General features: G+C 39.4%; 1 protein-coding gene across 1 annotated transcript; it reads left to right on the forward strand.

Moving 5' to 3' along the window:
- Positions 1-10,760: 10,760 nt before the first annotated feature.
- On the forward strand, positions 10,761-59,291 carry Ptchd1 (patched domain containing 1). Its single transcript, XM_050130350.1, has 3 exons — positions 10,761-11,111; positions 45,519-46,179; positions 57,637-59,291. Exons 1-3 carry the CDS (start codon positions 10,761-10,763, stop codon positions 59,289-59,291), a joined length of 2,667 nt encoding a protein of 888 aa, XP_049986307.1.
- The last annotated feature ends 12,798 nt before the right edge of the window (positions 59,292-72,089 follow it).

A 72,089-nucleotide genomic window follows, 5' to 3' on the forward strand; every position in this document is an offset into this window, starting at 1 on the left:
GTTATGCTCTAGAGTACAATTTTTGAAAGGATTAAATATATAAACATCAAAGGAAGACTGCCCTGAAGCTAAGAGTTGTATCAAAAAATCCTCTGCTTTGTTATATCCCTTATGTGCAAATGTACGACAATGGATCTAGTGATTGGAATGCTCTCTGTTTACTTTGTGCAACAAAGCAAAGGAAGAGAAATAAGAAGCATTCCCTAGTAATATAATGGCTACCAGTGAACAACCAAGGAAAGGAAGCATTTCAACATGTTTAAGGTCATAGTCTATTTGGCTGTTTCTTCTGTTATATATTTTAGAACAGTTTGACAGTTCTCCATTTTACTCTTTTAAGGGATTTTTCTTGGTAGACTACAGACAAGAGCTGCAGAAGTTTCACCATCTGCAAACACTTTAGGTTCCATAACAATATTTTTGTTGGTTCATAGATCTCTCCTCTAAGGAATAGCAACATTGGAAATAAATCCAAACACTGACAAATTAAGGAAAAGGCCACAATACTGCCACTTTGCAATGCTATTAACTGATTAGTAAATACAAAAATCATATTAAATTCTTTATGATATTCATAGCACAGTCTGTTATCTGACTAAGATGTTTTTGACACATTATGATAGTCCGTCAAAGCATTTTAGAAAAAGGAATCAAGAATTTTCTGTTTACTATACAACTGAGGATGTCTCGGCCTCCACCTCCAGCACATGATACCATGTCTGGCTTGCTCTGTCTTTCTCTTTTTTATATTTTTTTTATATTTTTATTGATGTATGTGCACGTGAGTATGTGTGTGTTTATGTCACATGTGCGTGTTTGTGTGAGAGAGAGTATGTGTGTGCCTTCAGAGGAGTTGTATAGTAAGTTCTGGTCATTCTGGGATACAAACAACAATAGATGTTGGGACTAATGAGTCCTGGCCTTCAGCTGGATGTTGGGATTAATGAGTCCTGGCCTTCAGCTGCTCTTCCCTCCTAGAACGTTCTAATTGAAGTTACTAGAAGCTGTGCCTAGCTTAGAGGATCAGAGGATGGGATTTTCATCCCTTGGCCATTGACTGCAGTGTATTTAAGCCTACATGGTGCTAATAAAGAGGGGGTTTGGTATCAGTGTTTAAAAAAAAAAGAATTTTCTGTTTAGCAGCAGATTACAAAACAGAAGAAAAGACGTGAATTTTAATCTTAAGATAGTCCTGGCTTTCATTTATACTTCTATTACTGTGCAACCCTTGACAAAATAGTTAATCTCCTTCATCCCCAATTTTGACAATTAATAATGCATAGAATAATTTTGCAAATTATATAGGCTAAGAATATAGTTGAAAGTTTGTAGGGTGGCTAAACTTAGTACATAAAATATCCCTTCTTCCCTTTTCTATCACTCTCATAAATTTTCAGCACAATTATTCCTAAAACACAAAAGATTATATTTTAGTCATTCTAAGAGTTCCTCTTTAAATGTTTTCTTTCTGAGACAAATGCAACTGCAAAGCATAAAGGCATAATTTGAAATAAGATATAAGATTTATGGTGCATTAATTTAAATTCATTTCCAATTTAACTGACCTAACTTAAAAAAGAGGATCAACTCATGGGTTACAGTAGTTAACAGAAAATCTTCAGGTCAAAAGTTTCTACAAAAGCAACTTAGGAGCTGGAAAGGGTAGAAGGTAGCCAGACCTGTCCCTGGTTCAGAAAGTGTGTACTACACCTAAATGTTCATCACTTATGATTCAATGAAAAGAAACAAGATTGTCTTCATAAAAAGCCTGAATTGTACTTTTTCTGCTATTAAGTAAATGATATTATTCAGGCACCCCATGAATAATTTTAGAACTATTCTAAAACTGAGAGAAGAGATACCAAAGAGTTCAAGCCAATAACCAAAAGGCTATCAAAAGCAGATGTGTATTAAAATCCAATTTCCTGCTCACTAACTTGAGTTCAAGATTAGTTTTGAAATGCATGTATACTTTTGTTTTCGGTGTGTGCAGTGTTTCAGATTGATCTTTGTAAACATGTTTAAATCATCACTCTATTTACTCATTCACCCTAGAATGTTCACCCTACATTCACCTATAATTAGGGAAAAGATAGTCACTAATAATTGGTAACATTTATTTTCATATTAAAGTGTGTTCATCCAATTTAAGGGGTTTCATTTAAATCAGCATCCAATACATCTTATTTAAAGCCCAAATTTCTCATGCAGATTAATGTATATATCCTGAACATGTAAAGTCAGAATTGTTAAGTTCACCTTTTAAAAAATCATCTGCCACTGGATCAACTAAAGAAAGTTCAGAAAGCATTTGTCTAAATATGGCAATATGCTCAAATTACACGGACAAGTCATGTATTTCTCTGTAATAGGACACCAACATGTATTTACTTAAGCCTTCTCTGTGCCAAGTCCTGCCACTGAGGATATAAAAGTAGAATATAAAAGTTCAAGGTAAGATTCTGGGACATTAGGAAATTAAAAGTATGTTAAGAGAACAGGAGTGTTATATAAAAACATTTGTGTCACATTAAATGTACAAAAAATTCAAACTACTTGGGTAAAGGTATTCTAATGTCAGAAACAAATTAAATATCATATATGCCTCTGTGTGTGCAATTGTGCCGAGCTAGATTCTTCGGTCTCACCTATGCCTTTTGGGAGCCCAAACACACTAGTGCAGTGGAACTTCTCCGGAATTCACTTCTTTATGGGAATTTATATTTTTAATTCTTTGTATATACTCAACCTAATAAGACTAAAAACTTGTCAAGAGAAAGAAAGTTCTCTCTTCTTTGTTCTCCTAATTGCCAATCATAGCAGCGCTTTTCTTGCTTGCATAAAATTATTGAAGAGTTAAATTAATTGATCTTGGTGTGGTGCTCTGAGAAAGCTTATCAGATATATGAGCTTAGATTTTAGGATAACCTTGAAGAAATTGGGGAGTTTGAAAGATGGGAAACATGTAACCTATAAGGCTACACTCTTTATTAGGAGATAAAAGCTAAATATTTTAGCCTAGCCACCTGAAACAACTGACTGCATTTTAAGCACACATATACAAATGGTGTGTATCAAAATATTCCTATCAATGAACTAATACAGAAAAGAGACCCCTCTAAACCCTGAATCCTGTGTTCATCACTCTCAGACTCATGATGCTACTGGAAATCCTGCTAAGTTGTTAGAACATCTTTAAAATCCTGGATGTGTAGTCAGCAAACATTTTCACAAGGACCATCTATACAAAATAATGTGAGAGAGAGAGAGAGAGCCAACAAAATGAACTCAATGGTGTTTCTGGAGGTTCTTCGTCTCATTCTTTGATTCGTTGCTTTGGGCATTTTTTCTCTTATTGGTCTTCTACTAGTACCTTATGGTCTCTGACTTAGTGGGGGGTTAGGGGAGGTTGTTTTTATATGCGTGTCTGTTTGTTGTGCTTTTTCTTTGTTCTGCTTTATTGTTTTATTGTTTGCCTATTTTCTAAAAATAGATATGGCATCAAGTTGGGTAGGTGGGGAAGAGAGATGAATCTAGGAGGAGTTGGGGGAGGGGAAAATAAAGATCATAAAATATTTCATAAAAAGTATTTTCAATTTAAAGAATATATTAAAAATAGAAGTATATATTAAAAAGGAAGTTCTGAAGTTTTGTCTCACTGATGAAGCATGTGATCTAAGAATTTCTGAGGAAACCTGAACTGTGAGTGTTACCAAACTCTACTGTCTTTTTCCTATGCATAGATAACCACAGCACAAATTTAGATTACAAATTAAGATCAATAAGAAAGTAAAAAAATAATGAATGTTAATTAGAACAATTCCCACATGGGCTATAACTAAAATCTTATGCAAATCTAGTTGAAAAATAATGGTTCTTTTTATCTTAAGTAGATATTAGGGTTTGCCACACATATGTTTTCCCCTTAACCACAGGTTGAAACTGTCTTTAGAAGTTGTGCTAGTTAGTTTTTCAACTTGACACAAGTCCTTTTAGAAGAGGGAAACTCTATTAAGAAAATGCCATCCAAATAGATTAGCTGGTGGGCAAGCCTGTACCGTCCTGTGGTGCATTTTCTTGACTGATGACTAATGTGGAAGGGTCTAGCTTACTGTGAGTGGTGCCATCTGTGGGCTCATGGGTCTGCATGCTATAAGAAAGCAGGCAGTGAAAGCCATTAGGAGTAAGCCAATAAGCAGCATTCCTCCATGTCTTCTGTATCAACTCCTGCTTCCAGGTTCCTGCCCTGCTTGAGTTGCTCCCCTGACTTCCTTGGATGATGGACTGTGATGTGGAATCACAGATGAAATAAACCCTTTTCTCCTCAATTTACTTTTGGTCAATTTGATTGATAATCTTGGTTGTCAAGTTGACTACATCTGTAATTAACTAAAACCCAAGTATCTGAGCATATCTGTGAGACATTTTTTTTTATGATTGCATTATTCGATGTGGGGAAGATCCACCATAAATACTGGCTATACCATCTGGTGGCAGCCAACACAAAGGACATGGAAGAAGGGAACTTTTCTATTTGGCCACACTTTCAGTCACATTCATCCATCCTGTTCCTGAGGCATTCCTTAACTGATATTAGAAGCTATATCTTAGGGATTCCAATGTAGATGAAAACTAGAAACTCCCTGAGACTCCAGCACCAGATTTGGACTTCTGACACATCCAGTCTTGTGGACTGAACAACTACTGTATCCCTGACCTTCCTGTCAGAAAGATGACATTGAACTACTCACACCACAGCCTGTAAGCCACTCTAACAAGTCACGTGAGAGCACACAAACACACATATGCATGCATGCGCATACATACACACACACTGTTCTGTTCCCTTAAAGAACACTGACTAATATAGTCATAGTGTTTTTTCACAGAAATTGAAATCATAACTAAGGAAAACATTATCCTTGTGGTAACATTTTGGGAGTACAGTGTTGCTCTTGGTTAAAGCAAACTTAGAACAGTAAATTCCTCATAGAGACAAATACACTCAAGGTAATATTTACATTTGCCAGGGATTCTCTCCCACTTAAAGTAGATAATCCATGTAATGATTCAGCCTTTCCTGAATGTGTTCACATTTTCTACAAAAAAAAATATAGAGATCTATAAGGATAGCAGATATAGGAATATGTCATTATCAATATATTGTTATTGAGACTAGGGTGATTCAAAGTAGTGATTAACATGCCCAACTGCATGTTATCCTTAATTACAGCCTCCCAAACATCATTTACATGATAGTGTTATGCAAAGTGACTTTGTTGTTGACATAGAACGATTTAAATTTAAGATATATGCATGGAAATACTTTTGTTGCTCTACAGTCAGAAAATGGCATTTCATCTGAAGGCAGATACTAATAGTTTACAAGAGTACACCATTCTTTCTAACTTTACAAAGCCAAATAACGTTTCCTTTTGAAATCCAACTCTACACCACAGTCAATGACTCTGGGTGTCTCTGAACAAGCTTGAGCCAAGAGACTGATTTCAATAGATGATAGAGTTCTCTGTAACGTTTGAATACTTCAGTATTGTACTAAGGAAAATCTTTATATACATGAAGACATATAATTGCCTTTTCTAACTTAACATTAATTAGAAAGGTATCTGTTTGGCCAGATGTGGTGGTGCAGGCCTTTATACCAGCATGCAAGAGGCAGATTCAGGAGGATCTCTGTGAGTTCAATGCCAGCCTGTTCTACAGAGTGAACTCCAGGAGAACCAGAACTACACAGTGACATCCCGCCTAAATAAATAAATAAATAAATAAATAAAAAAGGAAGATTTGATCCTAAAACCAAATAAGTTGCAGTGAGAGAGTGTAGATTAGGTACATAATCTTTAGATCAAATTCAGTGTTATTTATAATACAAGAACTGTTTTTAAATAATTTGATAAAAGTTTAGTCACATGAAGACATCTTATAGATCTATTAAGATCTTCTTTAGTAATATTAATTGACATGAGAAAATGTTCATGACTTTAATGAAAACTGGGACTCATTGCTTGCTATCCTTTATTTTTGAAAAGGAACATATAAACAATATGCATATATTTCAGCGCCAAATAACAACACTAGTACAAGTTACATATCATCATGGAGATCTAAGGGACATTTTAATAAAAGACTTTTACATATAAAATGGATTTGTATTCTCAAGTTTGACAGCTTAAGTCAGTCAGCAAGCAGGGATAGTTTGATGAATGGGTGTCTTTTAAGTCTTTATATGGGTAGGTGGTGGTGCACATCTTTAATGTCAGCAGTTGGGAGAGGCAAAGACAGGTGGATCTCAGTGAGTTTCAGGGCAGGCCAGCCTGGTCTACAAAATGAATTCCAGGAGAGCCAGGATTGTTACAGAGAAACCCTGACTCAAAAAGAAAAAAAAAAAGAAAAAAAAAAAAAAACCCAAGTCTTTATCTAAAGAGAGCGAGGTTTAGAAAACAAACTTTTTTTGGGTTGTGGTCGTTTGTTTTTTGGAAAGATCACAATAGTCAATTTGATTAGTTATACTAATGACCTGTTGGTCACTTATTTTGAGTTGGACAAGATTCATGGTTTGGCTTGTGTTCAGACATGATTCCTCATTTCGTTTTAATCCATTACAGTTGCACAATGCTCTTATTTAGCGTCAGTGTTTTGGAAAATTGTTTATGTTCACAAAGAGAACACCAAAGCTTAAATGGTAGCACCAGGCCAGCTCTTAGCAACGCCAAGGCCAGCTGACAACACCAGGACAGCTCCTGGATGTCAGAGACTGATTTTCTATTCACTCTCACACAAAAAGACTATAATTATAATTATTAGCATTTCTTGGGTGTTTGTGAGATTCTAAGTACTATTTTAAGTGTTTTATATCCTTCCACACTATTTAAACCATCACAGGAACTCCATGGAGTACATATTATTATTATTCCCATTTCCCAGAAAAAAAAGAACTGAAATAAAAGGGTAAATTTATTCACTTGATAAACGGTAGGTAGTAAGTAGTGGAGCAGGATTCAGCTCCATAGTTATAAATGTTACAGCCTTAATTCGCTACAGTGTTTAACATGTGTATGTAAATTTTAACAGAGGTTACCTTTAAAAGGTGATGGGCATAAAGGGATACAGGTGTCTTCCCTTCTTTCCTTATTTTCTGAATTTTACACTATTAATATGCATTAATATTTAATCAGATAAATAAATCATCTATTAATGGACTGACAGACGCTCTGTTCTCAGTGTTACTGCTTCAAATACAAACCAAAGTCTTCAGAAGTGGCAGTGCTTCCCAAGAAGTCTAAAAGGAGAAAAAAAGGTACAACACACACACACTTTTCTCTCTCCTGTCTTTCTCCTTTCCTGTTTTCCTCTTACATCTTTTTTAGGTTGATTTTGGCAGTAGTAACTGTGTTGCAAATAATGAAGGATTGCTGAAGATTCGCTATGAGGAGGTTTTAACTGCATCAAGGTGGGAAAGGAAGAAGTCCCACCAGAGATGCACAAGGATAGAGTTGGAAGAATGGGAAGATAATGGCTTGGTCTCAAAGAAACTGATCAGTGTAGGAGGGCAACACTTCCACCCAGGACAGCTAGGCAATGCAGTGTCTCCTGCTCTAAGGTTCTGTTATGGAACTGCAGAGAGAGCCAGATCTTTAGTCTGCATAAAGGCTGACATAAAATAGCAAGGAATTCTAGGGATGAAAGCTAAGCAAGCTTGTGGAGGGAACTATTTGGACAAAGATTTCAGAATGAAAAGAGCTTTGCCCAAATGTTAAAGGTTCCCAAGTAGATCTGTGTGTTGATTTCTGTTGTCTTACTTTTGTCCCAGCGCTGGCACCAGGATTTGTGAAACAGAGACAGATGTTAGGGCTCCTGACAGGTGCCCACCCACCACTTGCGACTAGTTTAGTGGAAATGAGTTGGGTTCCCAGCATTTCCCGCCGCCACCCCCACCTGCGCCCTTCTCTCTTTTTCTTTGCTGGACTGAGTACTCAGGGCAGCCACCTTGCCCTTTAGCACCTGGACTGCTCAGCGGGTATGTGGGGGGGGGCGCTCCCCAAAGGCTGTGCCCTTGCTGCAACTCCTGCTACCTCAGCGCTTGCAGGGGCATAAGTCAATGAGGCTTTTCCCTCCGTGATCATCGTGAATCAGCAAAGCGCTGCAGAACAGCAGCATCTCAGGGAGCAGAAATTAAGATGCTGGGGGAAGGGCACAAACGGAATGTAGCAGGGGAATTTCTAGTCCTGCTCCATATGTCCTTCCTAAGAAGGGCAATATAGAGTGCGGGGGATGTGGGCTGGAAGCTGCGGGACTCGCGAGGAGCCTTTGAAAAGAGCTGGATGTCAAAAGCGGGGACTGGCAAAGGAAAAACAGCAAGAGACAGGTGGAAGGACCTAGGAAGCAAACTCATGCTGAACTGGACAAGTGTGTCCCGCAAGGTGGACAGATCTGCCTTGCAGGCATTGTTGAAGGAACATAGATGTGGTATAGGGAAAGGAACGGGAATTAAGAAAAAAAAAATGATTCCAGGTCCAGGACTTCCTGTCTCCAAAGTGCAAGTTCTCAAGTTCAGTTTGAGAAGTAGAGAGCCTTTTGGTGTTGGGGAGTCTAGGATGGTAATGTTAGGAAAATGCCTTTTTCAGTCGTGTTCTCCCACTCCTGCCGAGCTCACTCGTGTGTCTGCCTGTCTTTATCTCACCCTCTCTCTCTCTCTCTCTCTCTCTCTCTCTCTCTCTCTCTCTTTCTTTCTCTCCCTCCCTCCACCCCTTCCTCCCTCATTCCCTCTCTCCCACCCAACCTCCTTCCTCCTCTTCCTCCTCCCCCACTATTCTCTCTTCCCGCAGCTTTGATTAATATGCATGTCCATGCTCAGTAGTATGTGCCACACTCAAGGGACCGCGCCTCCCGCCAGCGGCCAGCGACGCTTCCCATTCGACCCTTGGCACTTAGAGGTCGAGCAGACCGTCCAGAGCTGTGGGGTGGGCAGACCAAGCTGTTGGAGCTGTGAACCTGAGGACCCCTCTTTGTGCTCTGGTTACCAACCCAATCCTGGCGGGACAGGGCGCCTCAGTAAACCCAGACTCCGCGGATCTCACTCGGTCTGCACGGACGGACCTAGGGGCTCAGAGCGCGCAAAAATAAAAATTAAAAAAAAAAAAAAACGCGCTAAATTGTACCTGTGCGTGGCCGTTCCCGCCGCCGCTGCAGGTCTATCCCAGGCCGAAGCCGGCGCCCGCCTTCTCGGGGAAATCTCCCGAGGGGAAGTGCGAGGGGAACCACAGTGGCTGCCAGCTAGCTCATGGCTCGCGCGCACACGCACAAACCCAACTTTGCCAAGCCTTCAGAGCCCCTCGGGCTCCCCCGCGCCCCCTGTGGCTCGACATACTCAGAGACCAGTACATCTCCTGATCAGAGATAAGGGTCCCCCTACTCTCACGCTGTGGCTTGTGGAGGAGGAGCAGGTGAAGTGAGGGAGAGAAGGGGGTTAAGTACTGACTCCTGACCAGCCTTTCTAAACAATCTACACCCTCGGGGGGCGCCCGCACCAGCTCTGCCGCACCAGATCCCCCAGACCTGCCAGTGACGACAGAGAGAGGAGGAGAAGGAAGATAAAAGGGGGCAGGATGGAGATAGGGAAGCCTGGCGACAGACTCTATGGACTGACAGAGTGTCATTATCAGCACTTTTTTATTGGGGAACAGGGTAGGAAGGGTGGTGGATGGATGTTTAGCAGAACTGTCCTGTTCAATCCACTCTGGAACGACCCAATTTGGGGCTCGGGAGAAAGATTGTCCTCGGACACATTTGGGGATGGATTGGCTCCAGGCGCGCACTGGTCCCCTGTGGTGCCCCTGGAACTGCAGTGTTGGGGCGATCTTAAATGGCTCTTACTTGGGAGGAGGCGTGATTTCCACGCTCGAGCGTCTCGGTTCCCCACCCCCTCTCGGCAACAGCCAGTGCGAGCCACCACCTGAGCCTGGCAAGAGCTGGGGCGCACTCAGTCCTCAGCCAGCTTCTTTCCTTCTCTGGAGAGACTTGGCTGGAAGCGGGTCTGCCCGACATACCCATTCTACCCCCTAACGGGAGAACTCTTTTACTTTTTTTTGTTTGAAAAATTCGGGCCATCTCTTTATTTATCTCTGAGTCTCCCGGGAGGAGGCCGGGGTGGGGGGTGCTCCTGGCCCGCCAAGCCGGGGGAGGGGGAGCGCGCTGAGAGGAGGGGACTGGGTGTAGCCTGGAATTCTCCGTCCTCGTGTTCCAGGCTGGCGCACAGAGTCTCCAGGCGCTAGCGCCACCACTGCCGCCGCTCCCCGCGCCATCCCGTCGTTGGCTTCGGGGATCGGGTGAGTGGGGTCATGACGTGCCGCGGGGGCCGCTCCCAGCCCCGCCCGCGCTGATCACGGACGCGGCAGTGTCGCGCTTCGCCCCCCGGGCAGGGAGGCAGCACGGAGTGGGGAGGGGGCCCAGGGTAGGGCGGAGTGGGAGCAGCGCAGAGACCGCCAAGCTGGGGGGCTCTCCGGGCAGGCGCGGCTGCGGGCAGGAGGGCGTGTCTCCAGCCCGAGGGGACCCTCCCGAGGCGCGGCGCGGGACTCCCCCATGGTTGTGCCGCGGCTCCAGGAGAGCTCAGGGTCTTGCCTCCGCCGCCGTCGCCGCCGCCGCGGGCGCCACCACCACCACCGCCGCCGCCGCCGCCGCCGTCGCCCTAGCCCGCGCCGAGCGTGCGCCTCGCCCTCCTCCCGCGCCCGCTCTGCTCTAGGATGCTGCGGCAGGTTCTGCACAGGGGCTTGAGGACGTGTTTTTCCCGGCTTGGCCACTTCATTGCCAGTCACCCGGTCTTCTTCGCTTCGGCGCCGGTGCTCATCTCCATCCTGCTCGGCGCCAGCTTCAGCCGCTACCAGGTCGAAGAGAGCGTGGAGCACCTGCTGGCGCCCCAGCACAGCCTAGCCAAGATCGAGCGCAACCTAGTCAACAGCCTCTTCCCGGTCAACCGCTCCAAGCACCGGCTCTACTCGGACCTGCAGACCCCTGGGCGCTACGGCCGGGTCATCGTCACCTCCTTCCAAAAGGCTAACATGCTGGACCAGCATCACACGGACCTGATCTTAAAGGTGAGAGCAGGGCGGGTGCGGGCAGCCCCTGACGGGGCGACTGCGGCGGCTGCCGGGCTGGCTCCGCGCGGAGTCCCGGCTGAGAAAACCGCTTCTGCTATCCCAAGCGGTGGTTGCCGCAGGGGCTCCCCTAGACTGTGCGTCCCTAGGCAGCAGCCTGGAGTCTCTCAGACTCCAAGGCATGGAGCGTCCGGTCCGGGTCCCAGCTGGGCCCTGCCCTTACTGCCTCTGCTGTCACCCCGCAGCTGCTGCAACAGTTGGGGCGGCGGCGGCCACAGTGCTTTAGTCAGTGCGCTTGTTTTGGTCGCAATGGGCTTGGGGGCAGGGAGGCTTTGGGGATAACTGGGCGAAGAAGTGGAACAAGAGAATACATTCAAGAAAGTCCCGCTACTTGAGAAGAAAATACTATGCAGGAGGAGGGAGGTGAGGTTCAGAGATTCCATTCCCCTATTCTCATTTTTCACCTCCCTTCCTCTAGTCCCCCCAGACAAAGTGTTTTGGGAAAGGTTACCATAGCTTGAAAGTAAGGAACAGAGGAATGTGAGTTGGCATGGTAAGAAAAATAACACCCACCCACACTCAACCAAAAGTGCAGTCCCTAATGACGACCTGGCAGCCACCAGCCCACTCCTCCCGGAGCAAGGTAGCCATGTCTGGGTTTGAGAGAAGGAAAATGGTGCTCGCAATTCAGTTATTTCATCTTTCATAGTATTTTCAATCCACTTAAATGCAACTTCTTTGGGAAACGAGAGAACAGGTTGATACACTTTTATTGGGGTTTATTTGAACGCGTGGGTGAGGGCCAGATCCAGAGGCCGGAGATCAGGAGCCAGGATGTGGCCCTGAGAACATCACAGAAACACAGAACAGAAACTGCGTGTGCCATCCGTCTGAGGTGGGAATTGGATGTGAAAAGTGAGGCTAATGGTGATAACTTTCAAGAAGTTCCTAAGGAAAGCTGAGGAGTGATGACTAGAAATGGGAAAGTGGAGAGACCATGAGTGAAAACCAATTCAAATAAAATAAAAGTGAGGCTGTTCTATCTGAATCTAGGTGGAGACTGTGAGGTTTGTTTACTTCAGCTTCTGCTCTGGGGAGGGCAGACAGGAACCAGTCCCAGTTGAGATGCCAGAAGAATGGTGGAAAGTGTTGGTTTCCTGTGGGGTCTCTGGGAATAGTGGAAGGTTAGATTCTTCCTTCTGCCAATGGGAGTCTGCTAGTGAGCCTGGGGAAATCTTTACTCTGTCTCTTCCTCTCCAGGTAACCATGTGTCCCTAGAGACAACCTCATTTTCCTCTATAATTTCCCTCTTTGTTTGTTGACTCGCTACCCAGCAGCAATTAGTAAAGCGGGCACTATGGCTGGGGACAGACTGGAATTAGAACATTCTCACATCGAGTGGCCTGTGGTATTTCTAATGACACACGAATCACCGCACATATTCAGTTATTGCTGAGATGTTTGCTTTTTCTCTGAGGTTGTTTTTCAACATCAAAGTGGGCTTTCTTTTTCTCAATACTTCAGAGCATATATTGTAATATACATAAATACTGTTATTAATATCTTCTCAAGAATGTGTGAGTAGAGCTATCTCAAGCTTAAGGAAACTAGAATGTAGCAAATCTGGCCAGTTGGAAATGCTTCATCTTTTTTTTGTAGAACTACCAAGTTATGTTTCTCCTTGAATCCCCCCACCAAGATGTTTCCATTGGTTTTTTCTCCCTCTCTAACAAACTACCATGCCACTGTGACAGACAGTCACCAGTTACATTCACTGTCAAGGTTAATGAGACATCATCAACAGACATATCAGATATTTTGCAATTATATTCTTTCCGTTTGCTTTTGATTGGTTCAAAACAAACAAACAAAAGCATATAATAAGAAGACTGAATTGTTGAGAAACAGGCTGGCTTTGCCTGCATGTCACAGAACAGCCTTGAAATCATTGCACAGTTTCTAAAAAATGGGATGCTTCTTCATGGTTTAGGTATATGGGTAACAAAGCAAAGCCAAACAGTGGTCATAAACTCATTTCCAGCTGATGGCTCTCTAGTCAAATCAGTTCGTACAGCTTATAAAAATGCATACTTATGAAACATAGGGAATTGCCTTTGATTTTAAATTGGATATACATTTCATTCTTTATACACTCAACTCAAACCCTATTTTTGGTAGGTCTAGAGCAGGGGGATAGGAAAATGGCTCTTCAGTAGTCATGGCAATGTAAAGTGTGGGAGTAAGCACTCCCCCCACCCGTTTTTTCCACTTAGAGACATGATGACTTGTCCTTTCCAAGAGGTATTGGGAGTGAAAGTGTTACTGTCACTGTCACTGCTAATGTATTTCCCATACTTAGTTATTAGCATCCAGGACAGCCCCACAGACATTTAACATTGTACACTATCCTTAATAGCCCCTGTGCATTTTAGAGCATCTCTTTTGAAGTTAAATGAGTGGGCAGAGCTTGAGCAGGGCTTGACTTTTCTGGGTACTGCCAAACTGCAGGAAGCAACTTGTAGGGGATGCATAAGGCACTTCAAGCATAATGTTTTTCTCTGCATAATTCTATTCAATGAAGGATATTGTTCTTCATGTATTAGGACACCTACTTGCTGAACAAAGAGAGAGAGAGAAAAGGTAAGAAGAAAAAAAACATAGTTGAGGTTGGCATGACAAAAAAGGTTGACTTTTAAAAATGTAATTGAGAGAATAACAGGGAAAAGTCTGTTTGAAAATCACATTAATCTTGGTTCAGAGGTGCTTTTTCAAACTCGTGTAAATGATACGATTATGTTACTCTGACACTGTAGTAAAGAATTTGACTCCATATTGTGTAGGAGATGCCTTTCCCCAGCAATAGTTTCCTCTGAAGGCTGCAAGGCAAGGTTATGAGTTTAGGCAGAAGTGGATAGAGTCCAGCTATGTTAAGGATGCCTTAGCAGTTCATTTTTGAACCCCCTCAAATAAACATTGATTTTTAAAAGTCTTTATTTTACTACACAATTACATTTGGCTCCTTATCCTTTTTAACAGAAAAACAACAATGTTCTTATCAGCCGGTTTAAAAGTAAGACTTCACGGACTTTATGGATAAATATTTTCATGATTATATAAGAAGAAATTTTAGAACACCCTATTGTAAACTAATCCAGGTTATAGCCAAAAATACGGGATTTATCCTGAAATCATCCATGCAGAAAGAAGAATTAGTATAGCTGAGTCCTCAAGATGTTCTTGCCATCCTTGCCCTGCTTACAAGTTGTAAGCATGTCCTGTGTGTAGGGATATTGAGATAGGGCTTCTACCACATTACAGGGTACAGACAGGGTACTCTTTAAAATTTAACTGACTTATCCATGAAAAAAATACAAGGACAGAACAGGAACACAGATTTGAACTTATATCCTAGTGTTCTTTTCCTGAGATTGCCTTCCATTAAACTGTCTTTCATATGATAAACAACTTCAATGATTTTTTTAAATGAACATTTTAGAATTATCCCAATGAAATATATTTGACCAAAGTCTTATTTATATCCCCTCTTCTACTGTTGCTCTAATTGGATAACAAGGTTATTTTCTTGGCTACTTTTCTCTGGTAGATAGATAGATAGATAGATAGATAGATTCCAAATACCCAAAATAAAACATTATTTTTAATTATCAATGTATTAAAACATGGAAGATAAACATGGCTGTTTTCCTGATAAAGTACTTGTTCTCTGGCAGGGTCCAGGCACATTCTATCTTTGGTCACCCACAGTCCCTAGCAGATACTTGATTGGTGAATAGACCCTTCCTTGCTTACTAAAGCATTTATGCAATAGGTAAAGAAAAATTCATAGAGGCTACCTTGAAATGTAACTTCAAAACGATGTTTCAATTTTTATAACTTTATAGGCAGTTCTCAAAAAAAAACAGCAAGTTTTCTTCATTAATAACCTCTACAACCATATCAAAACATATTTCGGTTTTCAAATTGATTAGGAGAATTTCCTTTCTATTATATATTATGCCCACATCCTCAAAGAAACCCCACAGGATATTTAATTCCATACCAGAGAACAGACATATTCTCACTAAGAATGTGGTTTTTCATTTACTAGGGAATCTCATTTGGTTCAAATATTGAGTTTCCATTTCATTTAAGCTCTTTGTGTTTAAGTACATTTGATAGAATTAAATTACAAACAAGATTAATAGAATTTAACTTAGAGGTATTTGATTCCAGCATTCTGAGAAGGTCAACACATTTACTATCTTAAGGTAATAAATCCTCTGCTAGCTAGATAAAGTTTCCAGCTTATGGAAATTACCAAAAGAAATTTTAATCTATATTTTAGCTAAATAGTTTTTACACTTAAAAATGTTTTCAACAAGACAAAACAAAATATTGCCAGGAACTGTGTGGGGTCCGTTGTGCTTAAAATACCATCTGATTATTTACATGTAAAGTTTCTACATAGTAGTCTAAAAGTTTAACATTGGAGTCATTTCATGATGTCAGTACTATTGAAATAACTCATGAAAGAATATTTCTCAACTGGAGATAACTGTGCCCCCACAAGGGGACAGCAAAATATAGTGATATTATTTGTTGTTATTATTATTATTTGTTATTGTTGTTGTTGTTGTCATAATGATGGCGAAAACATTGTGCCATTGATAATGGGTGGGTAGAGGCCGGAGACAGTACTGAGAATTCTATAATGCACCGTGTAATAACCCTCCAAACAAAATATTATCTGGCTCCAAATCACAATTGTGTAAGGTTAGAAAATTCCTTCTCTTCATATGTTTGTATTTATTGGGACCTTTTGTCAACTATTCTGATTAATGGGAAAAATATCAAAGAGAAGTTCATACACAAATGTCTTGCTGAAGATTGGGGATCAATGCTCTGACGTGTGAATTGGTGCTCTTGGACAGTTGGGCAGACACCCGGTTTTCCGGTGTAGTCTTCCTAAGATGTTGTTATCCTGCTCTCTCCCATAACTTGATCCCTTATAAATTAGACCAGCTGAAGAGGAACCGAGACACTGCATATAATCTAACTTCTTGAAAGGCAAATCTGTGGACTTGATACCAGCCTTTGAGACTTGGCAGATAGTAATATGCCCATTACCAGTGTGCCTGAAGCTTCAATCTATAGCACTTGCCCACTTAGAACAGGATTTTTCCGACTGTCTGTAAGACCCCACTGTGAGTGCAAATCTGTTGAGAAGACAAGCAGGCAGCACTTTGCTGCCTGTTCCAGCTGTTCTGCAAAAACTACAAAAGCAGAGCTTCATCCAAGAAACATCCAATCAAAGATCCTAGAGTTTGGAAAGCACTGTAAAGGTCATCTCAACAGACAGATTCAGGGATCTGCTCTTAGCACCTCTAGGTGTCTTGTTTGGTGATAGGTCCTGTGAGGACACCCTGGGTAGTACAGTTCTTTCTATGAGTTATCCAGGTGGAAGACATTCTATGAAAAATCATTAAGTTCAAGCCTGAAAGAGCAGCATTTTTGCATTTGTTCAGTCAATGAATTGCCTTGTACATGCTATTTTTGCACTAGGAAAAAATTAAGAGACTGAAGACATTTGATTCTCATATCATGGGAAGTATACTCAAATAGCCTGAGTACAGTCTCACTCTGTGTTATCTGACTTTTAAGTAAACTACATTTGAATAGTTAGTATCTCAAGTGCCCACCCTACTTTTCTCATTTCAATTTGAGGAACATTACAAGACAAGGTGGTGCATGCCTGTAATTCTAATACTAGGGAGGTTAAGGCTGGAGGTTAAAGAATTCAAGGTCCTTCTCAACATTGTGCTGAGTTAGTTGGAGGCCAGTCCAGTGTATATAACACCCTGTCTCAAGAAACCAACAGAGATTTTTAAGAACAATCATTTGCTCTCCTCATGCAGGTAAGCATTTTGAACCAATTTTGGTGATTATGTGAACCTAAATTGACTTTTCAATATAAATCCGTAAGAGAAAACCTAAGTTTTAAATCACTCCTAGGATTTTAGTAGATTCCACAAGGAAGGATAGATATTTCTTCAATAACTTCCCAAATGAACCTTTAAGAATTCACAAGACAGACTTCACGGAACTTTTAAGCATTTAACTGCCAAGCCCTTATGATAAAAAAGAAGGGAGTTAAGTAAAACAGTTTATTTTCCTCTTGAGGTTGCAGCATTCCTTGGAACAGAAGCTAGGGAAATCTGAGGCGATAAACTTTGACTTGGTGGGATGTGCCATCTGGTACCTGATTTGGGGGCTCAGTATGGGCCCTGACTGAGAAGTGAGATAGGCTTAAAGTAGACCTTTGATGTCACCGGCTTGGTAGTATATCTCAGCCAGCAGGCCTGTCTGCAGCACTGCCTGTGTCTCTGCTACATACCCGGAAGGCCAGAGAACTACGGAGGTATCCTGCCAGAGTGATTTAATGACCAGCAGGGGAGGTGAGTAATCTCTAACCTTTAAAACAAAACAAAACAAAAGGAAAATCAACCCCAGTTGTTACTTCATGTGAGATGCCCTGAATGATATATCATACATGTTGTGTCTTTGAGTTCACAACTCATATTTTGAGCAAAATGGGGCAACGAGGGACTAGAGAAGCTAATTTGTATATTAGTGTTCTCTCAGAAACTCTCTAGCAAAGGTTGTCTTTGGTATCTTTAAAAACCCAACTGTTCAACCTCTCAGAGGCAGAGGCAGAGGCAGGTGCATCTCTGTGAGTTCAAGGGCAGCCTGATCTACATAGTGAATTCCAGGATATCCAGGACCATATAGAGAACCTGTCTCAAAATAAAACAAAACAAAATTTAATTATTCAGTCTTCCACTTTAGATTTAAGTCGTGAGTTCTAAGTACAGTCAAGATGAGAATTTATTTTAGTTTAAAGCTACTTATCATGGGAACTGCAATTAGAAAATGTCAATAGGGGAGTAAGAAGAAAATATAAGGAGTAAGAGGAAGCCGGCCAGAAGGACGTTATCAAACAAGTGTCCACTGTGGGCACCCCAATCAAATTCTCATTAGCCAAGTCAGTGGAAAATAGTGTGTGAAAAGCTGGCTCTTTATCCTCCAGTTCCAATTCATTGATACACCTACATACAGGAATAATAAATTATAGGCATTTCTACACGTAGAATTTTCCCCCACTTCTAATTATTTTAAAATCTCAATAAAGCACCACAGGTGATTGCACTAATTGACTTTGACATGTAGAGACAACTGTAAGCTGAGAGAACATGGCTAGGGCCACAAGAGCATCTGTCCTGAGGTCTAATATCTAGCCAGAGTTATGCATTTAGGGACTTAGGGTCCTGTTCCTAGATGATATCCCTCCTTTCACTCAACTAAATGACTGTAACCTCATCTTCATGAAGCTTAGAGTCTTGAGACAGCATATCTGTTAATTCTCCAGTTTTCCAAGAACTACCAGATTCTGAATAGATGATTCCAAACAGGGCTTAGCACAACCAGACAATGCGGCTTTAGTTGCTGAAGTGACACATCATAATGGCTCATGTCCAGCCACACTCATTATGAGCTCAAATGTCTGTAGGGCTCCAGCTAATATCCAAATCTTAATACATTTTTATGGTTCTCCCTAGAATTACCCTTCTCCCTTTAAAATCCATTTCTCATACCTTCTACTTATGAGGCTTTCTCAGATTCATGGCTCCTTCTTGTCCTTAAATCTGCTTGACTTGCACTGGCATCCGTATTTCATTAATGCTGAGTAGAAAACATTATATAATTTTCTGTATTTTCACGATACTTTCTCTAGGATGCTGATAAATATCTCCTAGATGCTAGCAAAATGTGTCATGTGAATCAAGTATTTAATAATTAAATTATTGGCAATTGTTGACTTAGAGGATAGACAATGTTTTCTTCTTTCCTCTTGATTTATTTAGGTCAAAGAGATTTTCTATATGTGATTTCTTTAGGTGACTTCATTTTTCATCTCTGACAAACCGTGATGATAAGCATCTATTCCACTTCCAGATGGCTGAGGAGGAATCCTTAGAAAATTAAACTCCTTACCAACCTCCTCTGATTTGTGTTCAGTTTGGGAAGGTATAAACTTCAACACTAAAAAATGTATTCCCATGGAGGAGGCAGTACACTCTGCAGTTCTCACCAGTATCTTAGAAGTCAATTGTTCACTCTATAGAAGTCCTTTTTTTTGCGGCGGGGGGGGGGGGGGGGGGCTGGAGTAAGTCTCAATATATTGGCCTCTCTCATACTCAAACACAAACATGAAATTTTTTTTTCAAAATCTGGGACAAGTGATTTTCCTAGTTATAGCATTGATTTTACGGAGATCTGCATTTCTATGTTACTTCTTCTTACTCCTCTTAAGAGTAAATCAGGACAATGGGAAATATTGATCACAGGGATGAACTTGAAATTTTATGATACCATTACAAAAATCAAGATGTACTCTGACAATTGAATAAAATCTGTAGGACTTCCAATTTTTTAGCTTTGGAAGTAAATACGCTTTGTGTATTCCTTGATGCTCTCTTATCATCACTACTGCCAAAGCTTTGTCAATTCTGAATCACGCAAGAAAAAAACCTACTCTGTTATACAGCTACCAACTTCAATGCTCAAACAAACTGACATTTAATCCCTTGATTTTGCAAGTTTGAGTTGTTGGCTTTTGGTTTTGCTCTTGTGGTTGCATTGCATATGGATATGTGATACATCGAGTAAAGTTTACTTGATTGCACTCAGACTTTTTAAAAAATATTTTTATTTATTTATGTATTTATTTATTTATTTATTATGTATATAATATTCTGTCTTTATGTCTGCAGGCCAGAAGAGGGCACCAAACCCCATTACAGATGGTTGTGAGCCACCATGTGGTTGCTGGGAATTGAACTCAGTACCTTTGGAAGAGCAGGCAATGCTCTTAACCTCTGAGCCATCTCTCCAGCCCCCTGCACTCAGACTTTTTAACCAGCATACACACATCACCTGGGACCTTGTTAAACTATAGGTTTAAAGTATAGATTCTGATTCAGTGGTTTCTGGAATGGGGCTTGCCAATCTGCATTTCATTTTTTTCTTTGGGGGTATTTTATTGTTTAGATAATGGTCTCTCACTTTAGTCCAGGTTACTACAGACGCTAGGCAATGATTCTACCTTAGCCTCAAAAGTGCTGTGACTACAAGCCTGAGGTACCATGTCCAGCTTAGTCTGCATCTCCATCAAGTTCTCAGGCAATGCTGATGTTGTTGGTCAGCAGATCACAGTTTGAGTAACAGGGCTTAGATTTAGCTTTTGTAAATAGAATGATTTTTGAATCAAAAAAGCCAAGTTCACGCTCCCATTCTAACATTCTTCTAACAACTTTGCGTGTGTGCACGTGTGTGTGTGTGTGTGTGTGTGTGTGTGAGAGAGAGAGAGAGAGAGAGAGAGAGAGAGAGAGAGAGCATGTGTGTATGTGTGTGTACTTTGGACAAGTTGCTGAACTTCCTTTCATTTGTATTGGGTACAATGGCATCTTTTTTACCCATTTAAAGTAAGGCTACAATGAGATAAATATCTGGAAACATTGTGTAACCATATCCCCCTGTAGGGTGTGTGATTTTATTACTATTTGCTTTTTAAATGGCTTTTTTTCCTTATATGTGCCAGCTCTTCGAACATGATTACTGCCTCTTGAGTAAATAGACAATGCGGTTTTTCTTTGATCCAAAAGGCAGTAATTGGTGCTAGATCCACATCCTCAATACTCAGATTGGCCATGTATTGGTCTTTAATGACTCCAACCGGGTCATTATAGATGATTGAATTTATCCCATTGCTGAGCAAGCAGCAACTTCTACCCAAAGTTCTTAAGCAGGCAGAGCTGTTGATGAGGTTGGGTGCTTGGAATTCCAATTCATCCAGGTAGTTTCTCTGGGCTCAGAACTCCTCCTCTTCAACCTTAATAGGTGCTTTGCACACCAAAGGAAACCTTCAGTTCCCACCCAGGGAGCTGACATTGGCGTGACATTCTCAGGGAGGCAGTAGGCTCTATTTTCAAGCCTTTCCAGTTCTAAGCAGCCTGCCCCCAAAAAGGAATTCTCCAGTAATTTAGGTGAGAGAGTCCCTAACTTTGCTCTCTTGCTTAATTTACATGATGACAGTGTTTCCCTGGGAAATCTTGTCCACATAAGTAGGTCTGCAAGCACTTCAAAAGAAAGGGTGTTGTCTGAATTGCCCTAGATCAGGACAATCAGGCAAATGATAATTGAAAATTCTTTTGAAACTGAACTATTAGCAAATTTTACTGACTGGAGTTTTTATCATTATAGGTCAGTGTACTTTCTTACCCATCCGTTTGCAAGATTTATTTCTATAGGTCCTAAAAGAAATTGATAATTAGGTTTAAAACAGATCCACCAGTCAAGAGTCTTACACTAACCTGGTTTTTCCTGCCTAACACTATCAAACAAAACCATCTTCCTTGCTAAGAGAGGGTTAGTGGTGCTTCTCGGGTTTGAATGTGCTTTGGAAGTCCTTGGGAATCTGTAGCTGCATAAACTCTCAGGGTTGCTGATGCCATTCTGCTGACAACTCCTTGCTGCGTCTTTGTGTGTGCTTTTTAACTGTTTCTATATGCCAAAGTAGTAGCTCTCCAACTTGAGCCTAGATTTGTTGAAATGTAGACTGGATTCCACCATGATTTTCTGTGTCAGTATGACTGAAGTAGAACCTAAGACTGTATTTTTACCAGATCTCCAAAGTGGTGCTATGTCTCCTAGTCCAGGGACCATATTCTGAGGCCTCTGAGGTAAAACATCCTGGCAGTTAGTTACCATAATTAATTCTAAAATGGTATTCTTGCCTTGTAGAAACTGGGCAATAAATGCAAGCAGGGGGTAAGAGTTATTTTTCATTGGTGAATTCTGGATGATATTATGATAACTTTTGTATAAAGAGTTCTACATGAATCTAAATATTGGAGGTTTTCAGCATAAACCAAGACACATTTCCTCAGTTACCTGTCTCCAGGTGGTATAAGTTGACTCAAGGGGCTGAGCAGTATAAAGAAAACACTGAGACAGAGCAAGAAGTTCCACCCAGAGATAGACAGACAGACAGAGACACACACAGAGAGACAGAGAATGTTACTGCTACCAGCATCCTATTTACAGTTACCAAAGCTTCTTTTCTCCCAGAGACTGTCTATGCTGGATTCTAAGGCATTTGCCTTTATAGAAGGTTCCATCAAAGCAAATCATCCCACAGCAGGCACAGATAATAATAACTGCATGTTGTTTCTGAGACAGGACCCTAGCTATGTAGTTAGTTGTGCTGAAGAAATATTACTCATAGCACCTGTTAAAGGTTATTAAGGCAGATAAAGACCTTATTCAGTCACAACTATTGAAATAGATATAGGATTAGTATAGTATTCTGTGGCAGGAGAGAGAGTTCAGGATTGATTATTAATATAAGGGAAAGTGGTCATTTATAGTCAAGGAACAGGGTGGGGAATGGTGAATGAAAACTTATTAAGAAACATCAGGAATGAAGAGGAGATTTTGGCTACAGCAACCTGGCATGATTCTTGATGGAGGAAGGCCAGAGTGATTAGATATTACTTGAGGCATCCAGCAAATGAATAATTTGGTCAGGTGACCAGTGTATACAAAGGAGGAAAAGGGGATTTGGTTAGGTGGACTTTTGCTCAAATTATTTGACTCACAGACAGACAAGGAAGTCTAAAAGCCATGATCTACTTGGGAAGAAATCTCAGAAGGCTTGGCTAGTTTGGCAAAGGAGAGAGTCCTTACCAGTTTCCAGAAGTAAGTTGTCCACATGGAGGACCTTGACAATGAATGTTCTGTCTTAACTATTGTTGGACTTTAGTGCTATTAGAGATAGATGGAGTTCAGTAAGCTCCAATTTGGGCCAAGTAGAAGTAGTGCTTCAAAACCCTACAGGTCTGTGTTTTCAAATTGTGAACTGTTGAAGGGTCCTCAATCAAGTTGCTTAAACTCTCTAGGAGTTCCATTTTGTTCCCTGAAAATTGTATCATTAAGGCATAAATTTACTCTTGGCCTTAGCAAAGGCTTCCTCTCCAGGGGGGAAAAAAAAGGAGAAAGCACATCCCTGAAACTTGATTCCAGAGTCTCCTCTACTACAGCCCCTTCAAAACAGAAGGCTTTGTGCTTCTCTTAGAATACTTAAGAGAGTGATGGAAATCAACATGAGTCAGTGATTCATAAAGTAGTCTATACCACTGAAGAAGTACTTGTTATAGTCACAGGCACAAGTCCACTAAAAGACTGATATTTCCTTCAAAGATTATAAAGTTTTCCCCTTCTCATGTTTTACCAGTATATGACAATGCTAGAGAATAATAACAATATATTGTAGTTAAAATATCAACAAGATACAAACTGTATTGGGACATTTGTGTAAGAAAGACAAAAGCCAACAAAGAGACCAAAACAAAGACAGTCAGGAAATTTGAAACTTTGGGGGCCCAAAAAATAATGAACATTAAAATGGCACCTAGAAACTAGGTTAATGTAAATTCGCACTATGAGGGCCTATTAGTTCAGATCCTATTAATTGATAATATCCAACAGTGAAAAAAGTTTGACTCTGAGGAGCTAAAGGAAATATCAGAACCAAACTAGTCTAACACATATGCAGTTGTTGGGTATGTTCCAGTAGTCCTGTGTTCCTCCTAGGAACCTTCATGAACTTGTCTTCATCAAAGTACCAACAGTGTCATCCTTTAAAGGTCTGCTTCTTGCCTGTCACTCATCATGTTGAGGGCAAGAACTGTCTTATTTACCATCTTTGTCACCTCGGAGCAGACAGAATCTTAGTGACAGGTAATATGCCTCCACTTGCTGGGGGCATCTCAAATCTTCAGGAGATTGATGAAAATTTAGATCCAGATTGGAAGACGGGTGCTGATGTGAACTGGAGGTTGGTTAACCTAAAGGTGAGGAGTCAAACTGTGGAAATCAAATTTATTGTCATGAAGAATTTAGTGGACAATAACAAGATCAGAGAGTACAGAGTCAGTGTGTTCAGGAAAACCAAAGGTGTAAATCACCAAATTTAGATTTACATAGAGGGAAACAAAAAGCTAGGTGAACAGTTAAGAGGAGGGGACAGTATTGAGTCAGGGAACTCATTATAGAAGTGAGGAAGAGTTTGAGTGACATCTCAGAGAAGTCTGCTGAATGCATTTGTTGGCCAGGGACATGGCAGAGAATAAACCATGCCCAAACCTTGGCAGAACCTACCGAAACTCCATGGAATTTTCTATATGTTGAGCCATTTCAGATGCTCAAAATCCTTTTTCAACTTTACATTAATAATATTTACCTATGAATGTCTGTTAAGAGTTTAAGAAGATGGAGACTGAAAATTAGCTATAAATTTGTGTCCTTAGAAATTATGAATAAGCTGTGGATCAGTACATGGATAGAGTGATCTTGGAGTGACCTTATCAGGGAGTGGGAAGAACAGGGGCAAAGGGAGTAGGCATCAATTACTCTTTATGGTAAGCATGACCTATCTTACTTGCTATATAGTCCAGACTGGTCTTCTACCTGCAACCAGCCTCCCCAGTACCAGTATTATACACATATGCTACCACGTCCAGCATGAGCTCCTCTCCTAACTGTTACTTGGGGACAAGAACTAGAAACTGTTTATAGATGGAAGATGTGCCTGAAGTTAGAAAACATATCAGGTGAGTAAAGCCTTTTTACACATCAGCCTATTTCAAAGTTCGTGAGATGGAATTTGTAGAGTTTGAGAACATAACAGAAGAGAGAATGAACTACTCTAAGAAAGAAAATGAGTAAAATGCTAACCAATGAAAGAAATTGTGTTTAGAGAGAGGAAAAGCCGTGGTTTTGATTTTCACAAATGAGAATGATGAATGCAGATGCAGTTATCCTTAAGAATTTACTAGCGGCATGTTGAAAAACTCAAACCATCAAACTACGGGAATGGGAGCAGAAGTGAATCTTGTCAAGTGCTAAAGAAAGAACATTCTAGTATTTGTGTCTTTGGCGCCAAATGACAATGAAATGAGAAGAGAGTTTGAGCAATAAAACAATAGTACAGTGTCTCCTTCTCATTTGCTCTCAATGGCCTACATGGGCTTCAGCATGTAGGCCAGAAATTGAAGTGGTAGAGAGGCAAGCTAAAAGAGTTCTCACTGGAAATGTTTTGGTTTTGGGATAATATGATTTACAGATAAAAAGGATTTATTCAAGATTGGTTTTTTTGTAGTTGAATAGCTCATCAGAAGAGACTGCAATGACTAAGAATAATTTAAATAGAAGACGGAAGAGTGACCTTCCAATTCTATCACGTCTAACTACCTGTTAACGATGATTGCATGTTAGAATCATCAGAGTGATTCAAATATGTTACATAAGACCACACACTCACTTATTTTCCTTCCAGTGTCCAAAAACTAGGGTGACCTACTCCAAATGGGATTCACAGTCTGGCAGCCTCTCCATCTTTGGAGATCTTGTTTGTAATGAAAACTTTCGGGCCCTACTTACACTATTAAATCAGCTACTTCCACTATTAAATGGACTGAAACACCATCTAGAGTGGGGCCCACACATGTCCCCTTTTGTGAAGCTAACCTCTAAGGTTCTAATGTGGAATCAGAGTTGAGATCATCCCTGATAGGAAGAAAAGATCATTTCAAAATTTCCTTAAACTCTTGTGATCAAAGTTTGTATCATTCTACATATATACCAAGAAAATATATGCAAAAACTGGTAGCACCCAAATCATGCCTAGAGTTAATATCATCATACCAAAGAGAACATCATGGTTTTGATAGTGTACTATAGTTATACAAGATACAAGATTGCAGGAACCTCAGTGGTTCTAGGCCTCCTTAGCCTCCTTATTTCCCAGGGAAAGATGAGTGTACTATCTGCCCCTTCTGCAGCCCCATGACAGTACAATCAGATCTGCAGCCCCATGACCCAGGACAATCAGACACAATAGAGAATCAGGTCAAAGCAGGAACTAAGTTTATTACTGTGAGTCAGTATAGGTTAAGTGACATCCTGTGATGTGGGGGTACCTCTAGCCAATGAGAGACAGCCAAGCCCTCCCTCTGTCTGGAGGGGCATCTATCTAGATTTTGCTGTCTCATCCTCACTCGGTTCCCTCAAACTAGAGCCAGGCTTTTCTCTGTCCCACAGGCCTCGAGGTACAGGCCCTGAGATCATTTTGGTCCAACAGGGTGGGTTATATGTGGGAACTCTGAATTCTTGTTTGTGACTTAAGCATTGTCTACCATTATCTAAGAAGTGAGCAGGGATTCATCACTGGAGGCCTTCCAGCTTATAGGTTTTCCAAGCACAACCCAGGAAAGGAGGATGCAGAAGCAAAGGTAAAACCAAGAAAAGTTAAGAAGGCTGCTCTTGCTCTTGCAATTTTTTTTTTAATCAAAGAAGTAAAACATTTTTGGGGAGGAGTAGTTCGGCAAGTTTTCTACCACTGGACTATAATCCCCAGTCGTAGCTCCATTTTTTTTTTAAATTTTGAGAGTTGGTCTCATTAAGTTGTTCCAAACTGGCATTGAAATTGCCCTGTAGCCCATGCTGCCCTTGAATTTCTGATCCTTTTGCCTTAGCTTCCCTAGTAGTTATTGCAATTCTGCCCCATCAGTCCCAGAAAAAAATGTAAAAATTTGAGCAAGATTAGAGAGATGGCTCAGTGGGTAACAGCACTTGCTGTGCAAGCATGAATGCCTGAGTTTGAATCTCCAACACCCTTATTAGAAAGCTGAATATGGTCATATACATACCTATCAGGCCAGAACTGTGAATGGTGGCAACAAGAGGATCACTGGGGTTTTCTGAGTCCCAGTTGACTTCCAGGTTCAGTGAGAAACCTTCTCTGAAAGGGATAAGGCAGAGAATGACACCTTACATTCTCCTCTAGCCTCACATGTGCACCCCCACACATACACACAGATACCAGTACCATGCCACACATATAAACACCAAAAAAAAACCTAACTTAAAATATGTAGTCAAAATCCTTTTAACCTAATCTATCTTCTCCTCGTTTATCTAAAATGCATAGAGAAAAAGAGAGGAGAAGCAGGGTGGGTGGCCAGTGGACCATTTTGCAGAGTCATCTGTCAAAGTTACCCATCTCCACCAAGAGCTTTACCCATTGAGTTACTTGCTTCACACTGGGAATCTCCCTTTCTAAAGTTATTTGCAAAACATGTGAAAATATTTCTGTTTCAGAGTGATCTGATCTTTAACATTCCAGGTTTCCTATCTTGTTCCTTGAAAAGAAGAGTTACAAAGCCTGCTACGACTTACTATAACAATACAGAGGCACTCTGTAATCCTCACTAAACACATTACAGAGTTTAGCAATTGTTTGAACTGGCTAACTTGACACGGAAAACAATTTATAAGAATACTGTGCTGTCTTCTCAGTTCTTCTGTTACACGATGTCTCAGCATTAACAAGAGTAACACCTAAGCTCTCCCACTTCTTAAATGAACTGAAACCTTGTTTGAGGTCTGTAGGCTGCTTTATATTGATCCCAGGAAAATTATTTCTACCTGGAAAGAAAAATGACAATGTTTAAGCTTCTTTATTCTTCATTCCTGTGTGCTATTATTTCTAGAAATGCATATATTAATATCTTGCATATATTCTCTTGAGCACTGGGCTAGAAAAGTTGTACTCTACTTGTTTGTTTATTTCTTTTTAAACTGCCACAGTATCTTGTACAAGAATATGAGAACATGCACTTAATTTAATTTATGCTCTTGTTCTTGTTGGCTGGTTGCTTGCATTTTTACTCATTTGGCCTTTGAGAACTAGGCAGTACTTTTTACTTAATCACCTCTCAGTATTGAAACTGCTTAATGGATGCCGGTGATGCCAAGAAGACCATATAAGAGTATGCCCACTTGCCTGGAATGTTTGTTTTATCTTATACCTTCTCTTGGACACTGTGTGCTGGGAGCATGAATATAATAAAAACTGAAACTCAGCTCTCTTAGACAGCTAAGAGAACATGGTCATTAAAAGTTGGCAAGTGATGAAATAGATGTCTCTACACAAAGGGTATCAAGAAGGACCTAACCAGCATTTGCAATACAGTCTTCGTGGAGGAGATGTTATCTAAGCTGAAGCTTCTGACAAACCCATACTAGAAAGACTTGTCTATTCACTATGCCACCCTTCTAGAAACAGTCCCAGATTCTTAATAATGCTGATTCATGGAAACATCTCCCCCTAAACAGAAGATATAGGACTTTTAAAAAAATACTGTATAGACCCTTTCTGGGCCATATCAAATAATCGTATTTGAAAGATATCCTATTACTAAACATGGCCACAAAACATTTGTTTTCTGATAAATAATATAACCCTTACACCATGAGAAAGACATTTGCTCTATGACAAAAACATCACTAGATAGCCAAGAATTTAAGATTTCTGGCCATTCAATTAGTCCATCACCTGCCTCATGAATAGCACTGCTGGGCAAAGGTGCCAGCTTCCATTTTCTGCTTGAGATTAGAGAAAGTTTCTCAGTACACAAAAGAATAACTTGGCAGATCAAGTGGATATTTCTGATGGACACTTTATATTGTCTCATTAGGAAACAAGCAACACTATATAATAGCAATCCTGTTTTGACAATGAGGAAGCTGAAGACCCAGAAGGATAATTTGTTCAAGGTTATCAAGAAGTTATTTAGTTGGCTATGAACACAGGGTCTGTGTGAATCCTATGCCAGATTATTGTTTCTAGAATGTCATGTTGCTTTGGAAGCTCTCCTTTCTTTTGGCATATCTCACAATTCTCACTAGTCTTGAACTTTGATTTTTTTTTCCCTCCAAATCAATAAGGAAAAGACACAACAACCCAATAATCCAAAGGGCAAAAGACTTGAATAGGCACTTTGGACAAGAAAATAACCACAAAGATAATGAGCACATGGAAAAGTGCCTAGTTAGCTTCAGTCACCACAGTAATGTAAATTAAAGCCAAAAATGGGATACCGGTGGACACCAACCAGAATGGTGAAAGTCATAAATAATGCCAAATATTTATTTCTGAGAATATGGGGCAACCCCAACTCTAACATATTTTTCATAGGCATGTAAAATGATCTGTTTACTCCAAAGTTTGTATATCCAGTGGTATGCAGGAATTGGCTCCTGAATTCTCATTGACCACATCTTTTCCTACTTTGAATGCCCTGAATAACTTGAAATTGCAATTATGGAGGTGTTTACAAATCTCAGACGGAGCTTTTTTTTGTTGTTGTTAGAGAATTACCAACACATCACTATATACCTCAAATCAATAATTACATATGTCTTCCAAAGCCTCTGTCCATGGAATTTTTATTTATAAAAAACACCAAAATGGAAATCACCTAAAAGGTCCTCCAACATAGAATGGGACAATAAAATGCAGTACCTTCTCACAACAGATTACTTGCACATTGAATACAAACAAAAAAACTGCTTAAAAGCACAAGACAGATGGATTGTGAAGGCTATGTTATTAGTAACAAATGCATTACGCATGCATGTACATACTACACAATTATTTTTAGAAGAAGCTGAAGGCAAAACAAGTAAATATTAATCGATATTAGAACTTTTTTCCTCTAGGATTGGTGGCAGTATTAGCTAGGAACAGACATAAAGGGCCATTTTGGTGTTATAGATATTCTCTCTTGACCAAGACGATACTGTTAAGGGTATGTGAACAGATAGTACGTACACTGTACATTCAAGATATGTATACTTTACCATGTACAAGTTACACCTCAGTGATGACGAGTGTATGCTCATGCATATGCACAGTAAGTGACCCTGTCTTTAAAGTGGAAGAGTACAAAGCATCTGACAAGGGTGAATACCAGCAAGTAGAAAGGCAGCCCAAATCTTGGCCGACAGATCCACTCCGTTTTAAGTCCAACACACTGCCAACATGGAAACTTTCAGCACCTGTACTGGTAGCACAACTGATGCATGGAGAATTTGCCTCCACCAGCACAGACTCCCCAAGCACATCATTGCCTGGGAAAGGATCCAGTGAACACATCAGCTGTCTCTCCCACACACCTACTGCCATAACAGCAGAAACCCAGAAATGTAAAGATAAGGACTCTTATCCAGCTTGGGTAACATGCCAACATTCGCTGTCAACAGAGAACACGGAAGCCTGAGACCTTACAGACTGAGGTATACAGGAACTATACGAAGAAGCTTCTAACTAAGTTGCTACACTTAAAGGTCCTTTCCTCAAAATAAGTAGAAGTAAAAGATGGCTAGTTTTTATTATCATAAGCAATCAGAAAATGAGATATCACTGTCATTCTACTGTTTTCTACTCCTGGTAGAATGCAAACCCAAGCCCTTCTTGAGGAGTTACGGTACAGCCATGGCAGGAACATAGCCCAGACCCTGCCATGTTAGTTCTTTTGGTCCTTAATGAAAGATAATAGAGTTATTCCCCAAAGAAAGAAGATGTGCAGTTGGGAGCATCCTGTCCTCTACACACACATTAACTTCTTAATATGACTTAGAGAAGTAATAATTGCATACCTACTATGTGTCTCATCAGAGAAAAAAAAATGTGTCCCCATTGAAAGATTGGAGAGGAGATGCTCATGTGATTTCTAACTTTACTCTCAGTGCGAGTTTTTTTTAACTACATATTCATATTTGAATTTCGATGACTTGAGGTGGTGGTTTTGGAATAATTTAGTGTTTTGAGGACACTAAGAACCACATTCCAGGGGCATTAGGCATTACTGAACATTGAGTTTATGTTCCCCTACAAGCCAACCCTATAACAATAAATCAGATAAAGACAGTTTATTTGAAGACTAATTAGAGGAGGAATAGAGAAGTAAGCCATAAATGGAGAAAAGCCTAAAAGGGTGTGCAATTCAGCAGGCGATTGCTGCAGCATCTGGACCATAATATCACTAGGGAAGCTCAGGCAACCCAGTTTAAAACACACCACAGAGTGAGCCCACCCATGGAAAGGGAGCTAGATTTTAAAACATCAGCTCCCATCTGTCATTGGTTGGGGACTGCTCCCAAAAAATGTTAATTTCCCAGCACTTCTGGCTTGCCAAGCAGATGGCAAAGTGGGCTCTTTGACAAAGAAGTGTGTATGCTGGCATCTGAAGTTGGGCAGGTGTGCTCTCAAGAGATAAGGGCTAGAGAGAGAGGATTTTAACAGGGTACCAAAACACATCTGCTACCAAATAATGTCAAACAATGGCCAGGAATTTCTGTGCTTGTGTGATCTGTGCCTGCCTTTTAGAAGTGTACATACAGATGACTTAAAGGCCACATCAACTAAATCCACACATTTGTAAATCTTTAATTAGTAGATGACCCATTGAAACAGAAACCGGAGAAATGTAGTACAAAGAGTTTATCCCGACCTAAGACCTAAAAGTTTGTTTCCAGTTTTACTACCTAGTTCATTTCTTGGCATAAGATGTCCAGGTCAGTAAAAGTAGAGGTAGAGACATAACTCCACCCTCTTCAAGTTAGTATGAGCTCCAGGGTTTCGACCTTTCAGAAATGTAGTAGATCTTGTACTGCTATGTGATGCTCTCTGTTTGCCTCAAGGCCACATTATTTCCAAACCCAGCTACCACACTTCAGGCAGAGTGATCTACCCAAGAAATCATTGTGATTACCCTAGTCTGGTTTGAGACCTTCCTTGGTTTCCAGTTGCCTTCAGGAAAAAGTTTATTTTCCAACTTTAGTAGATAAGACACTGTGGTCTTTTCTTGGCTCTTTAATTTTCCACTATGGTGAGTCTCTTTCTTTCTCCCACATTCCTTAACACAAAGTAGGAGGAACAAAATAGAAAAAAAGAAACAATTTGTATGCAAATTTTATGGTCACAATTCCCACCTGCTAAGCTCTTCACCAGTTCCAAACCCCTGGCCAAGCCTCTCCCCAGGATGAAATCTTTAACATTCTGAACCTCTCATTTAGAGGTTAATTCCTCCAAGAAGTCTTCGCTTAATACCTCAAACTTCTGTCTTCTCAGAAATCTGAACCTATGTTGTAATAATGTCACTTGTCTTATTTTCTGAATGCTCTGAGCGGTCAGAACTGTATTTATTACGTTCACATGACCCGCATTAAGATTTATTCAAAGTTGCTAAGAATTTTTTTCTTTTACTTCATAAATGAAAAGATCGCTCTTCATCTAACCTGTTTCCTCTCCAATTCTGTGTTGCATAGCACCCTACTACCATACACATGTGTGTGCACAAACTCACGTATATGTCCTTCACCCTCCACTACACACCAACACAGTAGACCTGTTCGCTGCAGCCCATTGCACCGTTTTCCCTCCTCACGTCATAGCAGCATTGGCACTTCACTTTCTGGTTTGCCCGTGCTAATCAATGCAGAGAATGCAGTCATGTTTCAATGTCCTTCATCTCCCCAGGGTTTACATAATGCCCAACATAGTATACTCACTTAGAACCTGTTGAAGAAATGAGTCTTTGCTATAACTGATGATGAGATACAAGATGAATACTCTGTATGACCTCTACTTCTCAACAAAGCAAGAAGACTGTGCCAGACCACCATTCCAGTGTCAGAAACCCAGCACTAAGCCCGAAAATCAGCAAGCATTGTCAGCACTAAAGATAGAATCACATGGAGTGATATCTTTGGGTATTTAAAAAAAAAACTATTCTCTCCTGGCTAGGTAAACTACCTTTAAAGGCCCCCTGTCAGTGAGATGGCTCAATGAAAGGCATTTGTCAATTACAGGAGAGTGGCAGTGTTCAGGAAAGGGAGCTTAGATATCCTGAGGGTTCTGTGGAGGCTACCATCTCCGAAGTAGCAAGATAAACCAACCTGCTGAATCTCACACATCACACATCACAGCATTTAGCTGGAAGGAAGTTGCAATTAGAGAAATAGTGAGTATGGTTAGAGATGAAAGGTTTTTTTTTCAAATTTCCTTCCTTGATGCCTTTACTGTGGTAGCATAGCATCACATGCAATATTTTAGGTTCCCAACAATACTAGGGCTATAAGCCAAAAGACTACAATTGAAGTTCCATGGTGAAACAAACAGATGAAGTCTTATCGGTGGTTGTATCCTTTGGGACATTGAAAGGCAGCCTAAGTTACCTGTGATGTGCTCTCTTTAGAGTTGTTGCTCCTATGAGATGAACAGTGCATTTTTGTACCGCCAATATTTTTGCTTGTGCACTATATCTCAGATATATTTGAAACACAGAAAAGTAAGTAAAAAAAGGTTTGTTCTAAAATTTATCATCTATGTCCAGTCAGCTTGTTATACAGTGTAAGTGAATTGTCAAGTTTTTACTCCAGTGCTCTTTTTATCATCAAAATTAGCACAAAATATGAAAATAATGTTCCTGCTTGTATGATAAATTTCATGATTACAATATACATAAAAATGTTAATAGCGTACACACAATTAAGTAGACATGACTTTTTTAGATGATAGGACACAGTTTTCTGTGTGTTCAGGTTTTTATAATTTTATTTTTTCTAAAACAATCCAATATGCATAAAAAATTAAACTGCCCTGTAAAATTAAGTATAGTATTATGTCAAATTTGGTGTGTGTGTCGGGGGTAAGGTCTAAGGCTAGCTGTTGCTCTAATGAGAACAACTACTTGTCTCCAGCAGGAATTTGAATAGGATCAAGTTCAATGTCATCTGTTTATTTAAGATGTAAATGATGTGCATGTAGCACAGTAAGAGCCTATGGGTACAAATGAGCTACCATTCCCGGTCACTGGAGGAACTTTAAATCCGCAAAGATTTAAAGAACAAACTCTGAAGGTTCAATCAGCACATCTTTGGGCTCTGGTGTGCTTGGCTCTGTTCTATGTGCCTAGGATATAGAAGATTAAATGAACTAAAATTCCTGCCTCAGAAAGCACATAACTGCCTTTAAGAAAGGATGGTACTCAAGTACCCTAAAACCTATGAATTACATCGGATGTTTTGCAGTAAATCTGAAGCTACTATCCTTGTTACCAATCAAGGTTTTCTTCTTTGTTTATCTGCCTGCCCCCACCCTCCTCCTGCCTGGCAACATAGTGTTAATCTCACAGATGTTAGGAGAAAGACCACTGACTAAAATCCTGGCCAAATTAATTAAAGTAAGCTTTATTTGTAATATAAGCATTATATTTGAGAAGCTGTTCCTCCTAAAGCAGGGTTTAAGAGATCAATGCTGGACATGGGGAAGATAAGGGATTTTGTAGCTCTGGTTTCCAGAAAGGACATTTGGTAAATAAATGAGCAGAGTTCAAAGAAGGGGAACATGAGCATAACAAAGTGGTCATAACAACCTTCTGAAACATAGGCATGGTTGCGGTTTTCTGGAATAGGCAGTATAGAATTATTTGTAGTTAAGATTATTGGTGGACATGGCCCAATCCTTTAGAAAGCGAGGTTTAATCATGAATGGGATTGAACCTAGTTTATCTTTACTATAAGATAGCTTTCAAGTCAAAGACGAAGGCAGGATGGTTTATCAATAGGAAATAGTCATGATGCAAAGGAAACATTTTAATTTTTAAACAGTATTCTCTCTTTCCACATATTTTCATCTCTCTGGTTGGGTAAACATACTGTCACTGCAATAGAGTTTTGTCTTCTCGTTGAAGTTTCTGTTTGGGCATGTATTATTTACAGGACTTCAGCATTCAATGTAGGACAGAATGTGGTTGCTCCTCATGGGCTGTTTTCTCATGTTTGACCCTTTGACTTTGCTATGCCAGTATCCTCAATGCTGTGGTCAACTGTGATCAAGCATAATGAAGAAAATAAATTAATCAATATCCAAATTCCAAATCAGAGATAAAGTCTTTACTTTGCTGAAGAAACTCCCCTTAGGAAACAATGTTCTGGGTGTGATATTTAAATCTGGGCTGGTCTACATGCTAAATTTGTGATCTTGAGCAAGATGTCTAAATTCCCTGAGACACAGTTTCCTCTCTTGTAAATGGAGATTATAGTCGCTCCCTCTTTTGGTGTGAATATTAAATGAGGCCATGCGTATAGCATTCTTCACATTATGACAGTAGTAATTTGATGCCCTTTACATTGCTTCCTTTACATCTACTACCTTTCCCTGACCGGTCTATATTTCCTTAGTTGAGGCACACAATCGTCTTACTAGAGAGCTAATGTAAAGCACCTGGGATCATTTTTAGACTGGGAGCCTGTGTCGCAATTAACAAGTGCCAACTTTCTTTTTCTCTTCAATGTTTTATGAGTAAGAGTGTTTTGTCTGCATACACATCTGTGCTCTATATGCATGCCTAGTGCCCACAGAGGACATCAGATTCCCTGGGACTGGTGTCACAGATAGCTTTGAGCTGCTATGTGGGTGCTAGGACTAGAACCTGGGTTCTCCAGAAGAGTAGTCAGTGTTTTTAACTTCTCTTCAGTCAGAGGTTTCAACTTTGAAACACATGCTATCCAGCTATTCTCTTTATTAACACTGATACATAGAAATTTGTCACCTTTTCATTTCATCGAATATACTTTTCAAAAACAACTGAGGAAGGATCCTCATTTAAAGGAAAACACATGAGAGCACCAAGACAAGGCAGAAGATACAGATGGAGTACTCTGCTTGTTCATTTTGTTTTTGTTCTCAGACAGTTTGTGTATTATTGCACTAGTGTGTCAGAAACTGTTGATAAGTTCACATTTGACTTTTAGTTTATTCTCTAACAGTTTCATTGAGATTAGGTATGATCACCATCCCCATTCTACAGATGAAGAGCTGAGACATACATGTACCCATACCAACACTGAGATATGAAGTCAGGCAGCATGTCTTCATCAAGACACACTATGTCATCAATATCAACACCTCTCAGAAGACCAAGGTCTTAGCAAGTGCAGTCACAGAAATAATCATAGCCTTGGCCATATGCTGCCAGACCAGGAAAATGAGAGCAACAACTGAGACACTCTTGAGTTTTAAGAGTATTAACTTTGAGCTGGGTGGAGATGGTGCACACTTTTAATCCCAGCACTTGGGAGGCAGAGGCAGGCGGATCTCTGTGAGTTCGAGACCACCCTTGTCTACAAGAGCAAGTTCCAGGACAGGCTTTAAAACTACAGAGAAACCCTGTCTCGAAAAAAAAGAGTATTAACTTTATGTGGGCACCTTGAGAGAAAAATTATTTCCAGTGGAAAATATATTTTCTGCTAAGATTCTTTTATGCTTTGCATAAGGTTCTAAGGTTCACAGTCCTTCATCCAGGAGAGGTGTTAACATGTCATCAGGCAGAACATTCTGTTGTCATTGTTTCTTCAGTCATCAGCCTTAATTTTCATTGTTCTCATCTTTACAACCCATTGGAGGAAAAATGTAACTTGACAAAAAACTCATCTGATGGAGCCATTTTTCCATGAAGTATAAATTTAAGTTATTATTTGCAATTTCAAATATTTTATGGATGTGTGTTATTTAGTGTTTTGATCTTTTTCCATGGGCTAAAGCTACTAAAAGTGTAAATTCTACTGGAATGTAGATGCTTATGCTCAGAATGAGTGCATATTTGCTTTTATATGTTGGGGAAAAGGAATAATTTCATGAATGAATGTGTAATGCCATTCTTTATGCAGTTGCCTTTTCCCTAAAATCCTGACTTAGGACCAGTAAACTGTCTCCTACAAACAAATTATTCCAAATTTGGAGGCTGATAGGACCCTTGATAGAGAGGAAGGGATAAGAAAGGGGAAAGAACAAATGTTCATTGAAGCTCAAGCCCTGTCTCACATTGTAATTCTTTTCTTAGTGCTATCTGGGATTGTCTTCCAAATGTTTTACATGCATGATGCCCTGACCTCCAAACAAGCTTTTCTGGGATCCCAAACAAAGACAATGACTTTAGGCATCTAATTTAATTCAGATTCATTATCTGAAAGAAAGAGATAATCCCTCCCTCAAAGGGGCATTGTGATAACACATAAAAGGTGCTTGGCCTGGAATTCAGTATTCACATACTTATTAAAAATTGGAGGGGGATGGGAGAGGGGGAAGGAAATGGGAGGAGGGGAGGAGGTGGAAATTTTTAAGTAAAAATAAAAAAAAAAAATTGTACTTCCTAGGCCAGAGAGATGGCTCAGTTTTAAGAGGGTAGGCTGTTCTTCCAGAGGATTCAGGTTCAGTTTTGAAGCCAATCTAGCCTTCTCAGCGTGCTCTAAGTCAATGATAGCCTTTTGTTTTCTTTTGGTTTTGCATTTTCGTTAGTTTTAACTTTGTTTGTTTGTTTGTTTGAGACAGCATCTTTATAGATAGCTTTTAGTGTCCTGGAACTCACAGAGATCCACCTGCTTCTTCCTCCTTAGTGAGTGCTGGAATTAAAGGTGTGCACCAGGACACCCAGCAATAGATTTTGTTTCAATAAACAAGATTTCCTTTAGTCACAGTACTTTGGAGTCAAGAGGCAGGTGGATTTCTGTGAGTTCCAGGACAGCCAGAGGTATGGAGTGAGACCCTGTCTCAAAAATTGGTAAATAACCTGAGCTTAACCTATGGATCCCACAAAAATGTGCATATATGTACACACACACACACACAAACACACAAAAGTTCCTTCGGTCTCCAGATTCTTCTAACTATGTGGGGTTTTTTTCCCACATCTATGCAGTACATGCTCTAGGCACCCTTCTGTGTCAAGAAAATGTACTAGTAAACCACAAATACACCCTAGCATGGCAGAATTTGTATTCCCATGAGGACAGCAGAATATAGAAACAAAGAGATGATGGCATATCATAATTGGCGCTGGGACAAAGTCAAAATAAGATATTGATGGTGGCGGTTGTTTTTCAACTGAAGGAAGTGAGCATGCAGGTCCCAGAAGAAGTGAGACCCAAGAGTATGAAGAGCAGTGTAGGAGAAGCAGAGCAAAATATGAGTCTAGAAAATTCAGCATGGACAACCCCTTGGGGATTTAGAACCGGGAAGGTGGCATTTTTCATCGATTCCTTTTCCTTCATCTGAAATGACCAGCAAAATCAGGACCAGAGACCGTGGGATGCCTAATGCAATGCTCTTCCTACTTGCTCTGCATTCTCAAGACCTAAATGTCCTTGGTTTCTTGATTTTATTTTACTTTGCTTTACTGGCTGTGGTCTCCTTCCTAAATCTTAAAACAACTTTTGCCTGTTCTGTGCACTTGACTCCTTTGCCATTTGGCCAACCAGCTTTAGCAGTCTCCTTTCTATGAGCATCGCTCCAGTTACAGCTATTAAACAAGATTCATTACCCATGAACTTGCTCCGAAAGCATTTAAGCTTGGCCACGAAAGCAAAGTCGGGACATAAGGGAATAAAAAAACAGTAGCTCTGATTAGAAAGTTAAACTTCACAGATTTCTAGGAATCTTCAGATATTGGGATTTTTTTTAATTAACTAAATGAAAAATTTTCCAACATTATGGAAATGATTACATTATCTTCTCGTCAAGAGCAGTATGAAATAAGGCAAAAGCTGAAGTTGTGTACTGCATCTGCTTTCTCCCTTCACCAACACTCTTTTTGTTTTTTTTTGTTTGTTTGTTTGTTTGTTTTTTCTCAAACCTCAGGTTGAGTACCTTCAAATGGAAAGGGATCTGTTTTCCTAGCTAAGCCTTGGATGACAAACTGAGCTTGTTTGGGAACTTAACAAAATGAGGTTGTTTAGGCTGCACTTCAGTATCAACACCCACAGTGTGAGAATTTATCCCTGTGAAGTAAAGATCAAAACCTGCATGATGGGCTCTCCCAGGCCTGTACTGCTGTTCCAGTATTGACAGAAGCAACAACCAGTTTGATACACATGATTCTAGGCATGCATGTGCAAAGGGAAATGTGTGATCAGATAGTCACTTGTTTGGCTTCATCCACAGCTTAAATTTGGTGTCCTATGAAATATGTAATGTTTCAAAGGCAGAATGATTATTTCTGTTCGCTTATTAAGGGATGACTAACTTGCTTTTGGCTGCTCTACAAATGAATCACGGTAACAGTCCTCAACATTGGACTTCTGGTGTTCTGATGTAATTCATGGTTATTAAAAGAAGAGGCAAGCGAGTGGGTGAGAGTGAGCTCATGCAAAGACAAAACGTAACACACAGTGAGCTAGCATAATTTATGAACTGCAGAGACCAAATCTATCTGCTTCAAGGTGTTTTCATGTGACCTGGGTGAGGCTATCTTGCCAGATACTACCTGGTCACCTATAATGGCAGAATATAGAACCTAAATGAGACCTGGGATTCGGAGGGGTTCAGTGCAGAAGTCATTTGATGTAGGTAAAAAAAAAAAAAAAGCAACCTATTCCTTAAAAGTATTTTTAATCACATTTGATTTAGTGTCATTTGGATGGTAATATCTGAGGGCAAGCCACATAGGTTAGAAAGATAAACCGACAATATCTCTTGGCTTTCTGTTTTGTTTTAATGTGCGCTGATTATTCTATAGTAACGGCAGAAAATGGGGTGGGAACATGAGACAAGGAGGAGAATAAGCTGGAAAAAGGGATGCTGTGCCAAGGCCCACTGGAGTGGCTTGAACTGCATCTTGCCAGAGACCGAGGAATATACATCTTTTCCAAGTGTTTCCTCACAGTGGGGATTGCTGGGTGACTACCTGAAGGAACTCTCAAAGCATGTTAAAGACCCTACATGGTCAGAGTCATCATCCTGCCTTTCCTCCCCCTCTTTATAGCAAAATTGCATCAGATCTCGTATCCCACAGGTAATTTTCCTGTGCTAATCAGCAGTCAGAAGCAGACACTTCCTTCCTTCCACATCCTTTCTGTACCCTCCTCTACAAGGTGTCCCTGCTGTCTTCTGAGGAAGGTGCGAGTGTGCCAAGGAAAGGCAGAAAGGAAATTAGACTCTGGCCTGTGGTGACAGGCAGCCCATCCTGGCTTTGTCCCAGACTCTGCCAGAAGGGAATTAGAAAGGCCAGTGCTTCCCCAGAATGAGAAATCACTCAGAGAAGAAAATCTTTTAAGTATATCCATTTTATTTGTCCTGTTTTCTTTCTGTGTTTCCTTTAGTTTTAGATCTGTCATTACCTTAAAAGGATCTTCAGTGTGTTGGAAAGTATGCCTCAACTAGCTCTAATAAATCTCAATTGTTATTTATGATGTTAACTTTCTTTCACATAGTATCTGATTGTATAGTTTACAGATGTCATTTATCTAAGAATAATGTAAGATTACAAATACAATGGTGGGTTCTTAAGAGAGTCTGCACTAGGTAGGTCCTCTATGTATACATTATAGCTATTAGCTTGGTGTTCTTGGGAGACTATTAATAGTGGGAGTGGATGTGTCTTTTCCTGTTTGTGGAACTACTTTCTTCCTATTTGGTTACCTTGTCCAGCCTCAGTATGAGGGAATTGGCCTTGTCTTATTTTATCTTCTTTTGTCTTATTTGACAGTCATCTCTTGAAGATTTTCTGAAGGGAAAAGGAAGGGGAGTGGATCTGAAGGTGAAGGGGAGGTGGAGCTAGCCAGCAGAAGTAACGGGAGGGGAAACTGGTTGAAATGTATTGTATGGGAGAAGAGTCTATATTCAACAACAACAACAACAGAATCAGCTAGGCCCAAGTACCCTTCTTATTCTGAAAATATGAGACCTGAAGTCTTAGACCAAAAGCAGCAGTGTGACATGCTTAGGATCTCCAGCATATCTAAGGTAAGCAGAGAAGCCATGTTGGAATCCCACACATCTTATTACTAGATTCTCTTGTGCTTCCTGGCTCAAAGGCGGAATAACTAATAAGCTCGTCTCTGAAAAGCTTTATCTGGCAATTCTAGACACTGTAAGAAGAATAGAAAAGTATAAGCTCCTAACCTACCCCATTCACTATTTGTTCATATTGTCATGTGATGTTGAAGTCTAAAGATGAGGTGTAGCTTATCTGTCTGCATCATCTCTGATCTCTCTTATTGAATCTTCAAGTATGCTCAGTCATAACACTGGCAGTTAGCTATCTGAACCAGGTAGCCTGACAGTTCTCCATCTTTGTCTGATTCTTCTTTGTCCTTTCTGCTGAACTTTTGTTGGTCTCAGACTGTGTTCTGCTATGAAATTGGGCCTGATTTAGAGTCCTGCATCTGCCCTTTACTTTGCAAGTCTTAGTTGACTTATTGAAGCTCATTAAGCCTCACTTGCTTCAGCTGCAAAATGGGAGTAATAATTTAAACATTTCCACAGTCTTGATCTTGAATAAAGTTTTAAAATGTGTTTAAAATGTTTAGCAGACTCGTCACTAGTACTATTATTATTCTTAACATGAAGGGTGAAAAGAGCAAAGAAGCTGACAGTTTAAATGATATGTTCAGAGGCTTGGAATGAATTTCAATTTAGCATTCAAGCCTAATGTCTTTAGAGGCAGATATATAATAATCAAAATGTCATGATCAGGATTTATATAGGCATGGGCTTTACTATTACAAAGTCCTTGGTGTTGTTTTTTGTTAGAATCCTCTCATTTTCAATACTGTATTTCATGTAATTTTGCATGCATGAATGCAAGCAAACTAAATTCAGGAAAATTATCATATTACTAACAACAGAGTAGATTTTGGTGAGTACTTACTGAATGTGTCTTGGCTTAATGGCATCTATAGATAGCCATACAAAAGCAGATTTTCCATGATCCATGTGACAGATTCAGGCTATGTTAAGGGTCAGGGCTAGTAATATGTCTTACTTTCTCTTCCTTTTCTTTTCTTAAAGCCTCTTAACCAAATTTTTACTACACTCATGTTGGTTGCTGCTTTTTATATTATAGTCTAGCTGAAGCATAACTTTGATCTCTCTGGATTTTCATTTTTTTCCCTAAATCTTGCGAATATACATTGTAACACAACTTAGAATGCCAGGGTTCTACTTCTCTCCTTAGGGCTCCTTTCAGAAAGCAAATCAGAGCATTCTAAAACCAGGCAAACATGTAGATATCTAAGTATTATATGTAAGATATCTGACCATGACAATGTTAGTGTCCAAGAGTGAAATGTGTTTATCCTTGACATGTAGTCATTAGAATAAATGATGAGAGCTGAGTGGTTTCAAAAGTCACAAAGAGGCATCTCAACTTTCAATTTCTATTCTACCTTCACATCTCTTATTCTACAGCACAATCTCATAGTTTCCCTTGCCAGGTGGGTGGCCTTAAGCACCACCCAACTGCTTTGTCGTTTATTCTCTGTTACCCTATGGCTCAGAAGCAGAGTGATACATGTGCCACCCACTACTCCATCAGAAATTCAAGACAACTGCATCTCACAGCATCTCTACTGCTGAGTTAAGACATTTTCTGGTCTCAAGCCAGCAAGGTTCCTTCCCATTTTCCAAAACTCTCAGCAATCGTTGGCTAGCACAGGGGTTAATATGGTGTCTCCTTCCTTCCATGTGTATTCCCAGAGGTCACAGCAGTAGATTTGCAAAGTTGGCAGATCGCTAAATAGTTTATACCTTCCCAACTAACAGGGCATGGTCATTGGAGGAAATGGATGGAAAAATATCCCCTGTTATAATTGGGTTCAGCCCTGTGGCTTAACACCATCTTATTTGGCAATCTTTTCCTCTTGACATATTTGGTAATCACTCTAAGGGATATTTATTACGCTGTTTATGGAAAGAAACAATGCACTAAATATTACACATATACATTCTTTCAATATCATTTCTCTGTTCTGGCTCTTTCACACAAAGTCTTTGATTCTTATCAAAATTCACTCATCTTTACATTCTCCTTTACTTTTTCCTCTTCCAAAATAACCTTTTGCATTTGGAAATTTTCAGTGATTAGTAGTAATCCTAACCAAGACTTGCTGGCCTGTGCTCAGACAAAAGTGGGTGGAAAGATAGTTTCAGAGCTTAAAACCTTTGAAAGGTGTTTTCTGGCCATTAATCCCAAAATATCAATAGAAAACTTCAGCATATGGTTCAAACGATAAAAATAGCCTGCTAGGTATATTTAGAAGACTATATGTGTATGTTAAAGAAATGAAAATATTTTAGCCAACGAAAATACAACAAATCTCTTCTGAGCCTAAGGGGTTGTGTTCATGAAGAGATGTGGGGGAAGGGGACACTGGGAGTTAGGATGAACCACTCCATCTCTGGGCTAAGTAAAGTACTTTAACAGCTGGTGCTTCTGAGACATTTTGAAAAAAGCTTACTTTCCCCCTCACTCAGACACACACACAGTAAAACATCTTAACCAATAATCCATTTAGAACAGATTGAGAGAAGATATAGCAGGGTCATGCAGACTCTTGTGGGAGAGTCCACTGAATGTTAGGCAGAGCCATAGATACACTTGTTTATTTAACACTTCAACACATGTCTCTCACTGGCCTCATTTTTGCAGACCAGCTACATTTACACAGGTACAACAAAGCCATCATGAAAATAACTGACTGTGGAGTTGAAACAGTTAACTGAGGGCCTATGTATCTATAGTTGAACCAGAAGATACTGCCATTTTAAGATGCCAATTAGCCCTAGCTGCAAGACTTCCATGAGCCTTTTTAATTCTCATTCTAAACTGAATTGCCGAGAGGAGGTAAAGTGTGATGCCCTGGCACATGGTAGTAGTTCATTTAAATCCCATAATCCCCTCACAAACATACTACCTGTTTTCTTACTTCAGATATTAGATTCTATATACACTTCCATGTGAATTTTAGCAGCAGAGTTAAAAAAGCACGAATTCAGGAATCAGCTGCTGGCAGGAATCCTCACTGCAGTTCTGGCACCTAGAGGTATGTATGGTAAAAGCCTAAGAGCACCGGCCCTGTTCAGACTGCTAGGTTTAGCATGGTTCAACCTATTATGATGTACATGATCTTAGACAAATGATTTAAGTTCTTCATATCTCAGTTGCCTCACCTGGGAGATAAGGCCAGTATTCCTATCTACTTTGTGTTCTGGTATAAATTCTAGGTTAGCTAATCTGTGCTAATGCCTAGAACTGTGCTTGGCATGGAGTAGTAGATGTTATTTAGCTTCTTGCATGCTATTCGATGGCAAATATAAAGTCACTAGACACAACCACAATCTGACACTAGTCAAGGTGTGTAGAATAATTCTTAGAGTACTGGGGATACAAACCAGGGTCTTGCACAGAATAGGCAAATACTCTACAAGCACACGTCAGGCCAAGCCTTAAAGTGTATAGAAGTCCCATTTTGCTCCTTTAGTATGATTTTAGTTTGTCTCAGCTAGACTTTTAACATTTAGTGCATTTCCCACCTGTACAGACAAGGAACAGCCGAGAAGCAGGGTTAGTGTCTTAGTTAGGGTTACCACTGCTGTGATGAGACACCGTGACTTAATGCAAGTTGGGGAGGAAAGGGTTTATTTGGTCTACACTTCCACTCACTCTTCGTTATCAAAGGAAATTAGGTAATGAACTCAAGCAGTTCATGAACCTGAAGGCAGGAGCTGATGCAGAGGCCATGGAAGGGTGCGGCTTACTGGGGTACTTGCCATGGTTTGCTCAGCCTGCCTTCTTATTGCACCCAGGATCACCAACTCAGAGATGGCATCACCTACAAAAGGCTGGACCCTCCCCGCATCAATCACTAATTAAGATAATGTCCTACAGGCTTGCCTACAGCCTGATCTTATGGAGGCATCTTCTCACTTGAGGAGTCTCCTCTCTGTTAACTCTCTCTTCTGTCAAGTTGCCATAAAACTAGCCAGCAAGAAATCAAGGTAAATTTCTTGACTTGTATAGTAGAGAGTAATTGGATACGCTTATTAAGGTGCCCTGGAAATTGGTAGTAAGGGACTAGCCTTCAGAAGACCTCTGCATTCAGAACCGTACCTTCTTTCACTTGTTACATCATGGTTCCAAGAAAAATAATAAACAAGAGACCTATGTAAGATTTGCAAACATTATTGACTATTTTGGTGACAAATAAAAGGAACATAGAAGTAATATTGGTAATTGAAGGTAATACTTCGCAAATGTTAGCACCATCAGAATCTGCCAGAAGATCTACCTAGGTTGCACTCCAGAGAATTGGATTTCTCAGGTCTGGAATAGGGCCTAAAAATTTGCATTTCTGACAAGCTGTTTGGTTGACACTGCTATACTGGGAGCCACGCTGAAAACTACTAATTCAGTGTATGTCTTCAACCTCTACTACAGACTTGTGTCTATGGGCAAAGCATTTTTTAAACTCTCTTCTTTATACATTAAACTAATGACTTTTTCTTTCCAAAAAAAAAAGAAATATTTTAATCTCTGGAGCTAATGTTACTTATTAATGTCTACTTGTTCATTAAAAAAATCTAACTGTTGTTTTTCTCCCCCATAGTTGCATACTGCTGTAACCAAGATTCAGGTTCCAAGGCCTGGCTTTAACTATACATTTGCCCACATATGTGTCCTGAATAATGATAAGACTTGCATTGTGGATGACATAATACATGTCCTGGAAGAGTTGAAGAATGCTCGGGCCACCAACCGGACCAACTTTGCTATTACATATCCCATCACTCACTTAAAGGATGGAAGGGCTGTCTATAATGGGCACCAACTTGGAGGTGTCACTGTCCACAGCAAGGATCGGGTGAAATCTGCAGAGGCCATTCAGCTCACTTACTATCTGCAGTCAATCAACAGTCTCAATGACATGGTAGCTGAGAGGTGGGAATCCAGCTTCTGCGACACTGTCAAACTATTCCAGAAATCCAACGACCAAGTCAAAATATACCCATACATATCCTCATCACTGAGGGAAGATTTCCAGAAGACCAGCCGTGTATCAGAACGTTACCTGGTCACCAGCCTGATCCTGGTAGTCACCATGGCCATCCTCTGCTGCTCGATGCAGGACTGTGTCCGCAGCAAACCCTGGTTAGGCCTACTTGGATTGGTGAGCATAAGCCTAGCCACTCTCACTGCAGCTGGAATCATCAATCTTACTGGTGGAAAATACAATTCCACCTTCCTGGGACTCCCTTTCGTCATGCTAGGTAATTATTGCCTTTCATTTTCCTTGTTTTTGCTCTTTGTTTCCTGTTTATAGCGGTAACTAGTTTTCTCAAAGAACCATCTAATAATTTTTTTTCAGATACAGAGTTTTCACTTTCCTGAGAAAGTCTGGACCAAGTTCCATCAACTGAGGAACATCCTAATCTGATACAAATGCCAGAAAGTCAAACAAAGACTTTGGCTCTAGCCATGTTCCTTCATTTAATAACTCTATTAAATACCCATGGATAAATTGGTATTTGGCAAATACCAATCTTGCCTGTGCTCTAGTGTGTTGGGTGTGTTTCCTCAAATCAGACCCAAGTAGGGGATGCAGATAGGAGTAGTTTATTTAGGAGAAAAGCTCTAGTAGCACCACTAGGGAAATGGAAAAGGTGAGCCAGAAAGACAGACAAGCCTGAGTAGGTTGGGGTACTGCTGTAGGTACTGTTAGATCAGTCCCCTGCCCTCTGCTGGAGACCTTTAGAAGATCAGGTAGAACACTCCTCAGAAAGATCCTCCCTGAAGGCTGAGAAAGCTGGCCTATTTCCACAGAAGCCCTGACCTGGGGCTGTTCCCCTGCATAGTTAACCCCTCTGCACTTTCTCCCAGCAGCGGCAGAAACTCCCCAGGTGACTCGGGTGAGAAGCCCTCAAGGAATTTTAGAATTGCAAAGGAAAGGGCAAGCAGGCTCTGCTGCCGGCTTCCCTTCTCTATCTGTTAATGAACAGAGTAGATGTGAGCATCACACAAAAGGATGTGATAAGTAAACAAGAACTTGGAAAGCCTCCTGTGAAATACCAGCAGCAAGGGTATCTTCTTTATTAGTCTTGGTATGAACATCTTACAGTGGTGGCCATAGGGCTTTTCTAAAGTTTGTCACTGGGGAAGAGCATCAGGAATTCCTTAATAGAGTTAATGCTCAAAACAAAGTCACAGTGTTCACAGCATTAGTGCTTCTGCCGGCCTGCTATTAAAGATGACATGTCTAGTACAATGGGAGGTAAAGTTCCTGTCAGACAAAGATTGAATGAGGTTAGGTTAGGTTAGTTTCCCCACTCCTCCCCCGTTTCCTGTGGGAACTACTCATCAATTCCTCTAGCAAAATTAAAATGTCACTTGGGATCAGATACCAACGATACAAGACAGTTGTGGTTGTCTATTTTTGTTGACTGAGAACTCACCACGATTTATTTCATTGGTAAGTCTTATGCTGTGTTTTAGAGCAGCAGTAAAAACCGGAATTTTCCTAGCAAATCGCTACTGAATTACAGTTGAATGATAAGCAGGCTTGATGGAGCTACATTCTGCCCTCAATGCTTTGCAACCTATGCAAATTGAGACCTGCTCAATAAACATATACTAGGAGCTTTTGTGGAAAGCAAGGCCCTGTGGAGAAGCCTAGCAGTCAGAGAATCTGCTAAATCAATTTAGTTGTCACTCTTGAAAACAACAGAGAAAGAAGCTGCCTTACTACCTTCTGCATCCAGTCAGATAACAAGGCAGCACAAGCTCCCCCTTTAAACTGACTCCAGGAATCTTTAGGTCAGTTGTGGAATCTGCGCGGCAGTTCCTCAAAGAGTGTGGAGGACTGAGTCTTAGTAACTTCCTGGGAGAGTTGAGTCAAGGTTGAAATTAAGATGTGTTGCTCATGATTAGTCACATGCTCGAGTCCTTGGGTTCTTTTTTAACTTTTCATTTTAAAAATAGTGGTTCTGTTGTTTCTTTTGCAAGACGAAGATAAACAAGAATAAGAAATTGGTTGGGAACTGAAGGGAGATACAAAGGTTCTTAAGGTGACAAAAAAAGCATGTGAAAGCTTGGGAAAGGACTGAGAGTTTGGCTTTCTGGCACTCCAACCTATTAGCAATGATCACAAAGAACATTATAATATTTAAAGCTTCCTAAAATTAAGGACAATAAACTACAGTATTTAAAGCTTCTTAGAATTAATCTTACAGTAATAACATTCAAACCTGATTTTACTAAGTACAATGAACTGAAAATGTTCAAAACTTCTCGAAGCTGTACAAAATAAAATGCATGAGAATCTTTAATATTTCCTCAAAATTTACATTGCATTTTAAAAATAATTTGAGTATTCATTAAAAGTAAATATAATATATATGTACATATAAACACCGCAAAATAATACATTAGACAATATTGGCACAGTAGGGGAGGTGAGTGAGGGCAGGACGAGATGATGCCCTTAGAGTCCAGAAGTGGGTAAGAAGTTCCACAGCTCCCCAGACACTGTCACTGAACTTTACCTCGGAATTTATTTCAGAAAACAAAACAACCTCCGCAAAGGTAAACAAAACAGGTATTTGCAGTAAAAAAAGGACAAGCAGGACAGGCGCCAGGTCCTTCCTTCTTTGGGATATTTGGGGTAGGTTCCCTGCACTGATTTGATGACCATTGTTCCTGATGACAATCTGCCTGCAACCTTTCTGTCCATTTTCAGCCCACAGGGTTTTCAAATTACTTAGTCATGACGTGAGAGGAAACTACACGTTTTCATGGCTAAGGCCCATTTGCAATAAAGACTGAGTGTTTAATATGCTCATAAAGCTAACAATGCCTGGATTTAGGATGCTTGCCCTTCTGGACTTCTTAGATAAACTCTTCATCCTTAGAATATGATTGCAAAATGAAATATAAGCAAGAGCAGATTCGTGAATGTATTCAAGACCAGTGTTTAGTTCTGTTTATTAATGACTGGCCCTAAATTAACAGTAAACACTTCAGAAGACCAAGAAGAAATGCAGTGCTAAGCACTTTGCTCTACACATAAATAAGCTGTCTAATAATTTGTCATCTATAAAAATGCTTGTTTGTACTTAACTAAATCAGGTTATTTAAAATCTTGATTTTGTTTGTAATGTAAAACTATATCAAATCATATATATATATATGTCTTCATTTAGAAGAAAAAAGTTTCATAAAATATTGAATACCCGAGTATCCTTGGTTATTAAAAAACTCTATAATGTGCTAAGTATTATAAATTTCAAATTCAACAAACTCAGAATTGTTAGTGTGACTACAGTCATATAAGGCCAGATCCAGCCAAATGCCAAAATGGCAGTTGATTTACAATGGAAAATTTTAAGACCACAAGTGTTAAGAAGTATTAACTTGACAAGATTCCACAAGAGGAAGGAATTTGAATAAACACTGAGAGTTCATCATAATGGGATGTGATTGTATGTTTCTAGCTAAGATGATACATGATATCTCTGGCAAAAAGAATATATCCTACACAGACGAATCAACTTGCCAATGACATAAGCATGCATAGCTCATGAGTTAGAATGGTTTTCATCAGTGTCTGTATATTAGACACTTCCAATTCTGTGTAACCTCTCTCTAGATGAGTCAGGGTAGTTTATCTGGAGCTGAAATCCTCAAAGGTCCACAGTGTCATAAATGTTTATTGTCACTTTGTGTTGCTAGAATTTAGAGACGAACTTAGTTGTTTATATTAGCGTCAGGCAGGGCAGTATTAATATTTGTAAGCATCATTTATAGCTATTGTAAAATGTCCTCTAAAGAATTAAGATTTACATCATGGTTGTCCAGTAGAGTATGATTTAGGAAATTGGCATCCTTTTTTGTATATTTTTGTATGTGCAGATTCTCCTTACAGGTGTGATATTTATTTATGTAGCTCGGCTTATCATAAACAAGTCAGGAAAGGAGTTGGAGAACGTAGAAGGAACAGAAGACGGTTTTATTCCTTATGCATATGAAAGGATTGTTTCTCATATACATTCCATGCACATAAAAAAGAGAACTGAAGTTATTGTAAAAGATAGTTTGGATATCAGTTTTTATGTGACATTTTAACTTCCAAGGTCACTTTGCCTTTGTTGAAATTCAAGAGCCCTGGATATTGGATGAGATGCAAAACACTCTTCAATTTTGAAAAGGTCAAGTGCCAAGTCCAGGGTGCTATCTTCTGAATTATCTAACCAGTGAAGCACACAGCACTTTTATGACTTACCGAACCAGACTTCACACTTTCAGGGATGTGAATGGGAATAGAATGTATATTAAGTGCTAGGAGGAAAATAATATCAGAAAAGTTGCCATCTTACAGTAGTATATTCTAAGATTATCCGAATTTTTAGCAGCAACCAAAGATTAACTTTACTTTTTTAAGGGTTTGTTGTGACTGATACCGCTTGAAGTGTGATAACAGTGTATGTGGCTCAAAAAAAAAAAAAAAAGGGTTTCACTAAATTGTGCAAGAAGGTTAGTTACAACTGAAATGATTTATTCCTTAATTATTCTCACTCTCAGATTAAACAAACTTGAAAGATTTTTATATTATAATAGGTCCATAAATCATTAGAAACATGAGGGAAAAGAAAAAATCTTCCAGATAGTATCAAAGGTTTAGCTGAAGTTACCAACATCCAACCATCTTTTACCTAGACAATGGATAACAATACCCAATGATATCTGAATGACAAAAATGGTAATTTCATATAGTTTAACATAAAACATTATGATAGAAATATGCTATTTGTAGCAATATGACAATATATATATAATAGAATAGAAATATAGAGTAATATGGAAATACTTAGTTTAGATATAAAATAGTTAATAGGGTATTTTGTTTTTTGTTTTAGTTTTTGTTTTTTGTTTTTTTGAAACAGGGTTTCTCTGTAGCTTTGGAGCCTATCCTAGAACTAGCTCTGTAGACCAGGCTGGCCTCGAACTCACAGAGATCCGCCTACCTCCTGAGTGCTGGGATTAAAGGCGTGCGCCACCACTGCCCGGCAATAGTTAATAGTTTTAAGAGTTCCTAAAACAAACTGCTTATTAAGATTTTGTTTCTCTTTGGGTGGTGATGGTGCATGTCTTTGATCCCAGCACTCATGAAGCAGAGGCAGGCAGATCTCTCTGAATTTGAGGTCAGCGTTTCAGGATAGATTCCAAAGATACAGACAAACCTTGTCTCAAAAAAAAATGGATTTTGTTTCTCATGTTTCTTTTGTCCATTTGATTTTAAATAAGATAATAATTCCAGGCTTGAAGAAATAACTCAATAGTTAAGAGCACTCAATGTTCTTGTAGAGTACTGGATTTAAGTTCCCAACACATAAATTGGGCAACTATAACCATTGATACATTTTTCTGCACTTTTCAGACACACACATGCACACCCACACTAATAATAATAATAATAAATGAAATTTTTCAAAATAAGAGTATTTCCATACAATATTTTCAAGATTCTTTTTTAATCTTTTAAATAGTAGTCTATAGTTGTATAATTTTTAAAGACATATGGAATCTAATTTTGTGATTAGTTCTTGCCAGTCATTATTATTGTAAATGGAAGGTGGAAAAAATAGCTTAAGGTGGAAGTAGAGCAAAACCAATTTATTGATATGCACCTTGGCTTAAACTAAGACATGGCATGGCTAGGGGCACAGATTGGAGAAGGCAGAACTCACTGAGTAAGGGAGTTGTGCCTTTGATACAGGTCTCCTAGGTAACCTTTGGGTAGTCAGCTGACTTAGTCTCATCCAAAGAATGGGAGAGCAGCCAATACTGAGCCTTGGAAAAACCGACCATAAGAAAAAATACCTAGTATCTATTTGGACTAGAATATCAGAAAATTGCAAAATAACCCAGATGGGTCTACAGGAGCTCACTGTGCAAACTGATTCAACTTCAATGTGAAAGAACTTTTGCTGTCTACTTAAACTTTACTACATTATTCACTAAGAACAAAATGTGGATAGCTTTCTAGCTTCTCTGTTGAAATAGGATCGGCGGCAGGGCTGCGTCCCCGGCACCTGGCCGCCCACATGGCTAGCTTATGCCCCGAAATAATTACATGGAAACTGTATCTTTTTAAAACACTGCCTTGCCCGGCTAGTTCCAGCTTCTTATTGGCTAGCTCTTACATATTGTTCTAACCCATTTCTAATATTCTATGTAGCCCACGAGCTGGCTTACCAGGGAGGATCTTAACCTGCATCTGTCTGGAGCGGGAGAATCATGGCGACTCCTCGACTCAGCTTCTTTCTCCCAGAATTCTGTTCTGTGTACTCCCCCCACCTAAGGGTTGGCCTATCAAGGGGCCTAGGCAGTTTCTTTATTAATAAGAAATCACTCCCACATCAGTTCTCTGCATTGATCAATATAATGGCACTAACACTCATCTGCTTCATCAGTAAATAAATTCCTTTTAGTCAATTTTTTACCTTATATTTATATGGGGGTATAATTTGTGTGCATAATATATTATAAATAACATTATCTATAGCAAAAATCATATGTAGTATAGAATTACTTCATGTTATATATTAGAATTAATTAACATTAATATTATTTAACAATGCTTATTTTTAAACAAAGATTTATCTCTGGATATATTTGAATATTTTATATATGAATATATAAAATATGCTTGAATAGGATATAACATAAATACTTGAGTTTATATATTACATATGTCTTCTTCATGTGAAAAGACATAAAATAATGTCCATAGTATATCTTACTTATATATACTGGTTTTATATAATATATTTGCACATAATATCAAAGTACCCTAGTATATTTACATATAATACTCTATCTTTAAGTAAAGAAGATCTATTAGCAAAATAATTTCTGGGACTTTCATATGCAGTTATCTAGCAAAGGAAAACCATTTCTCAGATTCAAACCCTAAGTTGTGATTGGAATAACCAGTATGTGTCAAGTCTCTAGTAGAAAGACTAAGATGCATATATCCCTCCCTGATATAAGCATCTGTCTTTACTTAAGTAGAGTACACTTTTACTCTTACTCTTAACTGTGACACAGAACAGGCTGGAATAAGCCAAACAATTCATATTGTAAAGTAAATGTTTATAACCGACCAAGTTTAAATGTAACCCCATTAATGAACTTCTCCCTGAAAATAGGTGTTACTCAGTCTAAAACTGCATATGCTTGAGATTTCTTTTTGATACAACAAAAATCATGGATTTATGCAGATGCCATGTGAGAAAAGCATTTTATAAACACAAACTACTTAGTGAGAGTCATCTAAGAATAAAATATGCTTTCAGTAGAGTTTGTCCATCCATTGTAATCTGTGGACTTTTGAGAGGACTGTACTAGTTTTGTTTACATATGTGAAATTTGGCACTACACAGGTGCGTTATAAGTGACTTCATTTTATCCTGAAGGATGATCTACCAGTAAGCCATCTCAGTGTAACTCATGTCAGCTATTCCTCAAGGAACTCAAGCTGAGGAAATGCTGCCTGTAGGGAAGGGATTAAAACGTGCGGAGGCTTCTGCTGTGTCTGTGAGGACTGAAGAAAATAGGGAAATCTGGGACTATGGAAAAATAAACTTACAAAATCCAGCAGGACAAAGTAGATCAATCCTTATGATTAGTCTTTGGAAAAGCAAATAAGCAAAACCAAATCTCCCCAAAGGTCTCTCATAGGATAATATTAAATAAACTTAAAACATGATTCACTTTAAGAACAGGTTTCTAGAAACACATCTACTGGGTGGAGTTAACTAGTGAATTCCTTTCTTGGTAGATTATAAACAACCCTGAAAGCTTTGGCTGTGCCCCAGAAAAGAGTTTAGGTGAAAGTGAGATTTAATCTGTGAGTATGCCCGAAAGTCATTCTAAGTGACTAGAGGATTAGCTAGCTGAGTTTCTTCTACCATTACTGTTATTTATCATCTGTCCTCCTGTTTCTCTTCATTAGTTCCAAACCCTGGAAGTTCACACACACACACACACACACACACACACACACACGCACATGCACGTACACACACACACACACACACACACATCTTTCAGTCATTTAAGGTAACTTCCAGGCATACTCAAAAACTAAATCCCGCTTTCACCCAAGATCTTTTCTTCGATCTAGCCAAGGCCTTCAGAGTTGTTTATAATCTCTGAAGGTAGCTAGAACAAGCGTGTGGAAGTTTGAAGACGACCCGTGTCACTCAGTTTTCTCTTTCTACCACCTGAGCCTAAAGAGGGTCATCAGGCTTGCTAGGAGACACCATTACTAACTAGCTACCTTGCCAGCTCCAAACTATACTTTAAATTAAACACAAAGCAAACAATGACATGTTTTCTATTTAAAAAAAAAAACAAAAACAAAAACAAAAACAACTTTTTTTTAAATGAAGAAAATCATACTCAAACCTCAGAAAAATGTCTTCAGTCCTTAGACAGTACAAGATTTGCCCTTCAAGGTTCTAAGCAAGTCAAAGAAGGAGCCCACCCTGTGTGAGATGAAAGTGGAGTGAAAAGGATCCTATGAAAAGCTTCCCCCTTACCTACCCCTCTACATTTTTCTATCCCTAACTTTCCCATTTTACTGTTAGAGTAACAGCAAAAGAGAAAGCCAGGGCTGGCTTACCGGGGAATGAAAAGATGTTACTGTGTGGTGAAATGTTCCTAATTACTCTTCAGGTAGCCTCATTTTCTGTCCCAGTTTCCCCAAACTAAGGGAAGCTGTTTTCATAGACCATTGTCCCAAAGTAGTTCGTAATTAAAACTATATCTTTAAATGTCAAAACTAAAGGAAATTCAACTGTAGTTCTGAACATAAAAGGAATTTCGGGGATGTTTTATGGGCTCTTAGTGTGTGTTTCTCCTTGAGTCCAAGCCAGGGAACAGGGTTCCCACAATTTATCTTTCCTTTAAGATAATAGGCCAACCTCGTAAGCATAAACATGAAGCTGTAACCTGAGTCTAGTGCCAACCAGGCACTCCAGGCTGTTAACAAATCCCTAAGAGGGCCTGGAAATCTCTTGGCACCCACTCACCCTTGACTGCCTGGGGTGTAGAAAAGTGTTATGGCATCAGCAATTATCCCAGAAATTCAAGGACTCTTTAAAGATATTATACAATTACAATTTGGAGTTGAGGGTACAGGAATCTGATTGGCAGGTGTGGATTGAGAAACAAGGTTCTAGCCTACCATGAGTAGTGACAGAAAGGCCATTGATAACTAGCAACAAATGAATGATCAGATGGAATATATTATTTCTCCCTGCCTTCTCTGACCTCTGTGAGGGCCTTCACACACAAGAAAAAAGGAGGAGGAGGAACGATGGGGAGTTAGGAGAGGGGAGGGGTCTCCTAAGAGACCCTGAGAATAAAATTTCTCTTTGGAAGTGCCCCTTGAGCCAAAAACATATGCAAAAAGACTCACAACTCAATGAAAAATATTAAACTATATACAATGGGCGTTTAAAAGACAGCAAAAGAACTTGTGTATTTTCCTCTTTCCTTGAGTGTGATTATTTTCATCCTGGAACCTTATTATCACCTTTTTGCTCTGTTAATTCAAAGTTCTTTTCTCATTTAGTTCCTATGGTTATTCAACAGTACACTAAGAAGTGGATTCCTATTGTATTGTCCAAGTGTCAGATAATAACATTATAAAATATCCCACTAATTTTATTTTTTATATTTAATTTCTTATTCAGTTTTGCATTGAATTTTCTCTAAAATTCAACTATATGATTAACTATAATTCTGCTATATGATCTTTATATTCTTGCCATACTTAAATGCTGGCTACTAAAGTCTTATTTTGAAGTATTTCTGTTTGCAGGAAGTAAATACTCTAGAAAGCATTGGCACTTTGCAGCAACTCCTGAGGTATTGTTTACTTTCGAATACCTACTTGTTCTTCATGACCTCAGATCCACCGGTCAGTCTTATTTCCCCAGGGCACGGATGTCTCTTAGGTATTAGTCTTCTTATTACTCACAAAGATTAGTTTGCTTTTAATAAAAGCTTGGTCAGTTCACCCCGAGAAAACTGGAAACAAGGTTCAACAGCTAGTTTTCCCTCTCTAGACTAGACATTGTTAACTGCCTAAAACATAATTAACAGCAGAATGCCAGTCAACAAATACACTTTCACTTCCTATCTGGGGAATTTAGGTGCTCCAGTTTAATAGGGGCCGTGGTACTCGTAATCAAATCGGAAGTCTTGGCCTGACCTCTAAAAGCAGCTGTAAAATGATGTCTAATAAATTAAGATGAATGCCACATCCTTCGGAGGAAACAGGCCTGTATCATTACTATGTAATCGGTTCTCGTGTTTGAGGTCAGGACTGTACAATAAGGATATAAATACCAGCCTGGGTTCAAGGTGAGACATAAGCTCAGTTATGTTGACTACAAGATAATGGTGACTGGCTTCACACATGGCTGCAGATTTGAAATTCCTTCTTTTTTTCAAAACCAGTCCATCACACCAAAGTGAAGTATGATCCTCAATAATGGGACTGAATTTGTCAAGGTGTAGAAACAGACAATTAGATCTTCTATCCTAGTACCAAGACAGAGATTGTCCAAAGCCAGGATGGGTGATTTGGGCCGGATTTTTAATGTGACTCGGGCATTCAGGGAGGTGCAGCGAGGAAGTGTCCAGTTCCAACTAAGAGAGGTACAGAAGGCATACTCAAACTTCCAAGAAACAGGATGCAATTACAGCGTGGGCAGTCACTGTATCTATGCCACCCTGACGTTGCTGGAATTCTAAACAGGGAGCCAAGAGCCCTAAGCAGTTAAGGGAAGTTATTACCAAAAGACCACTGCCCAAATGGTATCAAGAAGTTGGTAGAGTCACTGTATATTTGATATGTTATCTGTGAACAACTAGAATTGGTGAAAAAAAAAAGACCCTAAAGACAAATGGAGGTCATAAACCTTTAATCCTATTGTCATTTTTAGTAGTAGTAGTAGTGAGGGTTCACATGAATCTTGTTCTTCTTTCTTTATTTTTCTTCTTTCTGTATGTTCTACTCAAACTTGTTTATACTTATTTTTCTTTCCTCTGTTTCTCGGATTTATTGCTTCTGCTCTGATATTTAGTGAAGAAAAAAAGAGACTGTGATTTAGTTTCCCATTACTACTCAACTAAATACAATGCTTTTTTATCACTAAAGCCCTCTGCTTGACCAATTTTAATAGAAGGTATTGACACTGACGGGGAATACTCTGCCCACTGCTTTCCTCTGTGCTAACCCCTCCCATTGTATCATAAAACTAAATGATTGGTATCTGCAATATTCTTTGGAGTGTTCCACCAATCAAATTGTACTGACCACCACAAGCTACTGATGTATATAACGTCTAAAAAGCATAGGCCCAAGTCAACTCAGAATCCTGGCTGGCAAAAATTAATCCAGCTTTCTTAGGTTAGTGGCAACCTTGAAGACCTCTGTTCTTGCTATCATAGAAGATACTATCAATGAACACGTATTCTGCAAAACACAGGTCTACTTGCCACAGGAAACGTCCCCAGCATTCCCAAACCTGTCACCACTAAAACTGATTATATTTACTACGATCCATTAAGCCCCCATGATCAAATTGATACCCCTCTTTACAAAGATCTGTTCCTTAAAACTTTTACTCTGATCTTTTTTTCTGCCTCTTCAGGTCATGGATTATATGGGACTTTTGAAATGTTATCCTCGTGGAGGAAAACTAGAGAGGACCAACATGTTAAAGAGCGAACTGCAGAAGTCTATGCAGACTCCATGCTCTCCTTCTCTCTCACCACTGCCGTGTACTTGGTCACCTTTGGCATAGGGGCCAGCCCTTTCACGAACATCGAGGCAGCCAGGATTTTCTGCTGCAATTCCTGTATTGCAATCCTCTTCAACTACCTCTATGTACTCTCATTTTATGGTTCCAGCCTTGTGTTCACTGGCTACATAGAAAACAATTACCAGCATAGTATATGCTGTAGAAAAGTTCCAAAGCCTGATGTGTTGCAGGAGAAGCCAGCATGGTATAGGTTTCTTCTGACAGCTAGATTCAGTGAGGAAACAGCTGAAGGCGAGGAAGCAAACACTTACGAGAGTCACTTATTGGTATGTTTCCTCAAGCGCTATTACTGTGACTGGATAACCAACACCTATGTCAAGCCTTTTGTAGTCCTCTTTTACCTTATTTATATTTCCTTTGCCTTAATGGGCTACCTGCAGGTCAGTGAAGGGTCAGACCTAAGTAACATCGTCGCAACTGCAACACAAACCATTGACTACACTACTGCCCAGAAAAAGTACTTTAGCAACTACAGTCCTGTTATCGGATTTTACATATATGAGTCCATAGAATATTGGAACTCTAGTGTCCAGGAAGATGTTCTAGAGTTCACTAAGGGGTTTGTGCGGCTATCCTGGTTTGAAAGCTACTTAAATTATCTTCGGAAACTCAATATATCCACTGACTTGCCTAAGAAAAATTTCACAGACATGTTGAGGAATTCCTTCCTGAAATCTCCTCAATATTCACATTTTCAAGAGGACATCATCTTCTCAAAAAAGTACAATGATGAGGTTGATATAGTGGCCTCTAGAATGTATTTGGTGGCCAAGACCATGGAAACAAACAAAGAAGAACTCTATGATCTCTTGGAGACCTTGAGGAGACTTTCAGTCACCTCCAAGGTGAAGTTCATTGTCTTTAATCCGTCTTTTGTGTTCATAGATCGATATGCCTCCTATCTCGGAGCCCCCCTGCACAACTCCTGCATCAGTGTTTTGTTCCTGCTCTTCTTCTCGGCATTCCTGGTGGCAAATTCGCTGATCAATGTCTGGATCACTCTAACTGTTGTGTCTGTGGAGTTTGGAGTGATAGGCTTCATGACCTTGTGGAAAGTAGAACTGGACTGCATTTCTGTGCTCTGCTTAATCTATGGAATTAACTACACAATTGACAACTGTGCTCCACTGTTATCCACATTTGTTCTGGGCAAGGATTTGACAAGAACTAAATGGGTAAAAAATGCCCTGGAAGTGCATGGGGTAGCTATTTTACAGAGTTACCTCTGTTATATTGTTGGTCTATTTCCTCTCGCAGCTGTGCCTTCAAATCTGACCTGTACACTGTTCAGGTGCTTGTTTTTAATAGCCTTCGTCACCTTCTTTCACTGCTTTGCCATTTTACCTGTGATACTGACTTTCCTGCCGCCCTCTAAGAAAAAAAAAAAAGAGAAGAAAAATCCTGAAAACCGGGAGGAAATTGAGTGTGTCGAAATGGTGGATATTGATAGTACCCGAGTGGTTGACCAGATTACCACAGTGTGATGGTATCTGCTTCATATATTTTTCACCCTAGGTCTTACCAAGACCAAAAAGCTGATGTTGATGAAACATAGTCAAAGTTGCTCTGTTTCTAAAAGAATAAGAAACAAGCACTGGAAAAAAAAGTAAAAGATGAGGATATCAGGTGTGGAATCTTTAAAATCATTAAAGTAAAGGGGTTGCTATGAAAGAGAAGTTACTTATACGCACATGTGTGTGCACACACACGCAGGACTCAGAGTGTTTTAAATAAGATCAAACAGAGCAACACTTACCAATAAGCAGGATATTACCCCACTGCACAAGTTACTGGTGGTGTAAGAAAATGCAACTGATTACAAGGTCAGCTGCCATGACAAAAAATATCCTTAAGCATTGTTCAAAAGAACAAGGCTTCCTCAACTTCGGCAGAGCTGTAATTCGACCTAGGTTCTGAGGTTTGAGATCTTCATTGTCTCATCTAGCACCTCAACACTCAAGGAGAGTCTGTAAAAATTTTCATCAGCAAAAGAAAGCCAGGACCTCTGAAGCAGATGTGATAGACTAAACATCATCCACAAATTAAAATGGAGTCTCCCGAAATTCACTTAGGTGAGGCCAGGTTTTTGTTTTCATGAATGAACTTGTCATATTCTTCCACTGACAACACTCTTACCACCTGTATGGTTTACTTAATGCACCCAGGAAGCAATGACAGCTCCAGCACTACAGAATTGGGGCAAATCTATTTTAGAATATCTTGTTCTTTGTCATCAGATGGATCTACTTTATACGTTACAGCTTCTGGCAGGAACCTCTGAGGGTGCAAAGTCACAGAGCCAAGTCCAAATGGCTGGCATGTTGGAGGAAAAGCAGGTATCTATTTGAACCTACAGAGTATCTCTATATTAACAAAAAAAGGAAGAGCTGGCTAGTACAGATGTTTGTGGTTTGTCCCTATATGCACTTTTGCATGGGTGCCCATAAACAACATCTGCCCATGTATCTAAGGAAAGGAAAATAAACACTAAAATTGTCATTGGCCAAAAAGTGCCAGAATGTCTTTGCTATGAGATGACTTCCACTTGACTTAATGGAGAAGAGTAAGATCTTTGGTACGTCAAAGCCTGGGTAATGAGTCATTTATAAAAGCGCTGGGAGATAAAGGGCTCAAAGGAAAATAGGTGGAAATCCCTGGATAACAGCAAACACCAGTACAAACCTATCCACAATGGCAGCCAAACTCCCCTGCTAAACTGGCTGAATATCACCTTCCCTGTCCCCTAAAATGCCTTTTTGCTATCTCTCTACTTCATCATAGGGCCCTCTGTACATTAACATGCCCGGATTATTTATATAGTGCAACAGTTGTAACTACAAGGGCAATGATTCATAGATCTAAACAAAAACAGTTTGCTCTGAAGGGGTATGTATGCTGGCCTTGGACCCTGTATTTCTTCAAATCCATAAAATGAAGCCAAATCCTGGGTTACATTTGAGGCAAACAGCTACAATGTCTGTCCTTTTTAGAGATGTAGCTTCCTTGCCATCTATAATGGTGAGCATTTCCAAAAAGCATATTATCTTTCAGGACCTGTGCAAATATATTGTATATATTTGTATATATATTCCCACAAAGGGGAAGCAGGCCTTGAAGAATGAAGTAACTTACTAGGGTTGCACTATTAGTAGAGTTCCACCATTTCAGCATGGCTAAGACAGGGGAGGGAAATTGCAGATTTTCTCATAAGGCAGCTACTACCCCTTCCAAATACATATGTAAGGTAGGAACATAAGGCTTCATTGGTTATGGAACAAACATGTTTTTTTTCTGTTTGGAACTGGATTTAGGTTGGCTACTCTCCTAAATAGCAAAACCGCCCAAATGATTGTGATGTAACCACACCAAGTGAAAATTTGTGCTTTTGCTCTCATGTGCTTTTGTCTATAAAGTTCTAACAAATATGCTGGGGACTGTAGCTAGTGCGTCACACACACTCCCAGTCTCCCCTGCAGACACACTAATCAGTCATACTAATGTGGTGTTCACTGAACAAGAAGATGAGGAGCTTTACATCTAAAGACAAGCATATTCTTCACAAAATGGAAGGTTTACATCTTCGATGTTCTTTCAATCAATTTTCTCTCTTATGGGCCTACAACTGGGCACTTAGTTATAAAACACAACTGAAGAAGGGACTTGTTTTATTCTTAAATCATATGCTGCTAAACCGTTTTCTGAATAGTGTGTTCTAAATCTACAATTGATTTCGTGTCGACCATGTGAAACACCTCAGCTTAGTGAATTCACAAAATGGACACGACACATGCACCAATTACATGGATTTTGTTGAGAATTTAATCATCAACTTGGTCATCCAGAATGACTTCCTGTGGAACTTTGTTTTATGACAGATATTAGTTTTCCAACATGAGTCTCTGTGTATCTTGAGATGTTGTATTTTTAAATGAAGGGCATTTTCAAACTTGTCAACTTCTGTTTTCAGAACTTGAAATCAAGGTTTCTGAAATTCTGACTGTGAACTGAATTTTTCTATTGGAGGACTGCATGCCAAGATTTATTTATTGTTAAGCAATGATTCTGTATTTGTTGATATTTATTACTGATTACGCTCTGACAACATTGTTCTAATCCTGCCATAGAGAAAACATTGTAGAAATAACTCAAAATATTTAAGTTTTCACAAAATTTTGCTTTTTAATTTGCTAAAAAGGGAAGAAATGACCTCAGCAACTTTTTTCATTTTTTAATTAATTCCAACCAAGACATTAATGTCCACTTTACCAAAGAAACTTATTTGGTTGGTTTTAAGTTGGTTTTTGGTGTCCATTTACCAAAGAAAATGTTCCATTCATCAGAAATGTTTCTCCTGGTCAACTAATATACTGTGATATTTGGGCCTTCAGAAGAAAAATAAGAAAAGCCAAAGTAAGAGGAATGATATTCTGTCATTCAGTGGAGTTCAGCAGAAGATGTGAATTTACAAGAAAACTGGGCTTTACAAGAAAGAAAATGATAATTGAAATTGGACATTATTATTCAGACATACAGTAATGTTCCAACAAGTACCACACGCGAAAAGTACAGTTTGTTCCAGAGAAAATGGAAAACAAACCCTCATGAAAATTTCTGGCTGTTGTTCCTGCTAATAACTCTTTTCTGTTTGTTTGTTTGGGGCTGGGTTGGTTTTTGCTTGTTTGATTAATGGATTGGCTGGATTTTATTTTGGTTGGGGAAGGGGTTATCTTCATTTTGCTTTTGTTTAGTTTGTGGTTTTTGTTCATGTGGCTTTTGCTTCTCCTACCACTTTCGCCATTTTCAGTTAGAAGTGAGATAATTAGAGGCCTCTTCCATGGCCACAGTTATTCGTGCAATCTACTGCTCTAAAAAGACCTTTGAGAAACTGTTTATTTTGAATAACCACTGCCCAATTGTTTGTGGCATTCTAAGACTATGACACTACCTTCCTTCAGCCCCAGCAACAGACCTTGGCTGTGTCCCTCATAAGAACAGGTCGAATGGAGAGTCACCTTCGGGGTGTGGTATGGTATGAGGCAAAGCCTCTTGAACACAAATGGTACCCTCTTCATAATGGCTTTATTCCTTTGGATCCTATTAAAGTATCCCTGCAGCTTGTAGCAGTGTTTGACTTCTGTGAATGTTTGTTTCTTCATCTGTACAGTGGGGGATAACAATAGTAAATACATTTAAATTCAGTAAATTTTAAGTGCCTAATATTACCCATACATTGATCTAAAGATTGGGTGCACACAAGCAAACAAATCAGATAAAGCATGATCTTGACTTGGAAATCTTAAGTTTGAGTGATATTGCGAGTTGACTGTAAGAATTGAGATGGTGTTTGGGAAGCACTTGGGACAAAAAGAAAGAACTCAAGGCATTATTATATTTGATTGGCCAACTTCACACTGTAGCACTATGGCTCAGGATATAAACCTCCAAAGTATATCTCTGCCCAAGATTAGAACTATATAAAAAATGCAGTGGGTTACCACAGAAAGAAATTATTAGGTTTTGAAGTCACATTAAAACTAAGCTGGATTACCATGTGGTGGGAAACTGCGAAGAAAGTACAAACCTAGATATTGGGGTTGGACTATAAACCTTAAAATGGGATGTAGATAATTGGTGGGGATAGAGAGAGTACCACTTCTTATCCTCTATGTCTGGCTTGTCTGGTGACATTTGAACATTGCTTTGGGGTGATTCGCTTTGAGTTAAACATATTAGAAAACAAGGCTATTTTTTTATAAGCATGTATCATGAAAGGGTAAATATTATATTGGTACTACACTGGCAAAAAAAAAAAAAAACAAGATTGCTACAGCCAATACATGGCAGAGTCCATTCCTGTGGTGGCTTCAACTGCTTGTTTTTGTTTTATGTCAGTTCAGGAGAAAACAAAGAGGGAAGCGAATGAACTAGAGTCAGTTCACCTGAACAGTTAGTGTTAATCTTCTCTCCCCAGTCTGCTTCTTGTCTCTCCTCTCCCTTTTCCCAGGTGATCTATTTGAAGTCCTCTTTGATATCAATGAGAGTGCCATGCAAGGAAAAGGAAACGAGATGCCAGAGAGCTGTAGTCACCACATAAGGTTTTGGATTAGAATCAAATTAGCACCACAAGGCTTCAGAGAAAATTACTTGGTAGAGAACAGAGGTTTCTTTGCAAAGTACAAAGAAAGCATGAGAAAACCAAAACCCAGAGTAGTTAAATGTTCACCAAACTAGTTGGAAGAAGGTATGGGACTATAACTGAGGTATAGGTCCTAGCTTCAGTTTATTCTCCATTGTGCCAATTTACTGCCAAATACTGTGTTATCTAAATTATCGCTTCTCAAAGCAGGGATCATGAGTGAGCTGGAGAAGAGAAGAACGTTTGACCTCCCCAAAATTAATTACATGCAAAAATATGTGTATGTTCAATATATACATCTTGCTAATGAGAAGGGTCATAGTTGTCATCAGATTCTAAAAGAGTTTTCCAAGCCCCCTGCACTGCCCTAAATTAAGAAAGACCTCAGTGGGAGTGCGATCCTGGCGTCCTCAGGTTGGCTAGTGAACAAGTCAAGAACTCAATCACTTTTTCTCTAAGATTCTTCCAAATACCGATTTCTTTATGCCAAGCCTAGTGCCTACTTCTGTTCATTTATTCTTCATTCCTATTTTCACTCATTTTTTAATCCTGTAGTGTTGATTTATGTTCTAGTACCAGTTAAACATAGCTCCCCAGGAAGAACCAGGAAAGGATCTCTGCACTATGCCCTTGTTACCAGGAGGAACACCAAAATACTACAATACTTTCACTGTCGTGGCAAAGTCTGTATCAGCGGTTCTCAGCTTTCCTAATGCTGTGACCTTTTAATGCAGTTCCTCTGGTTGTGGCGACCCCCAACCACAAAATTATTTTCATTGCTACTTCATAACTGTAATCTTGATACTGTTACAAATCACACAGGAAACATCTGTGTTTTCTAATAGACGACCCTTGTGAAAATGGTCAAATGACCCCCAGAGGGGCCTCAACACACAAGTTGAGAACCACTGGTCTATAAGTCCTCAAAATTACAGTAAACACAATCCACAGACATACACACAGTAAAAAAAAAACTGACGAAGCCTACACACAGATGTGTGCCCTATCAACCAGGAAAAGAGTAGCCTATTTCCAGGCTATTTGGTTACACACACAATGGAAATAGCATATTACATCCCTGAAGAGCCTTCTCCCAACTGAGTCCTATTATCAAACTTTGTACACCAAGCTTGTGCATACGTGTGGGAGCAGACCTGACAACAAAAAGAGAAGGAGTCTTGATCATCTTGATAATACTGAGAGTGGAAAATAAACACTTATTACCATAGACAGACAAGTCCCTTCAAAGATAGGTGTCTTGCACACATAAGCAACTAAAAGTCTAATTCTCTTGACTACTAGACAGAAGCTAGTCATAGTATACGTTGATTGAGGAAGCACCTGTTGACTCTCTTCTAGTTTAAACTTTATCCATATAGAATCCTTCTGTATTTACCTAAGATGATGTTGAGAGAATCCCAGGTTCACCTTCCCTGAACATAAATCACTGCAAACTCATCCACGCCACTTACACCACCCTCTGTCAAGTCATAGTAAGGTAATACTTCTGAGGTAGTGGAATAGTAGTCCCACTCTGTAGCATCTGATATGAGGTTCAAAGGCTGTACATTTGTTGTTATCTATAAAGTGCTTTGTCTAATTCCTACAGAAATGGCTCTGACAGTCCATTTCTCAAACCCATTCCAGGCTCACTCCTGAGAGAAATTCATAAATTTTTTTAATATTTATTTATTTATTATGTATACAACACTCTGTGTGTATGCCTACAGACCAGAAGAGGGCAACAGACCCCATCACAGATGGTTGTGAGCCACCATGTGGTTGCTGGGAATTGAACTCAGGACCTCTGGAAGAGCAGGCAATGCTCCCAACCTCTGAGCCATCTCTCCAGCCCCTCATAAATATTTTTTATATTTTTTGATCAAAAACAATGTCCTCGATTTCTCTTCTATGACTCCTGACATGTTTTTCTCTCAGCTTTCTCAGATAGTCTTTCAATTAACATGCCTTTTGAAAAGGGCTTTTTTCTGTTGTACCAGAGTTACCAAGATAAATTGCCGCGATGCCTCCAACAAAGTGTGAACAACTAGGCAAAACTGGCCATAACCCTTTGGCTTTGCTCCACATACACACAGGCAGGCACAGTACATACACAAATATATATCACATATATTACACAGAGCACAAGTACGTGTGCAAGGATATAACAGCCACAGAAAGTATTTAAGTGTACATAGCTGCACTATCCACAGGTGTGCACATTTAGTACATTTAAGTACATACATTTACATACCACTGTTTACAGTATGCTTAACAAATGCAAGCGTATTTAAATTCCTTGGAAGCCTGACTCTGTGCTTTATGAAGGTAGGCCAAGAGTTTTTAGCTGTACATAGAAAACCCAACAAAATGATATTTTCACCTTCTATGTGTTCCCTATATATAAACACATCTAAGAGCAGCCAAACAATACATTTTAAAGACAAGAAATCTGAACATGTAATTTACAAATTGCTAATGAATCATTCCATGGTTGAAAACTGCATTTGAAGAAAATTTCCAAGTCATGAGTAATAATAGCAGACCCAAAATGACAGAAATTTTTTCCAAGGTCTAGAATTGTGAAAATTTATATAGAATCACTGATTGGTGGTCCAGAAAAAAAAAAAAGGGAAAGGAGTAGAAAATAAAATAAGGTAATCACCCCATCTTGCCAACTTACAGTCTTGGGAAAGAGTGAATATTTTTCATTTATCCATAATAATTTGGTGGAAAAATCAGTGAATGTCATATATCTCAAGGAAGGGAGACACAATCACAGAAACCTGGTTATTAAAAAAATGAGTTTAGATGTCTCTAACACAGCCTTTACACCTACGGCTCAGGGAGCATCATGGACGAGGGGATGGAGAGATTGTAAGAGCTAAAGGATATGGAGAACTTCTGCAAGACCATGTCTTTTGGACATGACTGGGATGCTGCGCCCATGAACTCTCAGTAAAGTTGCCTACATAAGACTACAAATGACACCAGTTGACATGCCAAGCAGAGATGGAAGAACATTGCTCAAGGTCCTGACCCTAGATGAAGAGCCATAGGCAGTCAATGGCTGCTGAGGGAGGAGAACCAGTTTCGTTCAGGATCAAACATTCAATCCTTAATGGTCAGTATAAAACACAGTCACACATGGAAAACAACAATTGGGCATAATAAGTTGTAAGCGTGTGTGTTTATATATACATATATACATACATATACAATAATTTCAGAAGAAGAATTCAAGAATATGTAAGAGGAGTTGAGGTAGGGAAGAGATGGAAACCATGCAACTACAGTGTACTCATGTATAAAATTCTCAAAACTATACAAAAATTGAATAAATATAAAAAACCGAAGATGAAAAAATTTAGTTTAATGGAAACACCACACATGCAACATAGCTATTTATGACTAGAAAATTCTAACTCACAAAGACAATTGGGGAAATAGAATTAAGAGAGTCCCTGGTGAAGTATCTCCCTCACAACACACATACACAGACATTATGAAATACATCTGCAGTCTGTATCTCAGGCTAACCTCAAACTCACAGCAATCTTGAGTTACAGACTTAATATGTGGGAGGGGTTATCGCCATTTCTACTCCCCTGTAGCAGGGAAAAGAGCAGCTATTGGGAAGCTGAAGCCAATCAGATCTGTGGGAAATGACAGATTATGAGACCTACTAATAGTGACATTTTTCAGGCTTCACTACAGGTAAGACAGTTCAGTGAGTAAGGGTGCTCGCTGCAAGACTGAAGACCTGAGCTTGAGCCTCAGGATCTGCACAGTGCAAAGAGATGACCAGCTTCATATGGTTGCCCTCTGACCTCCACACATGCACCATGACATGTGTGCTTCCCCAAAGCAAGATAAATAAATGGGAAACAAAATGTGAAAGATATTAAAGCCTCAATCTGTACTTTTTAAATTTTCCTTTTACTGAAAATAGATTTCTTTCATACATTATATTCTGATTATGGTGTCCCCTCACCCTTCTCCCAGTCCCTCCACATTCTACTCCCATCCAGATCCATACCTTGTTGTCTCTCCTTAGACAACAAACAGGCATTTAGTGAATCATAACAAAATATAATCCAATATAAGATAAAGCAAAAGTAAATGAATTAATCTGTACTTTTTTAATGAACTAAAAGAACCCTGCAATTTTGTTTATTGTCCCATAATTAATCTTCTATAATTTATACAGAATACAGTCAGGCTCTTGTCTTATGGTTGATGGTTCTATAGTTTACCCACCAAGCTGGCTTCATTCTTCAACTTAAAATATAGTAACTGAATTACTTAATGACAGGTTCAACAAGAAACACGTCACCTCTGTTTTAGTCCTTATTTCATCAAACTTCTCTTTTTACTATTAATTCAATTTATTCATTTATTTTACATCCTGACAAGTTTCCCCTCTCTCCTCTCATTCCATTCCCTTCCCCCACCTATCCCCACAAATCCGCTTTTCCTCTGCTTCTGTTCAGAAAGGGGCCAGCCTCCCATGGGTGTTAACAAATCATGACATATAAAATGAAGTAAGACTAAGCTCCTCACCTTGTATTAAGGCTGGGTGAGGCAACCCAGTATGAGGAATAGGTTCCCAAGAACAAATAGAAGCCTTAGGGACCACTCCTGCTTCTATCACTAGGAATTCCACAAGTAAATCAAGCTATACAATTGTCACACATACATCAAATTTCTCTTATTCATTTAAATATACTGGGGTTTCAAAGCTTTAGAAAACTAGCTCTATATTGTGCATTCTTCTTAACACTGAAGGCAACATCTGTTAATGATTTTAAACAGCAAAACAAAGCATAATTATTAAAAATTTCTCTGGCAGTATGATTTCTTTTACTTTTCCATAACAAAGCATCTTATATTTTTATTATTTAAAACAATTTTTAAATTTAAAAACATTTTACTCACATTCTTCCCTTCCCCCAAGTTCTTCAGGCCCTCTCCCCCTCCCTACCCACACAACTTTAAGTTTTTTTCTCAAAAAATACAGTTTGAACAGGTGAAAAACAAAACATAAGAAACCATACCAAATATTTTTGTTATGTTTCAGAAAAATAAAAAGACATGAAATTATTTAAATTCTAAATGTGTCTCTTTTTTACCATTATCCATTATGAAAGAAGCTCCTGAAACTGAATATTAGTTTATATATTTTGGGGCTAAGCCACACTTTTAAATTTGTATCCACGTCAGTAGGTCATGAGACCACATTTCTCAGAGTAACCACATATGCACTCTTTAGAAATCTTAGGTATGTTTTCTAGAAACACCACAGTTGTACCAAGTTTCCAGTTGGGTTTCTTTACACTAGGCAAATAGATGATTCAGGAAAATACATCCAAACACTAGAAAACATAATTAGTTAAGGTTGATCAGTTCTGAAACAGACAAGCATAAAACCACACTCAAACAAACAGTGCAGTTGCTTCTCAAGCTTGACAGTTTGTGCTTGCCCAGATGAGATTTAGCAGAAAACTTACCCAGAACAATTTCCCACAAGAAGCTAAAACACTTTCTAGCAACAAACATTAATAAACCCCTTACTAAGGAGCTATTTATTGGCAGTTGATAGCTGCTGGGGAGACAGAATGGTTCTTTAGTGAAAATGCGATCACTGACAGGATTAAAAGTACTCCAGTGGGTGCCCCACACCCATGCACATATGGTAACACTAACTGAACTTAGTGGGTTGTCAAAAAAATTACAAGATGTTGGGGGATGGGTGTTGGAGCAATAGGGAAGAGCTGGAGGGGAAAGTAGAGGTGGATATGATTGTATTCCACTGTATATAGGTATTAAAATCTGAAGAACAAGGACAAATGTTATAAGACTAGAGAGAAAGATGATAGATAGATAGATAGATAGATAGATAGATAGATAGATAGATAGATAGACAGATAGATAGATGAGAGATAGGTAGATAGATAGATAGATAGATAGATAGATAGATAGATACCCACCCTATCATTTTACCCAGGTATAGTGGCATTAGGGAAGCTGAGGATCCCTGTGAGCTCAAGACTAACCTGGACTATGTATATATAGAGAGTCTGTGTTAAAACACAAAACAAAATAAAATAAATTTCATTTTGGTACAAGATGTGCGTGCAACCGTGTGTGTGTGTGTGTGTGTGTGTGTGTGTGTGTGTGTGTGTGTGTGTGTATGTGTGTGTGTGCCCTTCTACTTCATGATGGCTAAGGCTTTCTGTACATCAACATGCCTAGATGTTTCTGCTGCTAATTTGAAGTACACACTGGTGAACATTTCCTGGATTTGAACAGAAATCGTTGGTCTATAGAAGCCATGCACTTATACCAATGAGATTAAAAGACATGAGGGCAACTCCTGCAGTATTTTTTCTCTTTTAAATTGGTTCAAGAAAAAAATCAGTATAATAAAAGTGACCCATTATTTTTCAGAAACAATTTTCCCATATTTATACTACTTGAATTTCCGTGATGTCTAAATACACATATTTACATCATTCCACACCCAACTACACAGAAACAAACTCAACAGGGAAAACCGTCTCACTGATGACTGGAAATCTCACAGTTCCTCTCCACCTGATTCGTTTTCAGGATAGAGCCATATTTTATGCTTGCACATAAAGTATATAGGCGGTAGAAGCCTCTACGTCATTTGATACACAAACCCCAGGAAATGAATCATGTATAACACAGCGAGTCCTTCATTGACAAGTTATTTATATTAAAATCATATCTTCCAATGGACCTTTACATTTCCAATCTAGGTATCAAATCCCAAGTATAGGGGCTCGGGAGATGGCTCAATGGATAAAGTGCTTACTACACAAGTATAAGGCTGTAAGCTTGGCATTTTTGTGGGACTCCTAACACTGGGAGCAGCTGTATCTCTGATTCTTTGCCTGCCCTTTTCCTCTTATTAGGTTGCCTTGTCCCGCCTCATTGTGAGAGGTTTGCCCTGTCTTATTGTATCTTGTTTTGCCCTGTTTGGTTGCTGTCTCTTGGAAGCTGCTATTCTTTGGAGGGAAAGAGCAGGGCAGGGTGGATCTGGAGGAGAAGACAGGTCAGAGCGAGCTGGGAGGAAAGAAAGGAGGGGAAACTGTGGTCGGGGTGTGGTGTATTGTATGAGAGAAGAATTCATTTTCAATAAAAAGTAAAAAGGAAGCTGAGTTCAAATCCCCAGAATCCAGGTAAAACTGGATGAAATGTCATGCATTGTAATCCTACGGCAAAACGGAAGGCTCGTGCTCAGCTAGTCTGGCATACCCAGCTGTAAACAACAAGAGACTGTCTCAAACAAGGCAGAAGGTGAGAACTAACACCTTAGGTTGTCTTCTATCCCCCACATGCATACACATCCAAGACGCCTGCTCTATCTCCTGCAAACACCAGTGTGCATATACACACATACACAAGTATAATTTTTAAAATTCCAAGTGTAAAAGATTTTAAACTTTCTACTTTCACCTTTTTTATATCTATTTTATTGACATTTCAAAATCATATGTTTTGAGATGAAATGTAATGCTTCACTATCTTTATGCATTTTGGAAGCAAGAAATCAAACAAAATTGTATATCCAAAGCCTCATACACTTATCCTTTTTTATTTCTCTTCCTTTCAAATTTTTATACATGTGTCAAATCTCCTCACAGATTCACACCAAAGAGTAAAATGGCAGCAGGCCAGGAAAATGAGCTGGAATCTTTTATTTTCTTTCTTAGTATGTCCAGATATTTAAATACTTTTTGACAGAAGTTATTATGAAGTTTTGTTGCTGTTTTATTTTGTTTTTTTTTTTTTCCAGATGAGCTACCAAAAATGCATATGACTCAACATCCTACACATTGCAGTTTAGGGTTTTGGTTTGTTTAACAGCCAATACCTTTTTTAAAAATAAAACTTTCATATGGTGCCTTATTTAGCTTAATGGACACAATATTATACTTCTATCTTTCCAGAAAGAAAACTCCGTTTCCTGACTTTATTGTAATGTACTATAGCAAGCGGACCAATAAAATTATCACAGCAAGCAGCTAATATCACAGACCCTTTATATAGTCAATAGAAGCCTGGAAAAAGTCTGTAGAATTTTCCACTGACATTTAGATGGTGGAGGAGAGGAAAT

Source organism: Alexandromys fortis, unplaced genomic scaffold (assembly GCF_014885135.2).
Source record: "Alexandromys fortis isolate MF-2015 unplaced genomic scaffold, M_Fortis_MF-2015_v1.1 scaffold_340, whole genome shotgun sequence".
Classification (NCBI taxonomy): Eukaryota; Metazoa; Chordata; class Mammalia; order Rodentia; family Cricetidae; genus Alexandromys; species Alexandromys fortis.

Coding starts and splice junctions, on each gene's coding strand:
- Ptchd1 (XM_050130350.1), top strand. CDS start 10,761: ATGCTGCGGCAGGTTCTGCACAGGGGCTTGAGGACGTGTTTTTCCCGG. Junction 11,112..45,518: donor ACACGGACCTGATCTTAAAG/GTGAGAGCAGGG, acceptor TCTCCCCCATAG/TTGCATACTGCTGTAACCAA. Junction 46,180..57,636: donor ACTCCCTTTCGTCATGCTAG/GTAATTATTGCC, acceptor CTGCCTCTTCAG/GTCATGGATTATATGGGACT.